We start from the raw sequence: 72,089 nt of genomic DNA on the forward strand, positions 1-72,089 counted from the left end.
CCTGCCCAAAAGTGAAGGCCTACTGGGAAATGATTTACAACGAGTTAAAAAAGGTATTTAGGTATACCTTTCCCAAGAAACCAGAGGCCTTCCTATTGGGCATGGTGGACCAGAAGGTGTTAAAGAAGGATAGAACTTTGTTTATGTATGCTACTACAGCAGCAAGAATCCTTATTGCAAAGCACTGGAAGACTCAAGATTTACCCACGCTGGAGGAGTGGCAGACGCAGTTGATGGACTACATGGAACTGGCTGAAATGACTGGCAGAATCCGAGATTTGGGGGAGGAAACAATGGAAGAGGACTGGAAAAAATTTAAGGACTATTTGCAAAAACATTATAAGTTGTACGAATGTTAAGAAATACGCACGATTAGGAAATTTTTGCTTTTAGCAACTTGATTAGGTAAACTGAAAATTAAGACAAGAAAAAAGAGGTGGTAAATATGAAACAATTTTATTATGTTAACTTTAAATGTACAAAGTTGGGATATAATATTGTGAAATTAGAAACATAATAACTGAAAGATACAGTAAGTTAAGAAACAAGGTAACAAATTGCTGAAACTTTTATTGCAAAGAACGCAGAGTCGTGAGGATGTGGGGAAGTCCATTTGGAATATTGGAAAAACTGTTGAAAGTTGGATTGTAATAATCTTTTTATCATTTTTCTTTGTTTTTGTTTCTAGTATTTTCTTGCTTCGATCTTGTGTCTATGACCCTAAGAAAAGAAACTCAATAAAAAATATTTTTTTTTTTAAAAAATTGTTAGGGCAAATAAATCACTGGGAGCTTCCTCCTCTGCGGTCCTCTATCTCTCCCTGTTGATTTTTAGCCACCTCTATCATTTTGTTTTGTTAGGGGACGGGGGTGGCACTGTGGGTAAAAGCCTCAGCGCCTAGGGCTTGCCGATCGAAAGGTCGGCGGTTCGAATCCCCACGGCGGGGTGCGCTCCCGTTGCTCGGTCCCAGCGCCTGCCAACCTAGCAGTTCGAAAGTACCCCCGGGTGCAATTGGATAAATAGGGACCGCTTACTAGCGGGAAGGTAAATGGCGTTTCCATGTGCGGCTCTGTCTCGCCAGAGCAGCGATGTCACGCTGGCCACGTGACCCGGAAGTGTCTACGGACAGCGCTGGCCCCCGGCCTCTTGAGTGAGATGGGCACACAACCCTAGAGTCTGTCAAGACTGGCCCGTACGGGCAGGGGTACCTTTACCTTTACCTTTATCATTTTGTTGTGCAGAGCAGGAGAGCAGGTCTGGGATTTTTTTCAGCGCGGGGGTAATGGTGTCATCTGCTGGAGTGCCATGCTGCCTCGCAGACCCTCCTGGCTCTGTGAATCAGGTCTTGATGAGGCTTTTAAGCTTTGCTATTGTTTATGACTGATTAGCATGTGTCAAAGCTGCCTCAGGTCCCAGCTCACAAAGGACCAACGCCAGTTGCTCTTTACAAACAGAAGTCTTTATTGTGGTTCATTGTTGATTTGACAGCCGTGGCGCGCAGCTCTACGTCTGATTCCTTAGACCGGCGAAGCTCCGTCTGACTCTCCCCCTCCCCTACACCAGTTTAACACTCGAGCTTTGCTCCACCTCTTCCTCTGCTCCCTCTGCTCTTTTCTCCTCTGGGTCCTCCTGCCCTCTAGGGTCCCACCCTTCCTGGACTCCTCGGAGGCGGATTCTTCTGACTCCTCCCCCTGTCTCCGGCGGGCTTTGGGACCTGGCTCCCAATCCTGATTTTCTGCTGACCTGCGCGCCTGCACATTTGAACTTGGCGCGCGCGCCCAGCCGGCCACTTTCCTCCTAACGGCTACACTGCTCCTGTCACTGCTTCCCCCTTCGGGGGGGGGGGGGCTGGCTGGAACTGACCTCCGCTCCGCCCCTCCACTCTCCGACGGAGGCGTGGTCAGTTCTGACTCACTCTCTCTCCCTGCTGGAGAAGACGCTGGTCCTGATCTGTGGGCTTCTTCCCCCCCGCTACGCTCTGGTGGGGAAGCTGGCCCTGATCTCCAGCTGCCGCTTGGGGACTCACCGCTGGCCCCCCTTGCCCTGACCCTGGGCGCCTCTTTCTGGGAATCTTCTGATTCGCTGGAGAGACTCATGGAATCTCCCGGGTCACTGTCATACCCTCCTAAGCTCCCCTCAGATCCTTCCCCTTCGTTCTCCAACTCCTCTTTCCCCTGTGGCTCTGCCCCTGAGCCCCTGACAGCATGGAAGGAGAATGAGGAAGACAATCAGATAGAGGCTGGACCCCTCTTTTCTTTGAAGGGGTTCCTACTTCATGCTTGCAGTTTTAATGATTAACACATGTTCGCTGGGTTGTTTGCACTTCTAATTAAAAGCTAAAGGTTACATTTCAGCTAGCTGAAGTTCTTTTGCTAAAGCTCAATGTGCTTTAAGCTGCACTTTAGCAGTCAGAAGTCAATGTATCCGAGGTCTGTTGAGCTTCCTCCCCGGAAACAATGTGTAGGGTTGTGATCTTGGGATGTTATGGTGTTGCTGCTGTTTAGGGTGTGTGGGTGTTATACACATGATCGGAGCAGCTGGCTGCATTTTTGCATTCTCCATGGTTCTGTGGCTGCTGTGGGGGCCTCTCATTATGGCTCCTGCACTTCAGAATTTACCTCTGCTTCCCCAAAGCAGCTTCCCCCTGAAGGCCTCGTTATTCCCTGATGCTGCCTGAATTTTTTTGAGTTATGGGAAAAACACAAAGTGGTTTTGTTTGCATGTTCAAGTGGGGAAACGGTTGCTCCATTAGTGTAAAAGGGGACCCCTCTCTCCTTCCCTCTCTCTAGCACCCTTTCTGCCGCTCCAATAATTCTCTTTAAAGTTATTGGGAAGTGTATGCTTAATTATATTTGCATATGAAAAATAGGGTCTAATTAGTGTGATTGATTATTATTTTAACCTTAATGACATTTTGAGTATCTGTCCCTCCCTAATAGCAAAAGTATCACTAATAAATCATGGTCTTTGTATGGCGATGGTCTATTGAGCTGCCTTATGAAATATATTTTATTAATATTCCAGAATGTATTGAATCTGAAACAAGTCAAACAACTGCTCATTTATTAAACCGTTTAAATGTCAGCTTTATACAGGCATAATATTACAGGAAATATGTTCCTGTGAAAGACATCTGCAGGCCAAGCCGACTCAAAATATTAGTTATTTCACTCAAATATATGAAGGAAATAAAAATTCAATTATGTAATTTATGGCACTAAATAAATTTATATCGGCTAACATAAATGTTTTGAATTAGCAGGCGTACTTTTCTTGCAAAGTTTCCTGCCTTCCCTGAGAAGCTCAGCAGCTGAGACCCATTTGCACATTTCCCCCCCTCCCAAGACAAAGCAAGGAGCGGAAGGAAGGAAGCGGCCAGAGGGGGCTGCTTGCACCACCAGCATGCAAATACACCTTGCCAGAGAGGAACTTGGCCGGCAAAAGAGGATCCTCGGCCGTTGCCTTAAGACGGTTGCCTGCAGTTCATATGCAGGATTGGCATTTCAGCCCTAATTAGAAATTAGCATAGTCACATTGAGATGAATTGAATCAGACTAAAGATGATTAGCAAAGTAATGCAAGAAATCATTAAGTTAAGCCAGTGTGCCAAGTCCACTGCTGATCTATCACAAATTTGGGCTCCTAATGAGCTATTAATTAATGGGTTGGGTCAAAATCATGTCATTCAGCCCAGGGAAGATACACACCCCCTCACTCCCCCCCCCCCATGAGTGCTGAAGACAAATTGATCAGGGGTGAGTAAACAGACTGCGAAACTAACAGAATGCCAAGGTGGCAGGTTGCATTGCAGCAGTGATGAAGAGGAGGATTTGTCCTGAAATGTTTGTGGGATTGTTGGGGAAACAGCATAGAATCATAGAATTGTAGAGCTGGAAGGGACCACAAGAGTCATCTAGTCACCTGCACTGCAGGAATCTCAGCTAAAGCATCCGTGACAGATGGCCGTCCAACCTCTGCTTAAAAACTTCCAAGGAAGGAGGACCATTGCAAGATTGGAACTGGGAGCTTCCTGGCTCACAGCTTGGCTTTTTAACCTCAACTTCCCCTACATGACTGGCCTTTTGCATCTGTAGAGATTCTCCCACCATTCTCTCCCCACCCTGCAACTCTTTTGCCTCCCACAACTTTTGTCCCCAAAATCACTTGTGGAAAGCTAGAAGTAAGGCAATTGCATGGTGAAAGAATCCTTAGCTGATTAATCCCATGAGCTGGACTAATCAAGCAATTAAATCAAATTTGTATGTATGGGCAGAAACCATAGTTCTGAAGTCGCCATCATAGTTTCTGTGCCTGTAGCTGATGTCTGCATCACAAGCGTTGAGCCAAGCTAGAAGTGAGCAGCACACTGATGGTAAGAGCTCTCCATCCATCCACCCCCCCTTTAAACCTTACCCAACACCCCCAAAGAGGAAAGGATGACAGAGAACCTTGGAACATCAAAGCCCTCCAGCACTGGACCACACATGTGCAGATGCCGGAGCCAGTTGTTTGTGCAACATGAAGGACAAGTAAAAAGGTCTTTTTCACACAGCACATCAATAAACCATGGAATCCACTCCCACAAGGTGCCATGACAGTTGGCCCCAAGTTTTTCAGCTGCCCCAGGTCTCAAGATGGCCAAACAGGGCAGGGGACACTTTTCTCCAAAAAAGGATGATCAAGTTTTTCCAGGAACAGGTGGAAACCCTAGCCACACCTGAACCGCAGCTGGTGGCAGGGAAGGAGCAGTAGGGATTGCTTACTCATGAGCAACCCAGGGGTTCTTCCTCAGCTGTGTGACACCATAGCCTGGCTCATTTAAGGGCCATGTTTATTTGGGGCCTGGACTATTGGAGAGAGGCAGGGGTCTTCTGATGTCCTCGAGTCCAGCAGGATTTAGGATCTCCACAGGTGTTGCCATGTCAGGAACACATTACTTTGGTATATATACAGGGTTATATACAACAACAAAAACCCTGGGAATGGCCCCCCCCAGTGTTGAGAATGGCAAACTACAGAACCTCTGTCTGCATTCTCACTGAGCCAGGGGTGTTACTCCTGGGCAAAAAGGGAGGTGGAAGGGAAAGCCACCCTGGGACAGCAGGGACAGTGGGCTTCGGTGGACTTCCCACGCCTCATATTTGGCAGCCTGGTGCCAGGAACTGCAAGCAGGATGAGATAAAGAGCCCTTTCCAAAGAAAGCAAGGAGGGCTGATCACACACACACACACACACACACACACACACACGGAGGGGGGGGGAGATGTGAGAGCTAACCTGACCAAAACCCTCCTCTTGCCATCTCCACTTTCAGCTGCTTTGACTGTGGAGGAATTAAGGAAAATGCATCACTTTCCCTCATGCTTTCTCTCGCTTTTTGCATAATTGAATTCCGTGCCTTTTCCCTTCTTCTGCCTGTGAATAATTTCCCTTTCATGTTACTTCCCAGATAGATAATTCAAAGGCTGCTTTCCTTGGAATGAAAACAGGAACAACATCCACACGTGAGGAGATTCTTGTGTATTCCACTTGTTGTAGATTCACTAAGGAATCATCTCACAGGCACTAAATATCTGTGCAGGGGCCGGGGGGGGGGGGGGAGAGAAAAAGGCACTCCCTCCAAAAAAGAGACACTCCTTGCATCTGAAGCAGTGAATGCTGCTCACTACCTTTCTCCAACTTGTATATGAATTCACTGCAGCAAAAGTTCATTTTTGTCTGTTGTACATACCACATAACAGTGACTCCTTCAGTGGTGCCATTAAAAAGTAGACACCCCGGAATATCTTATTATTGCTGTACAGTGGATGCTCGGGTTGTGAATGTGATTCGTGCAGGATGCACATTCGCAACCCGCAGCGTCTGCAACCCGCAGCGGCTTGTCTGCACACATGTGGGTTGTGATTCAGCGCGTCTGCACATGCACAAAGCACAATTTAACCCGTTCCAGTACTTCTGGGTTTCGGCGGTCCCCAACCAGAAAAAATGCAACCTGAAGCGTCTGTAACCAGAGGTATGACTTTATTATTACTTATTAAATTTGAATACTGCCTGCATCCGAAGATCACAGAGCAGTGATCTTCAGATGCAGTGAATAAAACAGAAACAAAACAGATATAAAATTATATTATGAAGCTTCTTGCATTTGTTGGATCTGGGATTGGATAATATTAAAAAAAACCACAGATTTGTTAGATTTAGAAGGACATGATAATAGATTTGATTGGCCATGCGTAATTGTGGTACCAGAAGGCAAAAAAGCATAAAAGCTTCCAGGACCACATAATAAGAAATGCGATTTTTAAAGTTCGGGAAAAATATAAAGTTTTGTTAGAACAAAAAATACTGTGGTGGCTTTCCCCACTGGAAGCAATATCCATGAAAAAAGTAAATATGAAACCTAATTGGGCAACATGTAGAAAGCTGTTAACGGAAAAGGATAACCAATTAAAATTGAAGGAACTTCAAGAAGTAAAAGGAAAGGTAACAGATTGGCTACAATCAGTGGCGAAGCTAACTGCTCTGGCACCGGGAGCAGCATACACCTGGGGGCATGGCTGGCGTGCGTCCCAGGGGGCATGATGCGCTGCCCACAGGGGCGTAGCATGTGTCCGGGGGTGCACGTAAAGCGGTGCGTGCGTGGCAAGCGCCACGCATCCCGGAAGCAGGGGCAGCCACGATGTCACCCCCCTGGATGGATGGCACCCAGGGTGGACCGCCCCCCCCGCCCCCACCTTCGTCCGCCAGTGGCTACAATATTTCCAATTAAATGAAGTATTCAAAAATGATAAAAAGAAAGGATTCACCTATGAAATTTCAAATTTCCAGAGAAATAATAGAAAGTGATACTAAATTATTATAAAAAAAGGACAATATATTGTTGGAATGGGAAACTAAGGATGAAGAGGTCAAATGTGTTATGATAAAGTGGGCAAAAGACGTGGAACATAATATTCTGATGACAGATTGGGAAAGACTATGGAAGAAGGATATAAAATTTACGGCCTGTACCTTACTTAAAGAGAAATTTATGAAAATGATGTATAGGTGGTATTTAACTCCAGTTAAATTGGCAAAAATGTATAAAACAAGGGAAAATAAGTGTGGGAAATGTAAAGAAGTAGAAGGTAGAAGGTATGTTTTATCATATGTGGTGGCAATGTACGTAAGGTTCTTAGTTTTGGGGGGGAAATGATATATAACGAATTGAAAAAAATAACCTTTGTCAAAAAACCGGAAGCTTTCTTACAGCAATGGATTTACCTAAAGCAGGTATTACAGCAATGGATTTACCTAAAGCAGGGGTCAGCAAACTTTTAAAGGAGGGGGCCAGTTCACCGCCCCTCAGACCATGCGGCGGGCCGGAGTGCACGTGGTGGCGGGGGGGGCTCCTCCCCCCCTCCCCAGCCCCTCCCCTTCCCCTGCTTTTCTACCTCCTCCGCTGCTCTGCCTGCGGTTGGAAGCTGGCCTTGGCGGGAGCGCCTCTCCTTTCTGGGCCAGCTTTCCTGGGCACCAGGCACGGGGCCAGCAGGTGCGCCAAGCATCATGATGCCCACAGCACGGCCATGAACGGAGAGGCTGGTGGTGAGTCTGGGCAGCGAGGCTTTGGATTGGCTGGCACCAGTCAAAGCCCAGCTCCCTTCCTCCGCAGGGCAGGGAAAAGCCAGGAGGAGGGAGAGAGGAGGGAGGAGGTGCCACCGCGGGGTGTGGGAGGGAGAAAAATGGCACCCGGAAAAAATTGCAAAAAATGGCGCAGGCCGAACCACCACGCCAATCCAAGCGGCAATTCCAGGACCGTCCGCGGGCCGAATCCAGAGGGCAGTTGGGCCTGATCTGGCCTGCGGGCCCACGACATAATGAATACAAGCATTTGTTCATGTATGCAACAACGGCTGCTCGGATATTGTTAGCCAAACACTGGAAAGAAAAAGTCCCCACCAAGGAAGATTGGCAAACTAAGTTAATGGAGTATGTGCAAATGGCTAAATTAACTGGGAAACTTAGAAATCATATCATATCATAAATATAACATAACATAACAACATAACATAAAACATAACATAACAATATAATAAGAATGGGAAATGTTTATTGCATATTTACAAAAGCATTGTAAGGAAGTTAATACATTAGCAGGATTTTTAAAATACTTGTAATGTTATGGATAATGTTTAAATTTTGAGGTAATTAGAGATAAAGACTTTATTGACATGCATAAATGAAGATAATACAAAGGAACCAGGGGAGGGAGTGGAGGGAAGTCATTCCATAATGTGGATCTAATATTAAGTGCGCATACAGTTGTTTTAAATTTTTTACTTTATGTTTTTTCTTTTTTTCTTTAATGCAATGATTTTGTTTATTGAGAAAATTAATAAAAATATTATTAAAACAAACAACAACAAAAAACTAGCCCCCCTTCCACAAACAAAAATAGGAGGCCATTGACTGTTAATCAGCCCAAGGCCTGGTCAAAGAGAAACGTTTTCACCTGGCACAGAAAGGTATGTCATGAAGGCACCAGGCAGGCCTCCCTTGGGAGCATCCTACTAACGGGGAGCAACAGAATATTGTTCAACCATCCTCATTTAAATGGGACATCCCGGAATTATAGAAGCCATTCCCGGATTCTGCCTGGGTCCCAGAGTGTCTCGTCTTTTGGTCTCATGCTCTAGCGCAAATCAGTTGGCTTGCACCCTAACAAAGTGTTGCCCCCCCCCCATAACAAAAATCCTGGCTACGCCCTTGTCTGAGCGCCAGACCAAAAGATGCTTGTTATTTGGTCTCACGCTTTGGCATGGGCCAGCTGGCTCCCCTGAGAGCTCAGGATCAAAACAACGAGCGTCTCGATTTAGATCACCAGCAGAAAGGGACTGTTCTTGGGTTGCCACCTCCAGACCACTCCTGGAGGAGGCCCCTGGAGAAAGGCCTCAGATGATGACCACAGGTTCATATGGTGAGAGGCAGTCCTCGAGGTATTGCAGTCTTTGTCTGGGCAACCATGCCCTGCTCTTGCAAGGCATCATCTGGCTCACCTGTGGGAATCAGGATGCTGGTCTGATACAAGAAAGCAAGATGAACATTCTTAGGCAAATCATGCTTAGTAGAACCCCCAAGTTCAGAGGCATTCTACCACCGGATATCGGCTGCTGTTGGAAAAGGGATGGTGCTGCTGACTTGGAAGGGTTATTTTGTATCAGGTCATTTCGCATGACTTGGTTCATTTTTAAAATTAATATTTTATTAGGAGTGTTTGGTTATAAAATAAAGGGGGGGGGAGAAAGAGAAAAAAGTGCAAAGAGGAAATTATCATGTGATAAAGAGGAAATTATCATGTGATAAAATAAGTATTCTCAGTTACAATAGATTATTATATAAGTATATAGTTTGTGTATGATACTGGATAGAAGTATTTAGATAGTATTGTTACCCTAATGCAGAAGTGGGATAGAACAAAGATATGTTCCATTCCACTTCTGCATTGACCTGTGGGGCTTGGGATTTGTTCATTTTAAAAATATGCACAAAACTTTGTACAGTGGTACCTCTGGTTACGTACTTAATTCATTCTGGAGGTCCATTCTTAACCTGAAACTGTTCTTAACCTGAAGCACCACTTTCACTAATGGGGCTGCCACCTCTGTATTTATCCTGAAGCAAAGTTCTTAAGCTGAAGCACTATTTCTGGGTTAGCGGAGCCTGTAACCTGAAGCGTATGTAACCCGAGGTATCACTGTATTTAAATATGGCATGTATCTCAATGCATACATTTCTTTCCTATTTATTTATGTATTCTTCTCTGTGTGTGCGTGCACAAGAGACAGAGAGATGGCCCACGTGACCACGGTCTCTGACTGCTTTACATAAAACAATAAAATACACAATACAATTCACAACAAAAACACAAATAAAATGACATAAAATCACAAAAGCAGCTGAAGTCAGCATAATAGATGGCAGTTAAAACCATTAATACCATCATAAAACACCCAGATGAATTTGGTGCAGAAGTTAAAGTCCCCAAATGGATTGTAATAAAAGGGACAGGAAGTTCCTTCTCTGGTGTCAAAAAGAACACAAGGGAGGTGCCAGGTGAGCCTCTGTGAGGAGGGCATCCCATAACCAGGACGCCACCACTGACAGGACCCAAGACCCAAGTCTCGTGCTTCTCAGAGGGTGTGGCAGGAGAGGATGGCAGGTGTACAGGGAAGGTTCAAGGACAATCACAGAAGCACTGAAACATTTCAGGGCAGTCTAGTTTGTCTGCCTCAAAATAGAGCTGATCTAAATGGGATTGCCTGGCAAAAGCAAGCTCACACCTTAAGGTACATATGTCAGAGGCTCGTTCATAATTGTATTCATGTTCTTTTATAGCTACATTGCTTTATACTTTCTGGGTGTCCCATGGTCATATTATGAAGGTGTTGTGTTCTGTGTGATAAATCAAGCACTGTTTTTGTTTTCCAACATGTTTCTGATAAAGAAAACAATTGACGCGGTGTGAGCAAATTGCTATTCTGAAAGTGTGGCCAAGAGAAAATTTCATGAGAGCCCTAGTATCTGCCAATCCTAAAATATTTATCACAATATATACATTTTTGATGTGTTTGAGTAAATGTTGTGATATAAGGGCTGTATCACAAAATTCAAAGGATCCTCAGGATAATTATACAGCATTCCAATCCACACAGTATTCCAATCTGATCTGGCAAGGTGATCCTTAAGTCTTTGTCAAATGAGGAGTCACTGCATAGAAATTACATAGAAACATGTGCCTATAAAGAGAATATTGCATCGAAATGCAAACTGATGTGGAAATGTGGAGAACTGAATTTCAGATTGGAAAAATGAGAACCCAAGAGAAAGTGATATTATCAGATCTGCTCATCCCTATCTATAAAATCCCTTTGTTCATTACTGCCTCTGCCCTGGTGGCAGAGCTTGTGGTTCGTGGCCACTGAGAGAGAGCCCTTCTCCTCCGTGAATCTGTCCCATCTTTTAAAGTCATTGAAGTTGGCAACCAGCCCTTGCCTCCTTCGGGAGGGAGTTCCAAAGTTTGTGCTGCAGGAAGAAGTACCTTCTTTTATGCGCCCTGAATCTTCCAACATTCAGCTTCCTGAGCTATCCATGGGTTCTGGTGTTATGAGAGAGGGAGAAAACCTTTTCTCCACCCATTTTCTCCATGCTTGTGCCTGGCATTTTATAAACTTCACTCATGTTGCCTCTTACTTGCCTTTTCTATAAACTAAAAAGTCCCAAAGGTGGCAACCTTTCTTCATAGGGGAGCCCCTCCACCCCCTCATTTGTGCCTATCTCTCATGGTAAATTATGTGGGAAGATGTGGTGTTATGTACTGAGTTGAATAGGATCCAAACTGCAGCAGTCTGATTGGTCCTAGAACAATAGGATCCAAAAGGCAGCAGTCTGATTGGTCCTAGAACAATAGGATTCAGAATGCAGCAGTATATTTCACTGGCGACGAAGGTGGGATCCCGCTGAGCTGACGGCCACACACAGCACCGCAGCACCGCCACCTGCCGCACCGCTGCCTCACACCGTGTATCCAGGCTTCAGCTCCGGGACACAAGGAACTCAGAATGGCAACCGACAGCAGCTTCTCGCCGTTCAACCCAGCATCTGGAGACTGGGAAGCGTACGCCTCCCGTTTCACCTTCCTCCTAGAAGCCAAAGGGGTCACCGATGAAGAAGACGCCAAGAAGAGGGCAATATTCTTCAGCGTCTGCGGAGAGGAGACGTTTGAAATTGCCCGGGCTCTCCTTGCGCCTGAAGACGTTGCTACTGTTCCATACAAAACAATAATGGAACAGCTGAAGGGGCACTTTTCGCCACAGCCCTCAGTGGTGGCTCGTCGAAATGCCTTCTACGCAAAGCGGCAAGCCCCTGGGGAAACCATAACTGGGTTTGTGACCTCTCTCCGCCAAGCTGCCCGGTTCTGCAACTTCTCAGAGCTGGAGAACATGCTTCGTGACCGCCTCGTCGGTGGCCTGAAGGATGAGAAGCTGCAACGACGCCTCTACGCTAAGAAGAACCTAACGTTCCAGGTCGCTCTGGAGGAGGCCCTGGCAACGGAAGCTGCCGAGAGGTTGACGCAAGAGGCACGGCCGAGCCAGCCATCCCAACCGAGGGTCCACCATGAAGACCTCACCGACGACTCAGGATCCAACAGGGAGGAGGTGCACCGAGTACAGCAGTGCACTCAAGCAGCCCACATACCACAGCTGCCTCGACGAGAAGAAGGGAACTGCACAAGCTGTGGAGAAAGTCACGAGAGGAGGACCTGCCGTTTCCGCAACGCGGAGTGCAGGCAGTGCAGAAAGTTGGGACACATCGCCCGGGTGTGTCGGGCTCGGCCCACCCGACGCCAGGCATCAGATAACCAATCCAAGAGCCCCAGGTCCCGGGGCCCAACGCACCAAGGCAACTCGACGGAGCTCACGGACTTCCAGGTATACCAGTTGCCCCACCCCAACGTAGAGAAAATTTATGTAGAGGTACAGATAGAGGGGGCCCCATGCCGCATGGAGCTTGACACGGGTTCAACTCTATCCATAATCTCGGCAAGGACCTTAAGGAAACTGTGTCCTACTGGGGGTCCCAAACTCAGGCCGGTCCCATTCACCCTCCGGGACTTCCAGAAACGTAAGGTCCCCACCATGGGGGTGGGGACCTTCAGGGTGCAATACCGAGGGTGGACGCGGCGACTGGACTTGCTTGTGGTCAAGGGCCCCTACATTAGCTTACTGGGATTGGCATGGTTTGGACCACTGGGGCTAGCCGTCACCGGGGTGAACCACACGAGCTTACAAGTGGACGTGGACGCCATATGCAAGGAATTTCCGGGGGTTTTTGATGGGAAATTGGGACGGTATACGGGGCCCCCCATTGCTCTACAGCTTGACCCCGCAGTACGACCGGTCAGGCTCAAGGCCCGCCGGGTCCCGTTCGCCCTGAAACCCCGTATAGACGAGGAATTGGACCGACTCGTGGAGCAAGGAGTGCTGGAGCCGGTGCCTAATGCCCCCTGGGAAACCCCAATTGTCACACCCGTCAAGCCTAATGGTTCGGTCCGCATCTGCGCAGACTACAAATGTACCATAAACAAGGCCCTCACGGCCCATGCATACCCAGTGCCAGTGGTCAGCCATGTCCTTGCCACCCTGGCTGGGTCGAAAATTTTTGGCAAGCTGGACTTGGCCCAAGCATATCAACAGCTGCCAGTTGATGAGGCCACAGCAGAGGCACAGACGATTGTGACGCACAGAGGAGCGTTCAGGGTAAAGCGGCTGCAATTCGGTGTCAGCGTGGCACCAGGCATATTCCAGAATCTAATGGACTCGCTCCTTAAAGGGATTCCTGGCGTCATCCCCTTCTTCGATGATGTGTTGATTGCCGGGCCCACACCAGAGGAGTTTGAGGACCGCCTCCGCACTGTTCTGCACAGTTTCCAGACAGCGGGTCTCAAGGTGAAGCGGGAAAAATGTCTACTAGGAGTGCCTCAGGTGGACTTTCTGGGATTTATGGTGGACGCAGAAGGGGTCCACCCAACTGGGGACAAGGTACGGGCCATTTGTGATGCCCCAGCGCCCAAGAACAAGACTGAACTTCAGGCCTTCTTGGGACTATTGAACTTTTACCATTCCTTCCTTCCCCACAAGGCGGCGGTAGCGGAGCCCCTACACAGACTCCTGGACAAGCGGGCCCCTTGGGTGTGGGGCCAGTGCCAGGAGGCCGCATTCCAGGCAGTCAAGGACTTGCTTGTCTCAAACTCGGTCTTGGCACACTTCGACGAGAGGCTGCCAGTGGTGCTAGCATGCGACGCCTCGCCCTATGGCATTGGCGCTGTCCTGGGACACCAACTCCCGGATGGAAGAGAGGTACCGGCGGCATACTTTTCCCAGACACTCAATGCAACCGAGCGGAACTACTCGCAAATCGACAAGGAGGGTCTGGCAATCGTGAAGGGAGTAAAAAAATTCCATGATTTCTTGTACGGGCGGCCCTTTACTGTGGTGACTGACCACAAGCCGTTGCTTGGCTTGTTTGCCCCCGAAAAGCAGACCCCCCAAGTGCTGTGTCCTCGCGTCCTCAGGTGGTCAATTTTCCTTGCCAGCTACCAGTATGCACTGATTCACTGTCCGGGGAAGGCGATGGGCCATGCGGACGCCCTCAGCAGGCTACCACTACCGGAAACAGGCCCCGACCCAGCACCTGCACAAGAGGTTATGAGCCTGGAGCTGCTTCCCGACCGCCCCATTCAGGCACAAGAAGTTGCAGACCATTCCAAGAAAGATAGGGTCATCTCCCGGGTCCTGGACTGGGTGTGGAGGGGATGGCCCAGCAGCAGCCCCGGGCCAGAATTCGCTGGCTACACAACCCGCAAACATGAACTGTCGGCCCACAAGGGGTGCCTGTTATGGGGAAGCAGGGTCGTTGTTCCCCAGCCCCTCCGCAAAAGGGTCCTACACGAGACACACCCAGGGGTAGTAAGAATGAAGGCCCTTGCCAGGAGTTATGTGTGGTGGCCGGGGATCGACGGAGAGATAGAGGCCTGGGTCAAACACTGCCAGGCCTGCCAAGAATCCCGCCCAGATCCCCCAAGGGCCCCAGTCCAGTCCTGGGAGTCCACCCGAGCACCATGGTCACGCCTGCATGTGGACTTCACTGGCCCCTTTCAGGGGAAAACATTCTTCATAGTGGTGGACTCCTACACCAAATGGCTGGAAGTCGCACTGGTACCGTCCACTTCTACGTCCGCAGCCATCCGGGTACTACGCAGGCTGTTTGCAACCCACGGGCTCCCTGACACTCTCGTCTCCGACAACGGGACTGCATTTACGTCAGGAGAATTCCAAACCTTTACAGTGCAGAACGCCATCCGCCACATCCGTTCGGCGCCATTCCACCCTGCCACCAATAGCCAAGCAGAACGCATGGTGCGGACCACCAAGGACACCCTTCGCCGCATGACGCAAGGGGATTGGGAGTACCGCCTTGCCACATTCCTTCTAGCACAGCACAGCACCCCCAGCTCAACGACTGGCTGGAGCCCCGCTGAACTACTAATGGGTCGGCGCCTTGCAATCAGATTGGACCGCCTTCACCCCGATAGAGCTCAGGATGAGGTAGTGGTGGGGGAAGGCAGGAACCCCCGGACCTTCGAGGCCCAGGACCCAGTGTATGCAAAGAATTTTGGGGCAGGCCCTGCATGGGTACCCGCCACAGTCACCAGGGAGTGAAATATACTCAGAGTCGCAAAGTGATTTCATGCTCTTTATTCAGCTCATAGTGGTGAGGAGGAATGAATGAATGTCCCCTCAGAGTATCTGCTTTATATACATTATTTACACAATGGGCTGCACATGATTGGCTAATTCCGGAATTCTACTGTAAGCCAATCAGGTTGTGGATTCACTTCTATCTGGAGCATGATTGGGTGGTTCCTGCCAACCAATCATACTGCTGCATTGTTCTAGGACCAATCAGACTGCTGCATTCTGAATCCTATTGTTCTAGGACCAATCAGACTGCTGCCTTTTGGATCCTATTGTTCTAGGACCAATCAGACTGCTGCAGTTTGGATCCTATTCAACTCAGTACATAACATGTGGGGTTCTCATTGTGCACAATGGGGGGGGGAAGTGGGGCCATATTTAGAGAAACCCTCCCCCCACATCTTCAGAATTGTCCCCCCCCCCCACTTTTGCTACAAGGAGTCCTCAGTCTCTTCCCAGTCCTGCCTTTGGTTAGCTCTTCTCACCTCAGAGATGTTTCAGTTAATCTCAGTTTCTTCCTATCTCCCTCTGATAAGCTCCTTCCATTCTGGAAAAGGTCTCACTCCGCACCCAAACTCCAGAGGAGCCCCACCCCAGAGCTGCAGCAAAGCCAAGGGGGTGTGTGTCTTTATTTGGTTGTGTCTCAGGGGGAAGTCATGGTGTGGGCTGGAAGAGCTGGGCTATGTGCTGAGTCAGGAATGCTTGCCTGTCAAGAGCCTTGTCAGCATCACACTAACAGTAATGAATATGTGGCCTCCTAACCCATGGCGCCCCCTCACCCCACCCTTTGTGCTGCATGCGAAAAGTAGCTGCCATCTTGGCTGTCTCTTTTGTGGGCCGACATGACATTCTGAGGCCTGCTCCTGAGTGCACGGAGGGAGAGGTCAGCCGCTTTGCAGATGACGCCGGCTGCCTGGGGAGGACGGCCACTCTCCTGAAATAAGAAGTGCTGCTCTCAAAGTGGACAATGCCCAAAGGCAGGCCAAGGAAACTCATTGCAAGTCAGGGCGTAAGTGGCAACTTGGACAAGGTGCCCTGAAGAGTGGGAATCCTCTCAAGTGGAGGGTCTGATTGTCACAGCCACAAACCCGATTAGATTCTTCTTTGTCAGGCATTCACAGGAAGGGGAGCCACAGAGAGTTTGTGCACAGGAGAGAGCTTTTTCCTGTGGAGTTGCATGAGCGTGGGGGCGGGGGGGGGGGAATCCTTGACACAGGAGAAATGTGAAATTGCCCTGCCTCAAAGAAGGCATCATGCTGAGTAGAAATGAATGAGGAATTGGAGCAACGAAGAAAGCCTAAAGAAATAGATGGGATAGCTCAGCTGGTAGAGCATAAGACTCTTAATCTTAGGATTGTGGGTTCGGACCCCACGTTGAGCAAAGGTTTCCTGCATTCCATGGGGTTGGACTAGATGACCCTTGTGCTGCTTCCATCTACAATTCTATGATTCTCTTAATGTTGTGCAACCTTATTTCTGTTTTGTTCCTCCAAGGAAGGGTCCCCCTTCCCTTCCCTTCCCTTCCCTTCCTGTTCTGCTCAGGAAGACTGTCTTCCTGGTGTGATCAGCTCCATCCTGACTCTGGGAACAGAGGACCTTTCTGGCTGACCCCTTCCCAGCGGCGTAGCATGGGTTGTCAGCACCCGGGGCAAGGCAAGTAATTTGCGCCCCCTAACCCGTGGATTTGCGCCCCCTAACCTGTGGATTTGCGCCCCCTAACCCGTGGATTTGCCCTAACCCCAGATGTTGCGCCCGGTGCGGCCGGCCCCCCCTGCACCCCCCACGCTACGCCACTGCCCCTTCCCTTCCTCTGTGAAGGCAGCTTGTTTTGGCTGCTCCACCCAAAGACCTTCCTGGAGCTGAGTGGGAGAAGGAGGCAGCTTGCCTTGAAGGGCACGTGGGGGGCGTTCTGGAAGGAACCTCCCCAATTCAGAAACACCCCTCCATGGCTGAGGCCTTATCACTTTTATTCATGTAATAGAGATGAAGTCGCCCGGCCTCTCAGGAGCATCCATCTAGAGATTTATTAACCAATTTAAAATACTATTGTCTTTCACTTCAGTGTGAGATTGAGGTGTGTTGTCGGAGGAATATAAAGCTACAATCAGTGAGGCGCCGTGCAGCCAGACGCCACTACCTGGAACTCAATAGATATTCATGAACACTCCCGTATTTAGTGAAGGAAATAACTTAATGCCGACAGAGTCGATGGAATAATAGCCGTTTCCTGGCTGACTTGCAGCCCTCAGAAAATGAGATTGCACCTGCCTTCATTTTTCTTGTCTTTTTCTGGGTTTCTTGCAGCAGAATGCGCCACTGGAGGGAAATGTGCCACGCATTCCTAATGAGCTGCAGGGACAGGCGGCGGCAGCCTGCCCTTCCTGCCCCAGTCTTGCAGGAGCCTCTGCTGGGCACGCCCCTCTCCCCTCCTCCTCCGCCACCAGGTAGGGTTCATTTCATGCTTGCTTAGATTATGAATACTCTCAAAGGCAATTTCCTCATCTTTCTTGCCCTCCACCTCTGCTCTGCCCACCTCTGCCCGCCTTTCTACTCCCATCAAATTCCCTACACTCTTCCATGCAGGCAGCCACAGATAATCCCCTGCTCATTTCAGTGGGACCCGCCCAGGCATAACTGTGCACCGGGGGGGGGGCAACCTTGGAGTCAAGGAGGGAACCTTTGTATCAAATTGGTTTGCATCTAGGGATCATTTGCTTGTGGGTTGTGGGAGCAGGCCTGTCTTGTGGGGGGCGGCTTAGACACAGCAAATTGGAGAGAGCTTCTTTCTTGTTCTCTGTATTACCTGCCATTTCCCAATTCTCAATGGCATTAAGTTGCCCAGGGGAGTCTGACAGGCTGGCTGGAAAGGGTGTGCCGCTGGCAGAAGCCTCATGAGGAGCAGGAGGGGCCCATTCAGGAGGGGCCAATTCAGCATTTTGCCGCTGTTCTTTTCTCCTTACTAACAAAAAAGATTATCGTAGGCAGTGATGCTGCCCAGCAGCTCCCTGGTAAAAGGGGAACAATCTAAGAAGGACCAGTTTATGCCCTCTGCAGACCACATGAAACAGCTTTCCCAGGCAACACCAATTTGCTGCACACTGGGGGAGATATGTATCTGCATGTTCTGGGCAGAGTCTCTCTGCGCAGGGGAAAAGAGCACACAAGGAGAAGTGCCGGCTCGGAAATTTTGGAACAAGAGGGAGATAAATTGAAATTGCAGAGTTTTGAAAAACTAAAAAACAAAGTGCGAGATTGGCTTCATTATTATCAAATAATGGAGGCATACAATTTGGACAAGAGAATTGGATTCCAGGTGGAAAAATCAAAATTGGAAACAGAACTGTTAGATCCCAAAACTAAGACTTTGTCAAGGATGTATAACTTGCTGTTGAAATGGAATACTCAGGATGAAACGGTGAAATCTGCTATGATTAAATGGGCACAAGATGTTGGACATAACATTATGATGGCTGACTGGGAACAGTTATGGACCACAGGTATGAAGTTTACGGCATGCAATGCCTTAAGAGAGAATATTATGAAAATGATATACAGGTGGTACATGACACCAGTCAAGCTTGCAAAAATCTATCATTTGCCTGATAATAAATGTTGGAAATGTAAAGAAACTGAAGGTACATTCTTTCACCTTTGGTGGACGTGCCCAAGGATTAAGGCTTTCTGGGAGATGATATATAATGAAATGAAAAAGGTATTTAAATATACCTTCCTGAAGAAACCAGAGGTCTTTCTCCTGGGCATGGTCGGCCAATTGGTGCCAAAGAAGGATAGAACTTTCTTTATGTATGCCACAACAGCAGCAAGAATACTTATCGCAAAGTATTGGAAGACACAAGATCTACCCACCCTGGAAGAATGGCAGATGAAGGTGATGGACTATATGGAACTGGCGGAAATGACCGGCAGAATCCGAGACCAGGGAGAAGAGTCGGTGGAAGAAGATTGGAAGAAATTTAAAGACTATTTACAGAAATACTGCAAAATTAATGAATGTTAGAATGATGTTGGATTGAAGTTAAGTGGTTTTTAGCAGTAATGTTATAAAGATGTGTAAAAATGGATTGGTAACAGGGGATAATCTAAAGTTATAATATATTAAGATTAAAGATTAGGATAAAAACAAAGAGGGAAAGGATTTGCTGAACCAACTAATTGAACTGGATACAAAAAAGGGAGGTGTGAGGAGGTCTGGGGAACAAGCGAATGAAAGATAAGACACGGAAAGATTGAATTGTTTTTAACTGTTTTTACTTTGTATTTTTTCTTTTTCTTTTTTCCTTTTGTAACATTTTAAAAACTTTAATAAAAATCTTTTTTTTTTTTTTTAAAAAAAAGAGAGAAGTGCTGGCTCAATCCTTCCACGTTTCTATGTGCAGGAAAGAGATTCCTCTGTAGCCCAGTTCAATGCCTAGAGCAGCAGCTCTCCAGGGATTCCTCAGGCAGAGGAGGGTCATCTTTCCCCTCACCCAGGGATTGAGCCAGGGGACTTTCTGCAAATCAATCAGGTGCGGTGAGCTATGGTCCTTCCCTGAAACTGCTGATAACTTGATGAACCTGCCAGTCTTCTTTTCCTTCTTCTTCTTCTTCTTTGGTCATCCCTCGTAGCCAAGTAAGATTGTCTTCCATGAACACGGTCTTAACAGTGAGTCCGTAGGTGACTGCGGAGGCCAATTCTGGATCCACACGTCCTTCCACAGTGGGGACAGAGGTTTCTGGCTGGGAGTTGATCACAGTGAGGGTTTGCCAAACGTGCCTTCCTCTTGTGTGTTTCTGCTGCTGACATTGTAAACTGATCCTCGGATGAGAGGCAACATTGCTTGTGTGGAGCAACCCCACAGATATTCAAAAGTTGGCTCTGAGCACCAGCCTAGCCAAGTGTCCTGCCACTGACCCTGGGCTGCCAGGGGGTTTCTTCTTGCAAAGCCTCATTTCCTCTTCTGATCTGTCATTCCAGCTGAGCCAGGTTGGGCCAAAACCTTCCGACCCCAGTTCTGTGGGAATGTTAAGGAAGGTAGAGGATATATTGTTTAGGCTCAGGGTGGCCTGTCTAATGTTTGTTCCTAGAGAATGGTCTTCTGCTACTCCTGTTCACCCACATAGTTCAAATGCGCCTCTTTCTCCTGCAAGGAGAAATTAAAAATAAAATCCTCACACAAATTCATCAATGTTTTTGTGTTCCCTGCAGCAAAAAAACCCTGTTTGTCTGCCCACCCTTTCGCCTTAGTGAGCCAGGCATACCTTTCGCCCCAAATTCACAAACACAGGACAGGTTTTGTTTGGCAGGAAGTTTGAAAAATCCTGGTGGCGATTTCTGTCACTTCCCACAGCATTGGTGGGAAAACCTTAAAGACGGAGGCCATGCAGTGCTTTGCCCCTCCCACCAATGCCCCTCAGCCCTACTTGACCATCAGAAAACCTGCAACTGACCATCTGTCTTGAGGCAAGAAGCCTGCTAGTAAGTAATTGGTTCAGTATAAGCTAGACCTGAGCTCAAGAGCTCCTTTTGTTTTCCATATTCTGCTTTATCTCTTTGTCCTCTCCCTTGTCTTCTTTATTCCTAATAAACCTGACATAATTTGACAGGCGGGTCTCATGTGCATCGTTGGCAACTCACAAGGTTAGTGGAGGACCCCCCATGAGCCTAAGCTGCTTGGTTCATGCTACACAGAGGTATAGGATTGGGGTTGACAGGCTGCTGGAATCTCTGCAGGAGGGACTGCAGTAGAAAAAAAGCAGGTTTCTTTCACCCCAGGGAGCAGCCAGGAAACTGGAAGCCATATTGAAGTCCCTGTTTGCACATTTGCCTGAGAACTCCAGATTCTCTTTCCCTATGCCCCATCCAAGAGCTATAGCTACAAAGAGGGCTGGAGGTAGCACCAAGTGTTGTTGTTGTTTAGTCGTTTAGTCGTGTCCGACTCTTCCGGACCCCCTGGACCAGAGCACACCAGGCACTTCTGTCTTCCACTGCCTCCCGCAGTTTGGTCAGACTCATGTTCGTAGCTTCGAGAACACTGTCCAGCCATCTCGTCCTCTGTCATCCCCTTCTCCTTCTGCCCTCCATCTTTCCCAACATCAGGGTCTTTTCCAGGGAGTCTTCTCTTCTCATGAAGCGGCCAAAGTACTGGAGCCTCAGCTTCACGATCTGTCCTTCCAGTGAGCACTCAGGGCTGATTTCCTTCAGAATGGAGAGGTTTGATCTTCTTGCAGTCCATGGGATTCTCAAGAGTCTCCTCCAGCACCAGAATTCAAAAGCATCAATTCTTCGGCGAACAGCCTTCTTTATGGTCCAGCTCTCACTTCCATACATCACTACTGGGAAAACCATGGCTTTCACTATACGGACCTTTGTTGGCAAGGTGATGTCTCTGCTTTTTAATATGCTGCCTAGGTTTGCCATCGCCTTTCTCCCAAGAAGCAGGCGTCTTTTAATTTTGTGACTGCTGTCACCATCTGCAGTGATCATGGAGCCCAAGAAAGTAAAATCTCTCACTGCCTCCATTTCTTCCCCTTCTATTTGCCAGGAGGTGATGGGCCCAGTGGCCATGATCTTCGTTTTTTTGATGTTGAGCTTCGAACCATATTTTGCGCTCTCCTCTTTCACCCTCATTAAAAGGTTCTTTAATTCCTCCTCACTTTCTGCCATCAAGGTTGTGTCATCTACATATCTGAGGTTGTTGATATTTCTTCCAGCAATCTTAATTCCAGCTTGGGATTCATCCAGCCCAGCCTTTCGCATGATGAATTCTGCATATAAGTTAAATAAGCAGGGAGACAATATACAGCCTTGCCGTACTCCTTTCCCAATTTTGAGCCAATCAGTTGTTCCATATCCAGTTCTAACTGTTGCTTCTTGTCCCACATAGAGATTTCTCAGGAGACAGATGAGGTGATCAGGCACTCCCATTTCTTTAAGAACTTTCCATAGTTTGCTGTGGTCGACACAGTCAAAGGCTTTTGCATAGTCAATGAAGCAGAAGTAGATGTCTTTCTGGAACTCTCTAGCTTTCTCCATAATCCAGCGCATGTTTGCAATTTGGTCTCTGGTTCCTCTGCCTCTTCTAAATCCAGCTTGCACTTCTGGGAGTTCTCGGTCCACATACTGCTTTAGCCTGCCTTGTAGAATTTTAAGCATAACCTTGCTAGCGTGTGAAATGAGTGCAATTGTGCGGTAGTTGGAGCATTCTTTGGCACTGCCCTTCTTTGGGATTGGGATGTAGACTGATCTTCTCCAATCCTCTGGCCACTGCTGAGTTTTCCAAATTTGCTGACTGTAATGGGAATTGGGGTTGCTTGTATGTAAATTCCAAACTTCTCCAAGCTGGTTGTATAGCTAAACCTTTCCCTGGTTTGACAGCCCTTACAACGCGACTGTCTCAGTCACTGGCAGAATCCGTCAGTGGGCGTTTCCTAAACTTCTTCCAACATAAGAATTCCTTGACTCCAAGTCTCCTCCTCGATTCTCTGCGCGGAAGCTTTCTGCGCAGCGTGGGCGTGCCAAGCGGAGGTCCTGTGCTCTCCCCAGTGATCTCACTGGAATAGTCTCGGAGCCTTCCCTCCGAAGTACTCTCAGCCTCCCCTTTCTTCCTGGTGTCACCTTGATTCCCTTCCCCAGCGGAAGCTCTCTCTCTCTCCTTGCTAGTTCCCTCCCCTGCCTCATTGGGGAGCCTTACCTCTCCTCTTGTCTCTGATGGCAGTTCCCTGACATCCACCTCCCTCCCAGGGCCCTCCCCCTCCCCCGTCCGTTCCTTGGACGGTGATGCGGGGAACCCCTGGAAGGAGCTATCCTCTTCCTCAGATGATTCCAACACCGCTCTCCACCTGCTGCTGTCTCTTTCCGCTGCCCAATCTCCCCAGTCGGATTCCTCTCCCTCGGATATCCCCCCTTCCTCCTCTTCTGAGGCGGGAAATCCCCCAAACTCTTCTTCATCATCCGTGTTGCCAAATTGCTCCTCCCAGAACCTCCCTAATGGTTTGGGCTTCCTTGGGAACCTGCGATGAAACTCCTCCTGCAGATACTCATCCCTGATCTCTTCTGCAGGAACCCAAATGTTCTCCGACTCGGGCTCCCCCTCCCAAGCCACCAAATATTCCACCCGTCTCCCTCTCCACCTTGAATCGAGAATTTCCGCTGCTTGACCAGTGAGTTCCCTTTCCTCCACCCGTGGATGCATGGGGGTTTCTCTTTCTTGTCCCAGAAGTTCCCTCCCTTCCCGGTACGGTGAGAGTAAGGACCTGTGGAACACCGGGTGCAGTTTCATGTTGGTGGGCAATTTGAGTCTAAAGGTCACAGGATTCACCTGTTGTGTTACCTCGAAGGGTCCCAGTTGCCTTGGCCGTAATTTCTTACACCCCCCCTTTGAACGGTAGCCCTTGGGTTGACAACCACACCTGGTCCCCAACTCTTATTGTCTCCCCTTCTCTGTGGTGCTTGTCTGCCTGCCTCTTGTACGCTTCCTTCGCCCTCTCCAGGTTAACCTTAAGTTGTTGGTGTAAAGCCTCCATTTCTTCCACAAATTGTTTGGCCGCCGGCACACTCCACCTCCCCTCCCCCTCCCCTGGGAAGGCCCTGGGGTGACACCCGTAATTGGCCATGAACGGACTTATCCCCGTGGACACATGTTCAGCGTTATTGTATGCAAATTCGGCCAGCGGTAGTTTTTCCACCCAATCGTTCTCCCTTTCGTTGACGTAGCAGCGTAGGTACTGTTGAAGTATGCTATTAGCTCTTTCTGCTTGTCCGTTGGTCTCTGGGTGTCTGGCCGTCGAGAAGCTCACCTCGACGTCCAGCAGGCTCATGAGCTTCCTCCAGAATCTGGAAGTAAATTGCCTCCCTCTGTCGGACAAAACCCTCAAGGGGGCGCCATGCAACCTGAAGACGTGATCTACAAACAGCCTGGCTGTTTCCTCTGCCGTCACTGCATGCGAGCAAGCAATAAACTGGCACATTTTGGTCATCAAGTCAACCACCACCATGACTGCTGTTTTCCCCCTGGACTTGGGTAAATCGGTCATAAAATCAATGGATACCACCTCCCATGGTCTTTCCGGAGTGGGTAAGGGTTCCAGTAACCCCACGGGTGCTGCCTTCTCCCCTTTAGCCCGCTGGCAGCGTTCGCACACCCGTACGTATTCCCGCACATCTTCCCTCACCCTTGGCCACCAGAACTGCCTGGTGACAAGCAACATGGTTTTGTGTTGATCAAAATGTCCCGCCGTGGGGTTGTCATGTAGTTGTTTGAGTATTCTTCTCCTCAAGTCCCCTTCGGGTATGTACAATGCTCCCTTATAGTACAGAGCCCCCTCCTTTTCCTCAAAACCCCCCTGATTTTCTTCTGTGCCTCGGATCTCCCTGATTTTTGTTTGGGCGTACTCGTCATTCCTCGTCAACCCGGCTAGTTCCTGTCTCCCTACCAACACTCCCCCCCACACCCATCGGTCCTCGGGTATGACATGTCGTACTTCCGGCACTCCCTCTCCTTCCAAGTACTCCGGTTTACAGGAGAGGGCGTCTGCTCTGACGTTTTCCTTCCCCGGCACGTACCGAATCTCAAAAAAGAACTTGGAAAACTCCTGTGCCCATCACACCTGTCTTTGGTTGAGGACTCGTGCAGTCCTCCAATATTCCAGGTTCTTATGGTCCGTGCACACCTGGATCTTGTGCTGCGCGCCTATTAGGAAATGTCTCCAGCGGTGAAAGGCTTCATGAATTGCAAGCAGTTCCCGGTCATACACCGTGTAGTTCTGTTCTGACTTGTTCAGCTTCCTTGAAAAAAAAAAGGCACACGGCTTCCACTCTGACCGATTTCCCGGCTGGAGCAGTACGGCTCCCACCGCTTTGTCTGACGCGTCTGTCTCCAGCCTCATAGGCTTCTGCAGATCCACGTGTAAGAGCTGCTCTTCCGAAGCGAACGCCCTCTTTAGCCTTTCAAAGGACTGCTGAGCCTCTTCTGTCCATTCAAACTTCTTCTTGCTGCTGAGACAATCGGTTATGGGTGCCGTTAAGTGTGCGAAGTTCTTGATAAACTTCCTATAGAAGTTTCCAAACCCCAGGAACCTCTGCACGTCCTTCCGGTTCTTGGGAGTCTTCCATTCTAGCACCGCCTGCACCTTGCCTGGGTCCATGGCTAAGCCTTTGTCCGACAACCTGTACCCCAGGAACTCAACTTCTCGGGCGTGGAATTGGCATTTCTCCAGTTTGACCCACAGCTGGTGCTCCTGCAGCCTTTTCAGCACTTCCCTGACATCCTTAACATGCTGCTCCTCGTTCTCCAAGTAGATTAGCACGTCGTCTAGGAAAGCCACGCAATTCTTGTACAGCAGGGACCCCAGCACGTGGTGCATGAAAGATTGAAAGCAGCTCGAGCCTGATTGTAATCCGAAGGGCATAACTAAATACTCAAAGGCCCCCAGAGGGGTGAACATGGTGGTTTTCCATTCATCCCCCTCCCTCATCCTTATCAAATTGTACGCCCCCCGAAGATCGAGCTTGGTAAAGACCTTCCCTTTCCTTACCCTGGCCAAAATGTCATCAATTCTGGGCATTGGGAAGGTTACTGGTTCCGACACAAGGTTTAACCCCCTGTAAGCTACGACCAATCTAGGCTCTTTAGAGTCTCTCTTGTCCACAAAGAACACTGGGCTGCCCCCCACCGCCCTTGATTCTCGTATGAAACCCCTCTTCAGGTTCTTGTCAATAAACTTCCGCAACTCCTGCATCTCCCTGTCCGACATGGCGTACAGCTTACCCACTGGCAGCTGAGCCCCTGGGAGTAGGTTGATCTGACAGTCAAAGGGCCTGTGAGGGGGTAGTCTATCCGCCTCCTTCTCACTGAAGACTTCTTCCAGGTCTGCGTACCCTTTTCTCCTACCGCCATCCCTGCCACCCTGGCTACTGCCATTCTTGGGGTTTCCCCCCGTGGCAGTGCTCTACGCAGTGAGCTGACCCAAAGGTGACTGTCCGCTGGTGCCATCCCACTACTGGATCGTGCAGTGCCAGCCAACTCATTCCCAGTATGATTGGTGGTCCTGCTAGTGTGGCAACGTGAAAGGCAATAGTCTCAGTGTGTCTGGAGACCCTCATTTTCATGGGAGGGGTCTGGTGGGTCACTCCCCCCCCCAGGAGTTCTCTCCCATCAATGGTCGTTACTTGCAAGGGGTGTTCTAGAGGCACCACGTGGAGCTGGTGTTCTAGTGCAAAATCCCTGCTAAAGAAGTTGCAAGAGCTGCCTGAATCCAGCAATGCCTTCACCTTAATTGGGTGTCCATTAGGGAGTTCTAGTACCACCTCTATGGCTATGGCTGCTCGGGGAGGGTCTGGTTTGGGCACTTTTACTGGTTGCTCGCCTGGCTGCTGTGCCCGCTCTCCTGCAGCCAAGCATTGCCGTTTCCCTGCTCCTTATCTCTCTCCTCCTCACCCCCAGCTGCCCCCACCATTCCTTGCCACGCCTTTTTCTGAGGGCAGACTCTGGCAAAATGTCCCAGCTGCTGGCAGAGAAAACACTTCTTAGTCGTTTCCCCCTCCTTCTTGCGAACCTCGCTGGAGTTTGAAACCCCCCGCGCGCGCACTCCTCCAATCTCCATTGGTTCCACGGGCGGCGCAGGTTGCTCCGGCACGTCCGGAATGCGGTTGTCATGCCAACGCTCTGCTCTCCCTTCCCGCCTTTCTAGAGCGCGCGCTTCTTGGCGTACTCCCACAGCAAGCGCCATTTTGGTCAGCTGGTCCATCGATTCCGGGCGGGGCGAGTGGGAAAGTTCATCTTTTACCCAAGGGGATAAGCCTTCCTCGAATAACATTTGCACTGGTTCTGAACCCAGTTCCCAACCAAGTTTGTGGATAAACATTGCAAATCGCGACCAGTACTCTCTCACTGATTGGTTCCCTTGTTTGCACCCCATCAGTTCTTTGCGCATCACGCTCTGCTCCACATCACTCGAGAACATATGGTCCATGGCGCTAAAAATTTTTCTCAAATCCTTCAAGGCAGCATTCTCCGGTGCCATTAAGGGTCTGATCCAATCTCTGGCACCCCCTTCCAGATGCCCTACCACAAAAGCGACCCTCCCCCCATCGTCTACAAAGTCATCATACTGCAGGTCCAGCGCGTACTGCACTTCTGTCTTAAATTCGTTATAATCTCTGGGATTGCCCCCAAACTTCTGCACTAGTCCTGGTACCTTCCTTGCGATGGGGGTGGGCTTCCCCTGGGCATCCTGAGTCCGCCTTTCATCCAGCCGCGCCGCTAGTAGGGCCAGTTGCTGCTCCAAATCTCTGTTTCTCTCCTCCAGAGTTGATCCTCCTCTGGCCCCCTCTCCGGCGCCTGCTCCTCCGGTTTGACTCATGATGCTGCCCCTGCTGCTCTGCGCACAAGCAACTTAGAGGACTGACGGATTGCTGTAATGGGAATTGGGGTTGCTTGTGCGTAAATTCCAAACTGCTCCAAGCTGGTTGTATAGCTAAACCTTTCCCTGGTTTGACAGCCCTTACAACGCGACTGTCTCAGTCACTGGCAGAATCCGTCAGTGGGCGTTTCCTAAACTTCTTCCAACATAAGAATTCCTTGATTCAAAGTCTCCTCCTCGATTCTCTGCGCGGAAGCTTTCTGCGCAGCGTGGGCGTGCCAAGCGGAGGTCCTGTGCTCTCCCCACTGATCTCACTGGAAGAGTCTCGGAGCCTTCCCTCCGAAGTACTCTCAGCCTCCCCTTTCTTCCTGGTGTCACCTTGATTCCCTTCCCCAGCAGAAGCTCTCTCTCTCTCCTTGCTAGTTCCCTCCCCTGCCTCATTGGGGAGCCTTACCTCTCCTCTTGTCTCTGATGGCAGTTCCCTGACACTGACATACTGAGTGTAGCAGCTTAACAGCATCATTGTTTAAAATTTTAATTAGTTCAGCTGGAATATCATCACTTCCACTGGCCTTGTTATTAGCAGTGCTTTCTTAGGCCCATTTGACTTCACTTTCCAGGATGTCTGGCTCAAGGTCAGCAACCACACTACCTGGGGTATACGAGACATCCATATCTTTCTGGTATAATTCCTCTGTGTATTCTTGCCACCTCTTCTTGATGTCTTCTGCTTCTGTTAGGTCCTTTCCACTTTTGTCTTTTATTATGGTAATCTTTGTACGAAATGTTCCTTTCATATTTCCAATTTTCTTGAACAGGTCTCTGGTTCTTCCCATTCTGTTGTTTTCCTCTATTTCTTTGCATTGCTTGTTTAAGAAGGCCTTCTTGTCTCTCCTTGCTATTTTTTTGGAAATTGCATTCAATTTCCTGTATCTTTCACTATCTCCCTCACATTTTGCTTGCCTTCTCTCCCCCGCTATTTGTAAGGCTTCGTTGGACAGCCACTTTGCTTTCTTGCATTTCCTTTTCATTGGGATGGTTTTCGTTGCTGCCTTCTGTATAATTTACGAGCCTCCATCCATAGTTCTTAAGGCACTCTGTCCACCAAGTCTAAATTCTTAAACCTGTTCCTCACTTCCACTGTGTATTCATAAGGGATTTGATTTAGATTGTATCTTACCGGCCCAGTGGTTTTTCCTACTTTCTTCAGTTTAAGCTTGAATTTTGCTATAAGAAGCTGATGATCTGAGCCACAGTCCGCTCCAGGTCTTGTTTTTGCTGACTGTATAGAGCTTCTCCATCTTTGGCTGCAGAGAATATAATCAATCTGATTTCGATGCTGCCCATCTGGTGATGTCCATGTGTAGAGTCGTCTCTTGTGTGGTTGGAAAAGAGTGTTTGTGATGACCAGCTTGTTCTCTTGGCAGTTTCTTCAGCACCTGTGGTTGGTGCATAAACTTGGATTACTGTGATGTTAAAAGGTCTGCCTTTGATTCGTATGGAGATCATTCTATCATTTTTGAGATTGCATCCCAGTACAGCTTTTGCCACTCTTTTGTTGACTATGAGGGCCACTCCATTTCTTTTATGGGATTCTTGCCCACAGTAGTAGTTATGATGGTCATCAGAACTGAATTCGCCCATTCCTGTCCATTTTAGTTAACTGATGCCCAGGATGTCAATATTTATTCTTGCCATCTCATTTTTGACCAAATCAAACTTGCCAATGTTCATGGTTCTTACATTCCAGGTTCCTATGAAATATTTTTCTTTACAGCATTGGACTTTCCTTTCGCTTCCAGGCATATCCGCAACTGAGCATCCTTTCGGCTTTGGCCCAGCCACTTCATCAGCTCTGGATCTACTTGTACTTGTCCTCCGCTCTTCCCCAGTAGCATGTTGGACGCCTTCCAACCTGAGGGGCTCATCTTCCAGCATCATAACTTTTATATGCCTGTTGTCTTTGTCCATAGAGTTTTCTTGGCAGGGATACTGGAGTGGCTTGCCGGTTCCTCCTCCAGGTGGATCACGTTTGGTCAAAACTCTCCACTATGACCTGTCCATCTTGGGTGCCCTGCTCGGCATAGTTCATAGCTTCTCTGAGTTATTCAAGCCCCCTCGCCACGGCAAGGCAGTGATCCATGAAGCGGAGCACCAAGTACTGAATAGTTTGGGACATGACTGGCCCACCTTGCAAGGTGGTTGCGCAAGGCAGTTAGTGCAAGCAGGCTCTCCTTGCTCTTCCCCTTTCTTCACATGCCCTTTCTCTTAATAATCACATTTTTGTAGACAATTTCCCACAATGTACACATTTTTGCAAGTAATTTCCCTTTGTATAATACTTTATTTCTATTTTATTTTCACTCTGTCTGCATTTTATGCACACTTCCTCCTAATATATGCAGTTTGGGTACAAAATCTGGCAACTGTGATTTTCAAAAGATAATCTGCATTTTGATGTGCACGTTGTTTCAAGAAGTGTGAATGAAGGTAGGTTCAAATAAAAATGTGAACCAAACTGAATTTCCCTCTTTTCCTACTTTTCAATACACAGAAAGTGCCAACTTGCAACCCATCCAAGATAATGGCAATGGCAGAATGATTTTCAAGGGGTGGAATTCAGGAGCAGGGCTCACTGTTGCCTGAAAATGGGGTACGACTTCCTCTGCAGAAGAAAAATTGCAAGGAAGAAGGAACCTGGAGGTTGGTTGTGTGAATTCAGTTTCCGTGGCTAACAGGGTTGAGGAGCTTGAAACGTGATAAGGAGAGAGATGAGCTGCATTGCTATGGTAACTTAATCAGTTAAAATCCTCCTGCTCAATTCACTCCTGTTAGCATTAAGGGAGGGAGGGAGGGGGGACAGAGAGGAGCGATGAATTCACCTGAGCTCAATTGGCTGATTAAATTAATAGGTATGGATGACTAGGGTTCTATTTCAAAAGAGCTATTTTTAAAAAAATATGCATAATTTTAATTACACATTGACACACGCTCTATTCCTAATGAAGAAGAACTTGACTACAAGGGCAGGTGCTCTTAATTAATGCTTCGATGGAAACCAGCACAAGGAACCTGGGGGGAGAAGGAGGACTCTGTGCTCTTCTTCCCCCCGCCCCGAACCCCTGGCAGCACTCAGCTCGCCTTCCATTCTTTTCTATTCGTTCTCTCCTTCCCTTCATTAGTCTAATAATGAATAGTTCCAGAATTTTAAAAAGGAAATACGCAGAATCCTTGGGAACTATTGCAGCAATAACACCTCCTTCCAACTCAGCCTTTCTCAACCTGGAGCCCTCTGGCAGTTTTGGACTGCAACGCTCATCAGCCCCAAACACCATGCAGACAGCTCTAAGCAGGCAGAGGGCACCAAGTTGGGGAAGGCTGTTTGAACTCATCCCTATTTTCTCACATGCTGACATCCTTCCTTCCTTGCTTCTAGCAGGACTTGACATGTACCTGATCGGCTGTGATGTCATGGAACCTTCACAATTCAGCGGGGAAGCCATCACACAAGGACAATGGTGGCTCTCAGTCTTCCTCATCATTGGAGGACATTCTGCAAACAATGACAAGCAGGGTAGACCGGTACCCCAAAGTGCTTGGCTGTGGGTCAGATGCACTTGGTGGGGCTGGTGGTGTCTCACTGAGAAGCATGGCGATGGGCAGCTGGCGCTTTTGTCTTTTCCGCTGGTCAGGGCGCACTTGGTGTCTCCTCAGTTGGTCAGGGCATGTTTGGGCAGCCTCCTGCTCCACGGATGCAGCTTCAACATGGTTGCCAATGTTCTTCAGATTGACACATCATTTGAAGCTGGCTCAGAACTTTGCAGGCTGCTTGAAGTGTGCATACGTGCATGCTTGCGTGCTTGCGCAAGGTGCTGCCATCAATGGGGATACGCTGGAGAGTCATGTCCTCTAACCACAGGTTCAGGGCCTCATGTGCCTTCCCCATGGCCTCGTCTCGCATGTACCTGGGGACCTTGGCAGTTGTAGGTGTACTCGCTGCCACTGATGCCCGGATTTATTTCTCCCATATCTTAGTGGCACCTATGCTGGATTCATTCCTGCCAAACTTGTGTGCCACAGCACAAATGCTCATGCCATCCTGTAAACAGTCCAGTACTTCCAACTTCTCCTCCAGTCTGGGCACCACTCGCTGCCTTTTGGGTTTGTCATCACCTGAGGAAGACGATGATGCGCGTGTTCAGGTGTCATCTCAAAACAACAACAACAACAACAAAACACCTCTTCAAAAAAACCTCTCCAAACAACTAAAAAAAAAAAATATCTCAAAAAACTCCTCCAGAAACTCCTCCAAACTCCGCCAATAATCTGCCAAATTCTACCACAATTGCTTCCTCCCTCCCTCAAACTCCAACTCTCCACAGGCTTCAAAGGTTGGTGCAAGGGCTCCCGGGATCAGGGCCGTCTTTAGCAGATGTGGCGCCGGGGTGCAACTATCCGCCCAGCACCCCCCCCCCAAATTACCACAGATAGTGTTGGGGTGGCCATAGCTGCGCACTGCCAGCCATCCGGGGGGGGGCACAACTCTCCCCCATGCCACTGCAGGACAGCGATCCTTGCAGAGGCTTGGGAGTGAAGTTGCGCCCCTCCCAAGCCTCTATGGGAGGGGAGCGCAGCTTCCCTCCCAAACCTCCTCGGGAGGAGAGCGATCCCCCCAGAAGCTTGGGAGGGAAGCTGCACGCCCGCCAGCCTTATGGTTGGTGGGCGTGCAGCTGGCGGGCGTGCAAGGAAAGGGGAGGCCGCCGGCAAAGCCACGCAGCTCCCCCACTCATCGGGGCACTCCTGAGAGGCCGGCGCCCTGGCGCAACACACCCCTAAGCTCTATGGGAAAGACGGCTCTGACCGGGATTCCACTTAAAAGCTGTTTTCGCATGATTTTTCGGCTTCTTTTAGGTGTTTCTGTCCCTTCCGCACTACTTCCAGGCTTGACACCATACAAGTGCACCTTGAACACGTGTAAAAGCCTGTATTTTAAATTGCCTCTCCATCCAGTGTCACTGGGATAAAAGAGTGGCCTGATTCTCACACGTGTGGCTGCCACTGTCCCATCTCTGGGCTGCAGAGCAGGGGGAGGTCTAAATCCTGTCAGAATGGGAATATGGAGAGACAGAGAGAGGGCTGGGAGCAGATGCCTGCCGGAGTCAAAGACTCCGGAAGCTGGAGGTGTGATTGTGTTTGCTGCTCCCTGTTGATGTCGTGAGCCAGTTGCTGCTCAAGCGCCCCAGAAATGATGGCAAATGTGTTTTAAAATTTTGTGACAGTCCATGCACAAATCACCAATTAAAGGCTCCCAAACCGCACATTAACATGATAAGTTATAACAGCTCCAAAAGAGACATTCTTGTTTATCACGGCAGCGACCCATGGATTAAGGGCTCCCTCAGTACACATTGACAGCCCGGCGCCAGCGGCACCAAAGCTGTTGAGCTCTGCGTTGTGCCAATGATCTGTGGAGAATGGGAGGAGGGCGCCTCCTCATTCCCCCTCGCAAGTTTTAAACAAAGGGGAGAGACCGGGCTTCCTGACCAGCTGCAGATCAGTGACTGAGCATTTGCAGTTCCAAGGGGGGAGGAAGAGAAGCGTCTTGGAGCAAACGTGAAAGGGAATGAGTACAGAGCACCAACAGGCAATGAGGGGGGTAATCTCAGGCTCTGGTAGGGCCCAGGCTGGATTACCGTGGTGTGTAATTCATGGAACTGTCCTTGAAGACAGCTCAGAAACCTCAACTAGCACAGAATTCAGCTGACAGAATTCTGGTTAAATTCAATGTTGGTCAGAGTTGTCCTATTAATAAAATTGATGGAGATGGCCATATATCACCTCATATCTCCTCTTTTCCAGACTAAACATAACCAGCTCCTTCAAGAGCTCCTTGTAAGGCTTAGTTTCCAGCCCCTTGATCATCTTGGTTGTCCTCCTCTGCACACCTTCCAGCTTGTCAACATCCTTCTTAAATTATGGTGCCCAGAATTGGACACAGTATTCCAGGTGTTGTCTGGCCAAGGCAGAATAGAGTGGGACTATTGCTTCCTTCTGAATCCCATTGATGCATTCAGCAGCTGGCAGTTCTGCCAGCCGAGCAGAGCGTGGGTCTCCACCAGAGAAAGTGGCACCCCTAGAAAGCCAGCTTGTTTTCAATCCAGCTTTTACGGCCACAAATGTGCATCTGCAAAGGATAAAAGGTAAAAAGGTAAAGGACCTCTGACAGTTAAGTCCAGTCACAGATGACTCTGAGGTTGTGGCACTCATCTTGCCTTACAGGTCGAGGAAGCCGGTGTTTGTCTGCAGACAGTTTTTCCGGGTCATGTGGCCAGCATGACTGAGCTGCTTCTGGCAAACCAGAGCAGCGCACGGAAACACTGTTCACCTTCCCGCTGGAGCGGCACCTATTTATCTACTTGCGTTTTTGGTGTGCTTTCGAACTGCTAGGTTGACAGGAGCTGGGACCGAGCAACGGGAGCTCACCCCGTCACGGGGATTCGAACCACCAACCTTCTGATCAGCAAGTCCAAGAGGCTCAGTGGTTTAGACCACAGCACCTCCCACATCCCTTTCTGCAAAAAATACATTTCTCTAATTCACTGGTGGTGGCTATTACTCTCTCCCGTGGCAAAGGGTTCCAGAAGCCACTGATGTGTAGTAGCAGCAGCAAGTCCTTGGAGGTAATAATGGACTGGATGTGGACCAATAAACTGAGTCTGGATCCTGGTAAATCCAAAGCAGCACGTTGACTTGGGGAAATAATTCAATTCCGTTCACATACAAAGGTCAACCTCCCTAACTTTCATTTTCCAAAACACAGAACTATTCTTCATGATTCAAAAGTTGCACTTCTCCGAATTTTGCAAAACAGTTTCCCAGGCAAGTAATGTACCCCAAAATAAAAACAGTAGGGTAAAATGTGCATAACATGCATAAAACATAAATTGCATTGTATTATGGAAAACTGATTTGCAAAAATATGCATATTGGGCAAAATTGCACACAGGAAATGTCTATATTAGGAGAAATTCACACTAAAATGCTGGTGAATTTTCATGAGGCATTTTTTAAATGGTACAAGTGTGGAAAGATAGAAAACTGAGCTTAACACAGTAAAATGGAGAAACAGAAGAACCAAAGAAGAGAAGAACTAGACAGAGTCATCCCCCTCTAGCTGTTGGCTAGCTGGCATGTTCTGAATGGGGTTGCCCTCCCCATGAAAGCCCAGGGGCAGAGTCTGAGGGTGCTCCTTGAGCCACTCGAGTCCCTGGAGGCTTGGGGGGGGGGCCAGAGGGCCTTTGCTCACCTTGTTTTGCTGGGACAGAAAGAGCCTGTCTGCAGTGAGTCCTGCTCCCGTAAACTCCCATTGGATGACCCTCCTGTGCTCTGCGCAGAGATGCCCTGACAGACAACCTGGAAGTCGCAGTTAGTAGGGGCTGCTCTGGCACGAATGCTGGCTGGGGCCCCCCTCAGGGAACGCGGAGCACCAACCCTGAAGACTTCTCATTGGCTGCCTGTTTGTTTCCAGACTGAATTCAAGGTGCTGACTTAAACAACCCTAAATGGCTTTGGGGCTCACTTGCCTGAAGGAACCCAGCAGCCTGAGTCCTCAGCTCTGGGTGAGGTGTTCATTCTTGTTGCCCCCCCCCCTCCAGGGGGAAGTTCACTGGGTGGGGACGGGAGTAAGGCCTTCTCTGTGGTGGCGCCCTAATTATGGATTGCCCTCCTCTTGGAATTACCACTGGCACCAATGTTGCTGACATTTCAGCACAAGGTTAAAACCTGCCTTTTTCACCTGGGCATTTTTGGGCTTTTGACCCACTGCTGCAAATTGTTGTGCTGGAATTCTTCATTTTATTTTTTAAAACTTTTGCTTTAAATGGTTTTAAATGATGTTGCAACCCATCCTGGGATCAACTGACCAATATCCTCAACAAATTCACGAATATATATTTATATACAGCAAGTGCACCACAGCAAATATTTCAGGTTCAGCAGTTAATATCTAAAATGAGGTGGAGGGGGCCCCCCACGGGGGATGACCTAAAATCTTGCATGGGTAGCCTAACTGGTGGGGGGAAGCTGCTCTGTGAGGACATGGGGGCCTTATCAATGAATCCTTTTGTTCTGGCACTATCAAAACAGGGTCATCATAAATGTGGGCTCCGGCAAATTTGGTTTATCTCTTAAAGCTGAACAGCCTCCTGCTGCTGAGAATTTGATGTGGTTCTTTCTCCTGAAGTCTCCTGGCCCGTCCCCCCCCCATGTCCTCTCCAGCTATGCTTAGGGTAGGGCCCTCTGTCACTGCCCCAGCCAGGGAGTTGTGAGTGCGAGTGCTGCGGCAGTGGAGAAGGCCTGGCGGAGCCCCCGTTCTCCATGGACAAGATATCAAAGTTCTCATTCTCCATTCTTGGTGAAGAATCAAGATGGCACATGACAAGCCTGTTTACATGCAAATGACCACAGAGGAAAGAGGAGGCAGCGTGGAGAAGCAACTCAGATGGCTCCCCAAGGATTCCACCCCACTGTGCTTGTGGGCCCAGACAAGGGACATTTGGGAAGGCGGGGTTTGTGTGTGCATTGGAGGGAAGGGCCTTTAAAGGCAATAATGGGGCAGGGCCGTGGGGGTACCACCTATCCCTTAAAATACAGGACAGTCCCATTTTTGGAGTCATAAAAATAAAAAATGGCATTTGTGCGCTCACCCAAACTGCTTGTTGCTTAGGCAGTTGAACCCGCCCTTCCCTCCAAATCTGACTGATTGACGCTCCAGGCTAGCCAATGCCAAGCAGCAGCCTTGCGAAAGAGCTTGTTCCTGATGTATAGGTGGTACATTACACCGGTAAAATTGGCAAAAATGTATAGAACAGAACAAAAGACTTGTTGGAGGTGTAAAGAAGGGGAAGGTACATTTTATCATATGTGGTGGGATTGTAAGATTATTACAAAATTTTGGGAAATGATATACAATAAATTTTTAAAAATGGTTAAAATAATATTGGTTAAAAAACCAGAAGCTTTTATCGTTAGGTAATTTAGGACAAGTGTTGTCGAAAGAAAAAAAGACATTATTCATGTATGCTACTACAGCGGTAAGAATTTTAATAGCTCAAAATTGGAAGACAGGAGAAGTACCATCAAAAGCACAATGGCTAGAAAAGTTAGCAAAGTTAACGGACAAACTGCGTGAAAAGGACAATAGTGACTTTGAAAAAGAACGGGAACTCTTTACAATATATGTGCAGAAATAACAGAAAGAAAAGGTCTCGTTGGCAGGATTTAAATAAACATTTACAACTTTATTTACAGAGAACAAGAAGTATAACAATGTGATAACATAACATTGTATATAAACAGCAGAATGTATCATCTGATGTAATAAACCAGAAATGGTAGTTAAAGGAAGTCAACGGAGGTCAGGGGGATTGGAAAATGTGTGTTGACGCCTGCTTCTTGGGAGAAAAGCAATGACAAACCTAGGCAGCAACTTAAAAAACATTACTACTATCGTAACTCTTGCACTTCCCTCAGATGTGGCTCTACATCAAGTGACAGCAAACAGTCAAGTCCCTGCCCTGAGGAGGCTGCAATCAAAAAGTGGTGGAAGGCATGCAAGAGGAGAGGTGGAGAAGGAAGGAGGTGGGGGTGGCGTGGAGAAGCTGAAGGAGGTGGGCTGCTCATTAGGGTTTATAAGCTCCCCCCCCCCACTCTTCAGCCTACCCAACCTACAAAACTCTGGACCCAAGCCACATGCAGAGGTGTAGCGTGGGGTAGGGCCAGGGTGCCAGGGCCCTGGGCGCACATTGTCGGGGGCACAATCAGGTGCCCCCACGACAGGCATAGAGCTCTGGTAGCTCAGGTGTGGCAGCAGGTGCGTTGGTCTAGCGGGCAGGTGGATGGAGCGTCCTGAAGGAGCGTCTCCACCCCCATCCTTCTGCCCAGACACTGAGGTCCAGTTCCAAGGGCCTTCTGGTGGTTCCCTCACTGCAAGATGTGAGGTTACAGGGAACCAGGCAGAGAGCCTTCTTGGTGGTGGTGCCCACTCTGTGGAATGCACTCCCATCTGATGTTAAGGAAATAAACAACTATCTGACTTTTAGAAGACATCTGAAGGCAGTCCTGTTTAGGGAAGTTTGTAATGTTCGATGTTTTATTCTGTTTCTAATATTCTGTTGGGAGCTGCCCAGAGTGGCTGGGGAAACCCAGCCAGATGGGCGGGGTATAAATAAATAAATAAATAAATAAATAAATAAATAATAATTATGGAGGCAGTGGGCAAGGAGCCAGTTGGAGGCAGGCTCCGTTCACCCTCCACATGCCCCCACCCCAGCTACCCAGGCCCCTTGTCCCACCCCCGGCGTCAGCAACCCATGCTATGCCACTGGCCACAGTCCTCCTCGCTCGCTCTGCTGTGTCGCCTCCTTGACTTTGCTGTCGTGGCTGGAAGGTGTCTTTGCACAGTGGCAAGGCCTCCTGCTGGCATGTGGGGGGGAGGGGAGAGCCTCCAGCGTTTTGCAGAGCTAGAGTGTAAGTGGCAGTACAAATTGAAGCGTCACCTGTGTGGCTCTGCCTACCTTTGCCTCTGGCCCCGCCCAGTCTTCTGCCTCCAGGTAGCCCTAAACAGGACAGGAGGGGGGCACTCTCACTCTCCTCCTGCTGTTTCCCACCCAGAAACAGATGTTTCAAAGGTAAACTGCCTCTGGAGATGGACCCCCCCCCCACTGCAGCTCTTCTCCCTGATGAAACTGTCATCTCCCTTTCAGACTTGTCCAAAAACCCAACTACACCTTAGAACATGAAGCCATGTCTGGTTGGTTGGATATTCTTCAGAATTACAACCAAGTGAGGGAGAACGAGAGTTTAAGTCCTTCCCCCCCCCCCCACCTTGTTGTAGCAGAGAACATTTTTTTTTTAAAAAAAGAAAGGAAATCTGTTAGCAACTAGACTTTTAGCAGGGTGGTAATTGCCTGTGTGAGAGCAGGTAGCAATAGGGCTTATTGGCAGGTGTGTGCTAGGATCCTGGACTCAGCTGCTCCATCCAGCCTCTACTTGGCTGAGGAAGTCCGGCGTGAGAGCATCCCCTGCAGATGGGAGCCAACCCTCCACTTGAAGACATCCAGGGAAGGGGGGAGGGAGGGAAGGAGAGAGGACACCCCCGCCCCCACGAGGTAGCTGGTTCCATTGTCAAAAGGCTCGTCTAATGAAGACTAAGACATGCATCTCAAGGGAGCTTCCAAGGTCAAGAGACGACCTTGACAATTTTTGTTGACAACAATTTTTGTACATTTCAGCTATGCCTGCACAGGGAGGAGTGGAGGAAGAGAGAGACATCTAATTAACAAAGCTACGCAGCACAGTTCAGTACAAACTTTGGGCAACTCGGTCCTCCTCACACATTGATGCTTTTGTGGAAACATGAAACATCCAATTATCCCACTGATTTTGCACTGCCTGAGTAGTGGCTGGGAAGAGGCAAAAGGTTGGCAGATCCTGGGGAGCTGCACAAATTTTTAAAATAAAATAAAAACCCTGTGCTTCCCTCAAATATCTGTTTAATTACTGAAACAACTGTTTGAACATTTTTATATATTAATTTAGCAAAATGATAATTGTGTGATTACAAATGTACTTTGACCAGGAGCCAGAGAGTTTTCATTTACTAAAATGAAAACTTTGATTTTAAAGGGGATGGAAATAGAACTGATTTAATTCCATCCCACTGGGAGCTGTGTTAAGTTTTAGCCCCCCTTCATTTGTCAAAAAAGGGAAGACCATTGTGCTGAGTTTTTCTGCTACAAAACACCCCAAATGCTGAAACTGATGACTGTTTGAACTTGCTGGACTCAGAAGCGGCAGCAGCAGCAATTGTTGGGGGCACAGATCCCTCTGCCACCTTTGCATCTGAAAGCTTTACTCTACCTAGTTATATCACCTGGTCTATGATGATTGATCCTCCAGCTCTGTGACCCCAAACTGCATGAGGCAAAGGTCTCTTGCTCTTTAAATGGAACCATCCATCCTAGAGTGACATCTACTTATTCATTTCTGAATTATTATGTTGACCACCCGATGAATAGCTGCCTGCTCTTTTTTCTCTGGGCAGTTTACAAATCTAAATTAATAAAAGACAAAGGAAAACAATCAAAGAATAACCTAAGAACAGCAACAGCCCTGCAGAAGCCAAGCACAAAACCACCATGAAGCCATCATGGAATCGGAACCAATTAAAGCAGCACTGAGGGGGGAAACAAGTTCAAGGAATCTAAATGCTCTAAAGCCACAGATATTAAAAGGTCTGGGAGAACATTCTTGGGGCGGAGAGAGAGAGAGAGCTACTAGGTGTCAGCAACTAGGCGTCATGAAAACCATCCGGACCCACCATTTTCAAGAGCAGTCTACCTCAATGTAGCAGGTGCTAAAGACAAAGAATGGATGAGGGTAGTCTTCTTTGTGCCTTGCTGGTGGGCTTCCTGGAAGCATCTGTTGGTCGTAGTTTCCTGCTGAGCAACAACAAGCAGAGCTCGTGGAGTGGGAGGCCAGCCAACCAGAAGAACCTTTGAGGTGTACTGCTGGAGGCAGAGTCAGTATCCAAAGGCAGGACCAGTCCTAGGGTCAGGCGAATAGCAATCCACATGGTCAAGACAGTCCAGAGGTCAGAGAATCCAATGGTCATGGGTCACGACGAGCAGGAAGCAGTAAGGTTGGGCCAGGAACTACCAGCATTGTTTTCAGCATCTGACTGCTGCTGGAAGCTCTGCTTAAAAAGGCTGAAGTCAGTTGGTTCTGATCAGTGCCTTCTCCTCTGCGTCCTTGAAGGCTAATCAGCTGCAGGTGGAGTCACTCTTCCTTCTCCCCCTTTCAGGCTGCTGTTCAGCAGGCAAAGTTGACTCCTAGCCCATGACACTGGCTGGCTGCAGTTGGAAACAGGATGCAGGTCTGGATAGACCCACCTTCGCCCAACCCACAGGGCTTCTCAAAAACATAAGCTGTTCATGGATAGGGATTTGCCTTTTTCTTTGTGCTTCCTTAGAATCATAGAATCATAGAATCATAGAGTTGGAAGAGACCACAAGGGCCATCGAGTCCAACCCCCTGCCAAGCAGGAAACACCATCAGAGCACTCCTGACATATGGTTGTCAAGCCTCTGCTTAAAGACCTCCAAAGAAGGAGACTCCACCACACTCCTTGGCAGCAAATTCCACTGTCGAACAGCTCTTACTGTCAGGAAGTTCTTCCTAATGTTTAGGTGGAATCTTCTTTCTTGTAGTTTGGATCCATTGCTCCGTGTCCGCTTCTCTGGAGCAGCAGAAAACAGCCTTTCTCCCTCCTCTATGTGACATCCTTTTATATATTTTAACATGGCTATCATATCACCCCTTAACCTCCTCTTCTCCAGGCTAAACATGCCCAGCTCCCTTAGCCGTTCCTCATAAGGCATCATTTCCAGGCCTTTGACCATTTTGGTTGCCCTCCTCTGGACACGTTCCAGTTTGTCAGTGTCCTTCTTGAACTGTGGTGCCCAGAACTGGACACAGTACTCCAGGTGAGGTCTGACCAGAGCAGAATACAGTGGCACTATTACTTCCCTTGATCTAGATGCTATACTCCTATTGATGAGGCCCAGAATTGCATTGGCTTTTTTAGCTGCCGCGTCACACTGTTGGCTCATGTCAAGTTTGTGGTCAACCAAGACTCCTAGATCCTTTTCACATGTACTGCTCTCAAGCCAGGTGTCACCCATCTTGTATTTGTGCCTCTCATTTTTTTTGCCCAAGTGCAATACTTTACATTTCTCCCTGTTAAAATTCATCTTGTTTGTTTTGGCCCAGTTCTCTAATCTGTCAAGGTCATTTTGAAGTGTGATCCTGTCCTCTGGGGTGTTAGCCACCCCTCCCAGTTTGGTGTCATCTGCAAATTTGATCAGGATGCCCTTGAGTCCATCATCCAAGTCGTTGATAAAGATGTTGAATAAGACCGGGCCCAAGACAGAACCCTGTGGCACCCCACTAGTCACTCTTCTCCAGGATGAAGAGGAACCATTGATGAGCACCCTTTGGGTTCGGTCAGTCAGCCAGTTACAAATCCACTGAGTGGTAGCATAGTCAAGACCGCATTTTACCAGCTTCTTTACAAGAATATCATGGGGCACCTTGTCAAATGCCTTGCTGAAATCAAGGTAGACTACATCCACTGCGTTCCCTTCATCTACCAGGCTTGTAATTCTGTCAAAAAACGAGATCAGGTTAGTCTGACATGACTTATTTTTCAGAAATCCATGCTGACTATTGGTGATCACAGCATTCCTTTCTAGGTGCTCACAGACTGTTTGCTTAATGATCTGCTCCAGAATCTTCCCTGGTATTGATGTCAGACTGACTGGGCGGTAATTATTTGGGTCCTCTCTTTTCCCCTTTTTGAAAATAGGGACAACATTTGCCCTCCTCCAGTCTGCCGGGACTTCGCCTGTTCTCCAGGAATTCTCAAAGATGACTGCCAGTGGTTCTGAAATCACATCTGCCAGTTCTTTTAATACTCTTGGATGCAGTTCATCTGGCCCTGGAGACTTGAATACATCTAGACTAGCCAAGTATTCTTGTACTATCTCCTTAGTTATTCTGGGCTGTGTTTCCTCTGCTGAATCATTTGCTCCAAATTCTTCAGGTCGGGCATTGTTTTCTTTATCGGAGAAGACTGAGGCAAAGAAGGCATTGAGGAGTTCAGCCCTTTCTGTGTCCCCTGTTTGCATTTCACCATCTTCTCCTCTGAGTGACCCCACGGTTTCTTTGTTCTTCCTTTTGCTACGAACATACCCATAAAAGCCTTTTTTGTTGCTTTTAACCTCTCTAGCAAGCCTGAGTTCATTTTGTGCTTTAGCTTTTCTGACTTTGTGTCTACACGTGCTGGCTATTTGTTTGAATTCCTCTTTGGTGGTTTCCCCCCTTTTCCATTTTTTGTACACATCCTTTTTTAATCTTAACTCAGTTAAAAGTTCTTTAGATAGCCACCCTGGCTTCTTTAGGCACCTTCCATGTTTCCGTCTCATTGGTAGTGCCTGAAGTTGTGCTTTTACTATCTCCCTCTTAACAAACTCCCAGCCATCTTGAACTCCCTTTCCTTTTAGTATTACTGTCCATGGGATCTCACCCAGCACTTCCCTAAGCTTTATGAAGTCGGCTTTCTTAAAGTCGAGAAATTGAGTCCTAGTATGCTTGGCTGCTCCTTTCCGCTGTATAGTAAACTTCAGAAGAGCATGATCACTCGCGCCTAATGATCCTTCCACTTCTACCCCACTAACCAGGTCATCAACATTGGTTAGGACCAGATCTAAAATGGCTGTTCCTCTTGTTGCTTCTCCCACTTTCTGGACAATGAAGTTGTCTGCAAGGGCAGTGAGGAATCTGTTTGACCTTATGCTCTTGGCTGAGTTTGACATCCAACAAATATCCGGGTAATTGAAGTCCCCCATTACTACTATCTCCCTTCCTTTTGCATGCTTGGCCATCTGTTCCAGGAAGGCATCATCTATGTCCTCCGTTTGCCTTGGGGATCTATAGTAAACTCCCACAATGAGGTCACTGTTATTCTTCTCTCCCTTAATTTTGACCCAAATGCTCTCACTTAGGCTTTGAGGTTCTAAATCTTGGATCTCTTCACAGGTATACACATCCCTGACATATAACGCCACTCCTCCTCCTTTCTTGTCTGGTCTGTTTCTTTGAAATAGATTGTATCCCTCCATTATTACATTCCAATCGTGGGATTTATCCCACCAGGTTTCAGTGATTCCTATTATGTCATATTTAGTTTGCTGTACCAGGAGCTCAAGCTCATCTTGTTTATTTCCCATGCTTTGCGCATTAGTGTACAGACATTGAAGTCCATTAATCATTCCCCCGTGTCTCTTATTTAAGGATTTTCTCCTCCCACCACTAGGTCTGCATGCTCTTTGCTCCATTCGGTCTATGACATTTGGATGATCATCTTCATCAATTGATAGACTCCTACCTTCAGGAGCACTGTCTCCCTCCCCCACATTAGTCAGTTTAAAGCCCTCCTGATGAGGTTTCTGAGATTTTTTGCAAAAACATTCCTCCCAACCGTTGTGAGATGCAGCCCATCGCTTGCCAGAAGTCCATCTTCAAGAAACTGCATTCCGTGATCTAAGAATCCAAACCGTTCCTGTTTGCACCATTTGCGAAGCCAGTTGTTCACTTCCACTATTTTTCCCTCTCTCCCTGGGCCACGTCGTTCAACTGGGAGGACAGATGAGATGACAATTTGTGCATTTAATTGCTTCAATTTCCTGCCCAGAGCCTCGTAATCTCTTTTGATCTTCTGGAGGCTATTGCTTGCAGTGTCATTGGTTCCCACATGAACCAAGAGGAAGGGGTATTTGTCAGTGGGTTTTATGATTCCTTGCAGTCGTTCAGTTACATCTTGGATCTTAGCCCCGGGGAGACAGCACACTTCCCGAGACATCTTGTCAGGCCCACAGATCACTGCTTCTGTTCCCCTCAGTAGGGAATCCCCTATCACCACTACACGCCTCCTCTTAGGTCTGGTCGGGGTTCTTCTGTGAGCTGTCGGTTCCAAGGTCGCCTGGACATTCCCAGAGGACTGCCTTTGCTCCTCGTCTTCATATACCTGATCGACTGTAATGAGGGAGAGATCCTCAAATGGAGTCTGCTCTTCGTCTTCCATGCTAGGGGAAAGGACCTCAAAGCGATTGCGTATTTCTAAACAATCAGAGCGAACCCTGGGCCTCCTACTTCTTTGAGTCACGTTTCTCCATATATCTGGCTCCTGTGTTGGTGAACTAGCCACCTTCTCAGGGGAGTCCCCTGTCTCTTCCTTGGTGGAGACGGTGTGCTCTGTTGCTTCCAAGAAGAGTTCCAGCTCTCTAATTCTTTGGAGCGTAGCTACACGTTCCTCCAGTTGCTGGACTTTGTCTTTTAAGAGGGCAATCAACATGCAATTGCTGCAGGTAAAGCTGCCTGCAACCTTTGGCAAGATGGCAAACATTGCGCAGGAACCACAGGCGACTGCAGCTGTTCCCTCACCCTCCATCTTGGGAACGTGTCGTTGGGGGTGACTACAGTGGCCCTCTATCATAAAAAGTGTGGAGACAGGACAAATAAATCCCTCCCAAAAAACCTAGGTCTCCCCCAACAAATGTTTGAGACTAGCTCCCCTAAATCTAAAATATGGATCAAACTGCGCGCGCCGCTGCCCTAAAGCTCTGATAAGCTCCTCCCACAGCTAATCACCTACCTCAACATTCCTTGTATGTCTACAAGTTCTAGAGTTGTGAGGAAAACAATGAAGCTGAATTTTGGAAGGTTCAGGACAGACAAAAGAAAGGACTTCTTCATGCAGCTCATAGAATCATAGAATCATAGAGTTGGAATAGACCACAAGGGCCATCGAGTCCAACCCCCTGCCAAGCAGGAAACACCATCAGAGCACTCCTGACATATGGTTGTCAAGCCTCTGCTTAAAGACCTCCAAAGAAGGAGACTCCACCACACTCCTTGGCAGCAAATTCCACTGTCGAACAGCTCTTACTGTCAGGAAGTTCTTCCTAATGTTATAGTTATAGTTAAGCCATGGCACTCACTCCCACAGGAAGCGGAGATGGCCACCTGCCCAGATGGCTTTAGAAGAGGCAAATTCATGGAGGAGGCTCTTGAGGGCTACTGGCCAGGATGGCTTTGCTCTGCTTCCACAGCTGGAGGCAGCTATATTTCTGAATGCCAGTTACTGGGAACTGCAGGAGGGCAGTGCTCTTGAACTCGGGTCCTGCTTTGGGCTGGAAGAAGAGGGGAAGAGGAGCAGGGCTCTCCTTATGCCAGGTACATCATTCTGCAGACCACAGCTAACTGCATTTGGGCCACCCTTTGCATGCCTTCTGGGAGTGGATCATGCTTAAAGCCCTTGGTAGGGGAGATGGGGAGGTGAGAAATACAGGCCAAAGGAAAATTGCTCATTAACAGTCGTTCACAGAAATGTCACTGAGTGTAAACAGCACCGTAACCTTTGCCTCTCCTCAGCTCCTTGGGGAACAGGCAGCAAATGCAATAACCAACCTCCTCCTCTTCTCTGCCACCCCCACCCGGGGTGAGTTCTTTAAATAAATGCTTATTGGATCCTCCTAGCCAAGCACTGCCTTACCTGGGCCTGAACAATGAACATCCTGGGCCTTTTCTAGGCCTCTGATGGAAGCTTCATGGTAGCAGCGCACACCCTGGGCCCTCTCAGCCCCCAGGGCTTTTCTGATCCTCTGCTGGCTGGCAGGATCCTACCTTAGGGGAGAGACACAAACGGTTCTGGAAGCCTCTTGGCACTGCAGCTGGTCCGTGAGGGGTGTGAGTATAAATGCAACCTTGGAATAGACAGGTGTGAGATACACTGGCAGCACATAGCTCATAGGCTCTGACTCTGAAGATGAAGAAATGCAGACAGAGCAGTCTCTGGCATCTGATTCTGACCAACCCCTGACATCACCCCCCTCTCCAGAACTCTCCTCCTCTTCCTCGTCTTCCCTCCACCCTCTTGGTTTAGGTTTGTTGGGATGGCTACTGTGAAATTCCCTTTGTAACTCTGGGGTATGAACGTGCTCTGCATATTCCCATGGCCTATCTTCAGGCCCATACCTCTTCCATGCTATGAGATATGGCAGCTTCTTCTGCCTCCATCGTAAATTCAGCATCTGCTCCACTTCGAACACCCCCTTTCCCTCTACAACTACAGGAGGAGGGGGTGCTTCCCTAGGAGTCTGGTAGGGGTGTGCAGGGGTCACTGGGGATAACACAGCTCTATGGAATACAGGGTATATTTTAACGGAGGCTGGTAACTTAAGTCTGAACGTTACAGGATTCATCTGCTCTATTACTTCAAATGGCCCCACCCTCTGTGGATCCAATTTTCTGCATCTACTTTTCTGGGGCAAATCTTGTGTATACAGCCACACCTGGTCCCCCACTTTTATCTCACTACCTGGTTGTCTGTGGGCATCTGCCACCCTTTTGTATGCCTCTTTGGCCAAGTCCAACCATTCTTTCAGCAAACTCTGAATAGTGGCCATTTCTTCAACGAACTCTTCCGCTGCTGGTACTGACAGGTTGTCTGCCTGTGAAGTAAAGGTACGTGGGTGTCGCCCCTGAATGGCAAAGAAGGGGGTCTGCTGCGTAGATGCATGAAGGGCATTATTATACATGAACTCCACCAGTGACAACTTTGACACCCAATCATCTTGCTGATAGTTCACATAACTCCTAAGGTACTGCTGCAACGTGGCACTGGTCCTCTCTGATTTACCGTTTGTCTCTGGGTGCCTAGCTGAAGAGAGACACACTTCTACTTTGAGCAGCTGCATGAGTTTCTTCCAGAACTGCCAGGTGAATTGGGTCTCCATATCTGACATTACCCTAAGGGGGAGTCCGTGCAACTTAAAGACATGGTCTACAAAGAGCTGAGCCATCTCCTGCGCCATTGGTAGACTCCTACAAGGTATGAAGTGCACCATCTTCGTGAACAGGTCTACTACTACCCAGATCACTGTTTGTCACTGTGACTCTGGTAGATTGGTACTAAAGTCCAGGGCTATGTCTTCTCAAGGCCCTTGCGGTGTAGGGACGGGTTGGAGCAGACCTGCAGGCGCTTCCCTGGGTCTCTTCACCCACTGGCAAGTCTCACAGGCTCGCACAAACTCCTTGACTTCTCTCATTCTTGGCTATCAGAACTGCCTAGTCATTGGTATAGCATCTTATGTTTCCCGAAGTGCCCTGCTGTAGGGTTGTTACGGCACTGACGTAGGACTTTAGCTCTCAACTCTTCCTCTAGAATGTAGTGTTTATACAATCCTTTATACAATATCCTTTATACAATAGTCCATCCTTTCCCTCAAACCCCTCCACTCCGCCTGCATTCCTTTGCAGTGTTTCTAACTTCCCCTTTGCAAAAGCATCCTCCCGTGTTTTCCTTCAGAACATGGAAGCTTTGGTGACTGAACCAGCTGCTAGCTGTAGTTGCTCTGGCTTTAGGATGTGCTGGTACACTGGAACTGGCTCCTCCTGGTACACCGGCTTCCTTGAGAGAGCGTCTGCCCGTTGTTTCTGATTACCTGCCACATACTGTACTCAAAAGTCAAACCTGGCAAAAAATTGTGCCCAATGAATCTGCCGTTGATTTAGGTGTTTCGTCGTCTGCCAATACTCCAGATTCCTGTGATTAGTGCAGACCTCTACTTGATGTTGCACCCCTTCTAGAAAGTGTCTACAAGTCTCAAAGGCATCTTTGATAGCCAACAACTCCTTTTCCCATATGGTGTAGTTCTGTTTTGAGGAAGCACCTCTATCACGTGCCATACGTGCTGCTCCAGGCTCTCAGAGTATATCAGCAAATCACTTGATGAGTTCGCTAAGACAGCAACTGCTGTTCTTAGTAGCTCAGAGAAGGTGTGGGAACCATCAAGGTTCAAAGTGGTGCAGGAATTAACCTCTAAAGATGCTGAACCATGGCTTAATGCCATGAAGGCCGAAGTTGATTCCTTGAATAGGAACCAAACCTGGGAGCTGGTGCCAATAGTCCCAGGAATGAGGCTGGTTGGCAGCAAATGGGTCTTCAAGGCCAAGACAGACCAGACTGGCAAGGTTGTCAGGCACAAAGCCAGATTGGTCACTAGAGGTTTTTCACAGGTACCAGGACAGGATTACCACGAGACCTACTCACCCACCGTCAAGTATGAGAGCATTAGGCTAATGCTCAAGATTGCTGCAGAGGAGAAGCTTCACATTTCTTATCACAATGTGAACACAGCATTTTTGTACGGGACTTTGGAGGAGGAGCTGTACATGCTTCCACCTGATGGAATGCAGGTACAGAAGGGAATGGTCTGTAAACTACGGAAATCCCTATATGGTTTCAAGCAGAGTGCCAGGTGTTGGAACACAAAACTCACTGAGACATTGCTTTCTCTAGGTTTTCACCAAGGCAAAGCTGATCCATGTGTGTTTGTCAAAGAGGAGGGGCAAAACAAATTGTATTGTTTACGCTTTGTTGATGATCTGCTTCTTTTCTGGAAGGATCAGGCTTTGTACCAAAGCACCCTAGCTTACCTGAAGGTGCACTTTAACATGAAGGGTCTTAGTGAGGTATCAAACTATCTTTCTTTGCAGGTGGAGAAGGACCAGGCAGGTAATTTTCTGGTACACCAAACAGAAAATTGCTGATGTATTAACCAGGCTGAATTTGGTTGATGCAAACCCAGCAGACACACAGATGGTGACAGATTACCAGGTAGATAGTACTGCTGAAGCATTTTCTGACACCACACTGTACAGATGCATTCTAGGCAAGCTGAATTTCATTGCTAGATGTTCAAAACCTGGCGTAGCTGTAAGCACTAACCTGGTTAGCAGATATGCCAACAATCCTACTGTTCAGGATTGGAAAGCTTTGAAGTGCATAGCCTGCTATTTGAAGGGGACTTTGCACAACAGACTAAGGTTCACAAGACTGGAGGTCTTGAAGTCTTTGCAGATGCTAGTTTTGGAAGTGACACCACGGATGGTACCAGCACTTCTGGAGTATGCTACATGTACAACCACTGTCTGTTTGACTGGCTGTGCAAAAAGCAAACGACAGGAAGCCTAAGTTCCTGTGAAGCAGAACTCAATGCCCTGTCATTTTCACTTATGGATTGTGAATGGTTGATGCAACTGTTTCAGGACATCAAGGTTTCTGTGAAATGTCCTATACAGGTGTATCCAGACAACAGATCCTGTTTGGCTTTGCTGAACTCAGAGAGTTGCAAGCAAAGAACCAAATACTTGCAGATTAAGTTACATCATGCAAGAGAGTGTATTCAGAAAGGACTCATTCAGGTGTCCTACATGCCAGGAAATGAAAATCCTGCAGATCTGTTGTCTAAGGTTGTTAACAGAGAACAACTTAAGGTTTATGTACAGAGGTTGCAATTGGGTTGAACCACAGGTAATACAGGTTACATGGAAAGGTGGAGGATGTTAGGATATAGTTCCATTCCACCTTTAGAACAGGCATGTGGAGTTGTTGTATGTCACATGTCTGTTTACTTCCAGCACAGTCTGCTGGGAACTTCCGTTGTATATAGCTTTTGTCTATGCTGCTTTTTGTTTGGACACAAAGGGAAGCAGACATGTTTTTCTTTTGTCCCGATGCTGAATAAACGCTTGTAAATATGCTTACATATGTTTCTGTCCGCCACTTCCATTGTGAAGAGTTATTCACTCTGCTGATTAGAGCGTGCTCAGTATCTGAAGGTTTCTGAGGCTTGAGTCACTGATTGATGCTGTTTCGAGAACCGGAGTTCGCTCAGCTGCTGGGCGTTTTGTTGAATTAATTGAACTAAATAGTTTTAATTGGATTTTGAACTAAAGTGCAATTAATTGTTACTGTTTTGAATTTTATTGCGTTGTTATCTTCCTTAGTGAGTCGTGCAGTACGCTATTCTGAGGAATGCTTTTTATAAGGTAGGAGGCACTGGGGATGAGTTCATTGGACCAAGGGACAGGATGCCCCCCCAAGTTAGGGCACCACTGCATTGACCTATGTGATAAAAGGATGTCAAACATTTATCATGGTGAGAGAAACAAGGGCCCACCCTGCTAAGCAGCATCAGTTTTCCTGAGAGGGTCGCGCCCCATTACGGAAACCGGAGTTCCACAATTTCTGGCAAATTGCATCACAGAATGGAGGGGGGAGGAGTTGGGAGGCAATCCCCCCCCACCCCCGGTTCTGAAATGATTTCAAAGCAATCCGTTACAATCTATTGCAGCATAACCGGATGGGCCCTCTGGAGATTGTCAAACGCACACACATACACAGGAATTTGTAAATCTGTCTCTGCTTTGCTATCTATAGCTTAAATGTACAACCTGGGGTGGGGGTGGAGCAGGGGGGGTGGGGGCAGTGAGTGTTTCAATTACACGAGGTATCACACAAACGAGCAATGATCACAACCACCATGCAAATTGGGGGTTGCCTGTAAATGCAGGGAAATAAACAAATAATGAATGAATGGGCATATTCTGATGAGGGGATGTTGGGATGAGCTTTGTTCCACGTGTTAAATTTGTGAAGGAGAGAGAAAATATATGGGGGGAGTGGGGTGCCCTCCTCTCTCAAATATCATGCAGATAACAAGGTTCAGATTTGGGGCTTCAGGGCTACACCTAGGCCTGGCAGTTCCCTCCTTGCGAGAAGTGAAGTTACAGGGAACCAGGCAGAGGGCCTTCTCAGTAGTGGCGCCTGCCCTGTGGAACACCCTCCCATCAGATGTCAAGGAGATAAAAAAACTACACAGCTCTTAGAATGCATCTGAAGGAATCCCTGTATTGGGAACCACAGCATTATAGTGCCCCCAGCTCTCAACTCCTCTAAATGGTCCAAAAGGATACCATGGTCAATGGTGTCAAAAGCCGCTGAGAGATCCAGCAGAACTGGGAAACAGATTTCACCTCTGTCTCTAGCCTGCCGGAGGACCAGCACAACCAAGGCAGCTTCAGTCCTGCGATGGGGTCTGAATCCCGACTGGAAGGGATCCAAATGGTCTGCATCCTCCAGGCTTGCCTGGAGTTGTTCAGTGACCACCTGCTCAATTACCTTGCCCAAGAATGGAAGATTTGAGACTGGACGATAGTTGGCCATAATGGCTGGGTCCAAAGATGATTTTTTTAATAAGCAGTTTAATAAGCGCTTCTTTAATTAGGTCTGGGAAGACCCCCTCACAGAGGGAAGCATTCACCACCCTGCAGAGCCATCGCCCAGTCCTTCCCGGCTTGCTTTTATGAGCCAGGATGGGCAAGGATCACGGAGACAGGTGGTTGGTTTCACTCGTCCAAGCAGCCTGTCCACATCCTCGGAGGTGACAGGTTGGAACTGATCCCATACAACCTGACTAGACAGAACTCTGGCATTCTCCTGCCCCAGCCCTGCCCCTGCAGTGGAATCTACCTCCCTCCGAATCTGAGCAGTTTTATCTGTGAAGAACAGATAAATGCATGCCACAAGCCATCTTGAAAATACTTTATTAATAGACATTCAATGTCCTTTGGGCAGCGTGCATCATTGTCCAGGTAGCAAACACAAAGGCCTAAATGAGGCCTGACAACTTGCCACCCAATGGATGACCTGTGAAACACAAACCACGGATGGTGCTCAGTTTTTCAGCCCATGAATTTTTATAGGGTTATGCAAATCCATATGCAAAATACTTGGCTTGCTTTAAACACTGATTTGCATAAACAACTGCAAGGTTTGTTTGTTTTTTGTCCACTTGGCACTTTCTGTTTTCTTGGTGAGTATCTTGTTCTGCATATAGGAAAGATGAGCACCTTCAAGAGCATTTCAGCAGAATTATCTCTTACTGGAGTGTACCCAGATTTTGGATATGGGGGTGGGGAGCACAACCATCACCACCACCCTGCAGTCTTGGACGTGGAGCTCTGCTGAGCCAACAGCTGATCGGGACAGAGGCAAGGAGATGCAGATCTCTTCATAGCAGCAACAGGGATTCGAAGCCACGTTTCACAGGCTGGAACATATCTCATGGGCTGCAATGTTGTCGCCTTGCTCTAGCTTGGAAATAGTTCCTCTGAAGCACAAAAGGCCTGTCTTTCAGCAGCAAGATTTCTTCTCCTTGTGATGAAAGGCTTCTCCCCGGCCCTTCCTTGAGCCAGACCCTGACCAGAGGAAGACCCAGACCAGCCCTTTCCAAAGCCTCCGCATGGTGACAAGGGGCAGGGTCTTTTCAGTGCTGGCCTCCCAGCCAGGCACATCAGGCACGGGCATCTTCATCTTCTCAGCACCAAGTGAAAGCGTTCATGGGATGTGTCGGACCAATTTTTAAATATTGTCTTCAAGCTAGTTGGCTATTCTTGATGATTTGTCATTCTTGGGGTGGGCATTGTGATTTTGGCATATTCATGGGTGTGTTGTTTTTGTTTTTTTGGATTTATTTGGCTTGGTGATGATGATGATGATGATGATGATGATGATGATGATGATATCAATTACATATACTGCCCTCCATCTGAAGATCACAATGAGGTTTGCAACATAAAAATACAAAACGACAACACAAAATACATAATAAAAACAAGAATAAAAGCAAAAAAACGCAAGAATGTCTGCCCCCCCCCCATGCCTACAAACACGGCCATATAATGTTAATCTACCAAAGGCCTGGTTATAAAGGAACACACGGCTCTGTGTGAAGGTGCTCCTACTTCTGAGTCAGATCATGCCACTGACAAGGCACCTCCAGGTGGGTCAAGAACTCCCTGAGCTCTGTGGCTTCAGATGCCTGAGGGGGTGCAAAATTGAGAAAACCCATAACGAAGAAGATCCATTTAGGGGTATCAGTTGTTGGCCATGCTCAGGGCATCCTACGACTGAATATTACCAATGTCCGCCCTGATTGTCGCGGCCCATTAGCAGTGCTTTTTTGGGGGGGTCCTCATGGGTCCATAGCACTGGCCCCTTTCCTCCCTCCCACATGTTAAAAGTGTGCACTGTAACAACTTCATGGCAAATACAGGCACCTTTTTGTCTTTTTTTGTTTTAAAAGCTAGTTGCTTTGCTGGTTGTTTTTGAGAAAACACTGAGATGATTCCCCTCCAACGGGACATGGGATCCTAGGAAGATGCCTTATCCTGAGTTGGACCCTTGGCCATTTTGCACAGTACTGCCTACACTGGCTGGCAGCAGCGGCTCCCCAGGGTTTCAGGCAGGGCACATTCCCAGCCCTAGCAGACCCTCCCAGGGTCCCTATTTTCCAGGGACAGTCCCAGATTTACAGCAGCCATCTCGGTTTCTGATTTGATCCCGGAATGTCCCGCTTTTCCTTAGGACTTCCCTGTTTTCATTGGAGAAATGTTGGAGGGTATGGAGTTATCCAACCCCAAGACATCTGAAGGCAGCCCTGCATAGCAAAGTTTTTTTTTAAAAAAGTTGAATGTTTTATTATGTTATTTTATATGTTGGAAGCCAGCCAGAGTTGTTCTTGTTGCTATTGTTATGTAATAGGATATGCCTATTTTCATTGGTGAAATGTTGGAGGGTATGCCCTACCTGGAACTGAAGCTGGGGCCTTCTGCATGCACAGCACCTGCTCCCTGCCTCGTTGCCACTGTCACCCTCCCCTGTATAGCCAAGCCTGCCACCCCTCTCTCCCACCAGGCGGGCCCCATATTTATCACTCCAGCACGGAGATGAGGCTGAAGATGCACATTATCTGCCAGCCGGAGCCTGGTGGCTCTTTGTAAGCTGTGGCATTCTATCATCTAAAAGCTCTACTTAGGATCTATTTTAAAATTCATATTTTCTACCACAGAACATAACGGCTCCTTGGGAGCCAATTTTGAGATTATCAGATAATGTTTTTAGAGGTTTTCTCTTTATAAAAGCCACACATTTGTTTGCAGAACATCTTTCAAAATGTGCATTATTATGTATCAGCAAGCTCTGAAAATGCTTCCCAAGATACAGCCCTCAAACGATGCCACTCAAAGTGGGCGAATGGGGAGTGTCTTACAGAGATAATGCAAGTTTACACGACTTTACAGCAGCTTCCCAGGTTGCTAATACCACAGAGATATCCTTTTACCATCAATACAATTGTGCCTGCTGAGAGAGCAGATTTATGAATTGCTGTTTCATAGAATCATAGAATCATAGAGTTGGAAGAGACCACAAGGGCCATCGAGTCCAACCCCCTGCCAAGCAGGAAACACCACCAGAGCACTCCTGACATATGGTTGTCAAGCCTCTGCTTAAAGACCTCCAAAGGAGGAGACTCCACCACACTCCTTGGCAGCAAATTCCACTGTCGAACAGCTCTTACTGTCAGGAAGTTCTTCCTAATGTTTAGGTGGAATCTTCTTTCTTGTAGTTTGGATCCATTGCTCCGTGTCCGCTTCTCTGGAGCAGCAGAAAACAGCCTTTCTCCCTCCTCTATGTGACATCCTTTTATATATTTGAACATGGCTATCATATCACCCCTTAACCTCCTCTTCTCCAGGCTAAACATGCCCAGCTCCCTTAGCCGTTCCTCATAAGGCATCATTTCCAGGCCTTTGACCATTTTGGTTGCCCTCCTCTGGACACGTTCCAGTTTGTCAGTGTCCTTCTTGAACTGTGGTGCCCAGAACTGGACACAGTACTCAGGGTGAGGTCTGACCAGAGCAGAATACAGTGGCACTATTACTTCCCTTGATCTAGATGCTATACTCCTATTGATGAGGCCCAGAATTGCATTGGCTTTTTTAGCTGCCGCGTCACACTGTTGGCTCATGTCTAGTTTGTGGTCAACCAAGACTCCTAGATCCTTTTCACATGTACTGCTCTCAAGCCAGGTGTCACCCATCTTGTATTTGTGCCTCTCATTTTTTTTGCCCAAGCGCAATACTTTACATTTCTCCCTGTTAAAATTCATCTTGTTTGTTTTGGCCCAGTTCTCTAATCTGTCAAGGTCGTTTTGAAGTGTGATCCTGTCCTCTGGGGTGTTAGCCACCCCTCCCAGTTTGGTGTCATCTGCAAATTTGATCAGGATGCCCTTGAGTCCATCATCCAAGTCGTTGATAAAGATGTTGAATAAGACCGGGCCCAAGACAGAACCCTGTGGCACCCCACTAGTCACTCTTCTCCAGGATGAAGAGGAACCATTGATGAGCACCCTTTGGGTTCGGTCAGTCAGCCAGTTACAAATCCACTGAGTGGTAGCATAGTCAAGACCGCATTTTACCAGCTTCTTTACAAGAATATCATGGGGCACCTTGTCAAATGCCTTGCTGAAATCAAGGTAGACTACATCCACTGCGTTCCCTTCATCTACCAGGCTTGTAATTCTGTCAAAAAACGAGATCAGGTTAGTCTGACATGACTTATTTTTCAGAAATCCATGCTGACTATTGGTGATCACAGCATTCCTTTCTAGGTGCTCACAGACTGTTTGCTTAATGATCTGCTCCAGAATCTTCCCTGGTATTGATGTCAGACTGACTGGGCGGTAATTATTTGGGTCCTCTCTTTTCCCCTTTTTGAAAATAGGGACAACATTTGCCCTCCTCCAGTCTGCCGGGACTTCGCCTGTTCTCCAGGAATTCTCAAAGATGACTGCCAGTGGTTCTGAAATCACATCTGCCAGTTCTTTTAATACTCTTGGATGCAGTTCATCTGGCCCTGGAGACTTGAATACATCTAGACTAGCCAAGTATTCTTGTACTATCTCCTTAGTTATTCTGGGCTGTGTTTCCTCTGCTGAATCATTTGCTCCAAATTCTTCAGGTCGGGCATTGTTTTCTTTATCGGAGAAGACTGAGGCAAAGAAGGCATTGAGGAGTTCAGCCCTTTCTGTGTCCCCTGTTTGCATTTCACCATCTTCTCCTCTGAGTGACCCCACGGTTTCTTTGTTCTTCCTTTTGCTACGGACATACCCATAAAAGCCTTTTTTGTTGCTTTTAACCTCTCTAGCAAGCCTGAGTTCATTTTGTGCTTTAGCTTTTCTGACTTTGTGTCTACACGTGCTGGCTATTTGTTTGAATTCCTCTTTGGTGGTTTCCCCCCTTTTCCATTTTTTGTACACATCCTTTTTTAATCTTAACTCAGTTAAAAGTTCTTTAGATAGCCACCCTGGCTTCTTTAGGCACCTTCCATGTTTCCGTCTCATTGGTATTGCCTGAAGTTGTGCTTTTACTATCTCCCTCTTAACAAACTCCCAGCCATCTTGAACTCCCTTTCCTTTTAGTATTACTGTCCATGGGATCTCACCCAGCACTTCCCTAAGCTTTATGAAGTCGGCTTTCTTAAAGTCGAGAAATTGAGTCCTAGTATGCTTGGCTGCTCCTTTCCGCTGTATAGTAAACTTCAGAAGAGCATGATCACTCGCGCCTAATGATCCTTCCACTTCTACCCCACTAACCAGGTCATCAACATTGGTTAGGACCAGATCTAAAATGGCTGTTCCTCTTGTTGCTTCTCCCACTTTCTGGACAATGAAGTTGTCTGCAAGGGCAGTGAGGAATCTGTTTGACCTTATGCTCTTGGCTGAGTTTGACATCCAACAAATATCCGGGTAATTGAAGTCCCCCATTACTACTATCTCCCTTCCTTTTCCAGCTACACTAGTTTATTATGCAAATTACTATGAACTGATAGGTCAATTTATAAGTGACAATGTAAGCAAAATCTGATGGGACTCCAAAAGCTACCTCTGTGAACCTAGGCTATAGGGCATGCTGCAACCCTTCAAAGACAATCAAGTCTGGAAGTGTACTGGTCTTCATAGCCCCAGCTTGGTCAATAATGCAGCCACCTGCGAAGCGAGAAAAACACTTAGTTGAACAAGCACACTGAACGGTGCACCCAGTGTCCAAAATCATGTAGGCTGGGTGCCCAAATAGTGTTCTGCTTTTTTCTATTATGCCTTTTGAGTGTGGAATTGATTTTTAAAATATAGATTCTGCAGCTGACTGACTGCATTATCCATGGGTGCTTGGGATGACGAACTGCTGCCTTCCGTGTGAGGGAAAGCCCTGGGGGAATGCGAAGAGAGCAAGAAAGATGACGAAGGGAATGCAGAGGAAAAACTGCTACGGAGAAGCTGAGGGAAGTGGGCTTTGCTCTGGGAACAAGAGTCGAAGAAATGCTTCCCGCAGTCCTCAGCTAGGCAAAAGGACAGAATGTCACCGACGGATGCTCAGAGGTCAGCCCAGGGGGAGGTCGTGTTGCAGACCAGAAAAAGCTTCACCAGGCCAATTTCTGCCAGTCAAGGTACAAGAGTTTGGCTAGAAGAAAAAGAAAGGAAGGAAGGAAGGAAGGAAGGAAGGAAGGAAGGAAGGAAGGAAGAGGCGCAATCTGGGAAGGTACCGGTATTTTCTACCACATGTGGTGGACATGTAAAATAGTAAAAGACTTCTGGCAAATTATATATAATGAATTGAAAAAAAAATGTTTAAGATAACTTTTATCAAAAAACCAGAAGCCTTTCTATAGGGTTAACAGGAGATGAATTACCAATAGAATTCAAAAGACTATTTATGTACACGACAACGAATGCTACTTGCCCAGAAGTGGAAGGAAGAAAAAGAGTGGATAACCAAGATGATGGACTATGCCGAAAAGGCAAAGATGACCGTGAGGATCAGACACCAAGAGGACAAGAAATGCAATCAAGAGTGGAATTGTTTATAGAATATCTTAAAAACCACTGTGTATATTTAAAAACGTTAGCAGGATTATTGTAACACGTATAATGTAATATTAGTTAAGTGGGGGGGGGGGGAGAGTGAAAAAATGAACTGGAAAAATGTAATTAGATGCAAAGAAATAGGGGGAAATTTGGAAACCAGGGGTGGGGGGTGGGGGAAGTCCGAGGTATCTAAGTAATCCCAGGAGTGCAAAACTTGAAAATGATGTGAATATATACAAATTTTGTTTAAAAAATGAAAAATAAACTATATTTTTTTAAAAGAGAATTGTTTTTTTTTTAAAATAGTTTTTATTGTATTTTTTCAAACATAGACAGAAGAAAGAAGAAAAAAGAAAAAAAAGACAAAAAGAAGATAAAAAGAATCATAACCCTTCAACAACTTATTTCAACTTTCTATCGAACTTCCCCACATCTCCCGCACAATGCATTCTTAACAATAAATTTATCAGCAAGTTATAACCTTGTTTCATGTGTTTCTTTTATACTTTCAATTGCAGTTTAAGTTTAAATCCCTTATTGCCCATTTACTCTGAAAACAAAACATATTATCATTTTTAACATTTAAACTTTGATTCTTTAAATAATGTTATCCAATTTCATAAATGTTACACACTCATTGCTGGGGCTAGCATTTCAAATTATGCGTCATTTTATAGTTCATATAACTTATAAAATTTTTGCAGATAGTTCTTAAATTTTTTCCAGTCCTCCTCCATTGCTTCTTCTCCCAGGTCTCGGATTCTGGCAGTCATTTCGGCCAACTCCATGTAGTCAATCAGTTGCGTTTGCCACTCTTCCAGTGTGGGCAAATCTTGAGTCTTCCAATATTTGGCGATCAAAATTCTTGCTGCCGTGGTGGCATACATAAAAAACGTTCTATCCTTCTTTAACACCCTTTGGCCGACAATACCCAAGAGGAAGGCCTCCGGTTTTTTAGGGAAGGTGTACTTAAACACCTTTTTTAACTCGTTGTAGATCATTTCCCAGAAGGCCTTCACTCTTGGGCAAGTCCACCAAAGGTGAAAAAATGTTCCTTCAGCCTCCTTGCACTTCCAACATTTGTTATCAGACAAATGGTATATCTTAGCAAGCTTGACTGGGGTCATGTACCACCTGTATATCATTTTCATGATATTTTCTTTCAAGGCATTACATGCCGTAAATTTCATACCGGTGGTCCATAACCTTTCCCATTTTTAAAAGAGAATTGTTAATCTGCACATATTGTTGCTTGTATATTTGTGTATTGCTTTTCATCCCAGGAGCTCATGCCTGTTTTCCCATTTCCTCTTTTATCTTCACAACAGCCCTGGGAGGTAGGCTGAGTTTGTGAGTCGGACATCAAAGTTGTGAAACTGCATATACTTAAGGTTTGTTGTTGTTATTTTTTGCTTGGTGTCATTTATAAAGGTCAGCAAACCCTCCCCCCCCCCTTTGTTTTGGTATTTTGCTGTAAGTATCAGGACTGTGAAGGATTGAAGGAGACTGCTTTTCTGCCTTTCTTTACATGACCTCTGAATGTAAGAAGAGCCCTTTGGATCAGGCAATGGGGCGCAGGTAGACCATGAGCAGGACTTGAGGGCAGCGGCACCCACCCCTCCTGTGGTTTCCACCAGCTGGGATTCAGAAGCCTTGCTGTCTCCCACTGTGGAGGCAGAGCAGGGCAGAGCATGAGGGAGCCAGGGAGGCTGGGGCCCCGGGTGCAGATTGGGAGGGGTGAACCAGGCATCCCCTGCATGGGCCCAGTGTGTGTGCCCCCTGGGTGAGTGCAGAGGATGTTCTTCACCCTCCATGCCCTGCCCCGCTCCTGCCCACCAGCTGACACCCCCCAGTACCTGGCGGGGGGAGGGTGCGGAGGGGGAAGAGCACCCTCTGCACCCCACCCCCGCCTGGTGCGCGAGTGCCCACCCATCAGCAGCTGGGGCTGGGTGAGCACGGAGGGAGCCCGACAGCAGCAGCAGCAGCAGCAGCGAGGGCTGGGTGAGCATGCCCCATTCCTGCTTGGGGGGCGTGCGTACACCCCCACCCACCCCGGGCACCTGTGCCCCTCAGCATAGCCACCATGGCTAGTAGCCCTCTTAATAGCCCTCCTTAAAGCCTTCACTGCCTCCTGTGGGAGGGAGTTCCAGAGTTTAACTCTGCAGTGGATGACATATATTTTGATTTTCCAAACAGGTGCTCAAGACCTGCCAAAATTCTCCCCTATATCACCTCCTGAAAGTGTAGGCTGAGCCTAGTCCATGCCAGGGAATCGTTGGCCCGCGTCCCCAGATCCGGAGAGAGAGCAAAAGAAAGTACCAGGAAAGATTCTTCTTTGGAGGAAAGCAGTTTATTATCTGTGCACACAGAGACAGCCAGCAGAATAACTTCTGGAAGACTGGCTGCCCAGAAATACGCCTCTGCAGACTTTCTTATACCTTGAGAAAGCTCCCTCCTTCCTCCCCCAAACGCCCCTCAGAAACTTCCCCAATCAGCTGGAAAGTTTTCAACTTATTTCTTTATATGGAATGGCATGCCTATTATTGCTAGCCCTCTAAGCAGCCCCCTCGCTGGCTAAGCATCCTGCATCCCTTCCTCCCGTCTCCTCCGTATGTGTCTTTCTCATCTTGCATTCCTAAAAATAGGAAAGCGAGGGGCCTCTTTTGCAGGTCTGGCTATCTCTTGCTAGCTGCTAGCTGACCTTGCATTCCTAAAATAGGAAAGCGAGGGGCCTCTTTTGCAGAAATCAAATTAGCTCAGAAACTTACTTAGATCCAAGGTACAGGGAATATAGAAAATCCTTCTTAGGTACAAGGTATAGAGAGCATATAGAAAGCAACCCTTCCCTCTCTCTTCAAAAGGAGCCCACCTTCTTCTTCAGTGTTTGCAGGATGGAAAGACCCTGGCAGCATCCTTGCAGAGCAGAGGCCCTTCACACCTTGGTATGGGGAGGGTCCTGCAGCCATCGCCCTTCTGATCAAGGCAGCACCGATTCTCCCCCCCCCCCAACCCCTTTGCTTTTTCACCCAAGACTCCCAGCCTGCTCTTGGCTTCCTTCAGCCCAACACCTCTTTGCAAATGGATTCCCCTTTGTATCTGAATATTTTGATTACAAATTTGCCGAAGTACCTGGCACAATAATGAGCCCATTTTGTTTGGCTAATCGCAGCTGCCTATTCCCCACTGGCAGGCCAGGAAATTCGAAGCCGAGGTCTCCTCTTCACGATCACATTAGAGTTTATTAAATTCTCATTCAAACATTAGCATTTTAGGTTCCTAATCCCATTACATCCAATTAGCTGGCCCTCCGTATAGCGTGCCGTTGTGGGTGGGCTGGGCTTGCCAGCTATTTTGCATGTGTCTGAGAGAGAGGCTCCCGATGGGGGTTTTCAGTATTCTGTGAGTTTCCTTTAAAGCTGAATTTAAAAACCTATGAGTGGAATGAACATACAGGCAGAAGGGTCATTCTCTATCAGAGCCCCATCAAAGGAGCACAGGTGTTTCTAGATGGCCAAGAGCTTCCAGGACTTCCTAACCTGAGACACTGGCAGCTGTTTGAGAAGGGGACCTCGTAGTATTTAATTGTGGACGTGTTTGGCATTTTAACACTCCAACTTCAGTTGCAAAAAGAAAACCCCAAAGCAAATGTTTCCCGATATAAATCATGCAGGGCTCAGGTTTCCACTCTCCTCCCAGCTCTGAATTTGCTGGCTGGCTGTGCTGCTTGACTCTCACTCCTGCCCTCCTTGGCCCCTCTCACAACAACAATCCTACAACACGAAAGATGTGGGATGGGTTTTAATGGCTAGGAGAGGATATATTATGGTTCCTCTTCATCCTGGAGAAGAGTGACTAGTGGGGTGCCACAGGGTTCTGTCTTGGGCCCGGTCTTATTCAACATCTTTATCAACGACTTGGATGATGGACTCAAGGGCATCCTGATCAAATTTGCAGATGACACCAAACTGGGAGGGGTGGCTAACACCCCAGAGGACAGGATCACACTTCAAAACAACCTTGACAGATTAGAGAACTGGGCCAAAACAAACAAGATGAACTTTAACAGGGAGAAATGTAAAGTATTGCACTTGGGCAAAAAAAATGAGAGGCACAAATACAAGATGGGTGACACCTGGCTTGAGAGCAGTACATGTGAAAAGGATCTAGGAGTCTTGGTTGACCACAAACTTGACATGAGCCAACAGTGTGACGCGGCAGCTAAAAAAGCCAATGCAATTCTGGGCTGCATCAATAGGAGTATAGCATCTAGATCAAGGGAAGTAATAGTGCCACTGTCTTCTGCTCTGGTCAGACCTCACCTGGAGTACTGTGTCCAGTTCTGGGCACCACAGTTCAAGGAGGACACTGACAAACTGGAACGTGTGCAGAGGAGGGCAACCAAAATGGTCAAAGGCCTGGAAACGATGCCTTATGAGGAACGGCTAAGGGAGCTGGGCATGTTTAGCCTGGAGAAGAGGAGGTTAAGGGGTGATATGATAGCCATGTTCAAATATATAAAAGGATGTCATCTAGAGGAGGGAGAAAGGTTGTTTTCTGCTGCTCCAGAGAAGCGTACACGGAGCAATGGATCCAAACTACAAGAAAGAAGATTCCACCTAAACATTAGGAAGAACTTCCTGACAGTAAGAGCTGTTCGACAGTGGAATTTGCTGCCAAGGAGTGTGGTGGAGTCTCCTTCTTTGGAGGTCTTTAAGCAGAGGCTTGACAACCATATGTCAGGAGTGCTCTGATGGTGTTTCCTGCTTGGCAGGGGGTTGGACTCGATGGCCCTTGTGGTCTCTTCCAACTCTATGATTCTATGATTCTATTAATTGCAATTTAGCCTTCCAGGCTCCCACGTTTGTGGGTTGAATTTCAAAATCCCATTCTCAGCAGCAAAACTAAGAGCATAGGAATATACTTACACGGAAGTCTAGTGTCCAGCTCAAGGGAAGATATAGTCCCACACTCTTCTGCCTTGGTCAGACCACACCTGGGATACTGTGTCCAATTCTGGGCACCACAATTTAAGAAGGATCTTGACAAGCTGGAACATGTGCAGAGGAGGGTGACCGAGATGATCAAGGGTCTGGAAACCAAGCCTTACGAGGAGCGCTTGAAGGAACTGGGTGTGTTTAGCCTGCGAAAGAGGAGACTGAGAGGAGATATGATTGCCATCTTCAAATATCTTAAGGGCTGCCACATGGAAGAGGGAACAAGCTTGTTTTCTCCTGCTCTGGAGGGTAAAACTTGAACCAATGGCTTCCAGTTTCAAGGAAGGAGATTCCAACTAAACATTCAGAAAAACTTTCTTGACAATAACAGCTGATCGACAGTGGAACCGTCTCCCTTGGGAGGTGGTGGACTCTCCTTCCTTGGTGTCAGGGACTGGGCAGAAGAAGGGGGTGATGTCAGGGGCTGGACAGAGGAGGAGGAGTGGTGGAGACCACCTCCGCAGCCTGACCCTTCGATGGAGGAGGAAGAGGAAGATAGTATAGATTTACAACAGGGGTTTGCGGGAGGTCACAGCTCAGAGGCAGATGAGGGGAAATTTGGGAAATGATGGGAGAGGCGGAGCAGGCAGCTGGAGAGGCAGCTGGCTGTCACAGTGTCACTAGAAAACCTTCCAGACCCTTCATCTCCCAGAACCCGGCAAGCCCTAAAAGTAGGAGAGCAAAGAGCTCAGAGGCAGAGGGCACAGAGGAGACGATGACCAATGAGGAAGTGGGAGAGAAGGGGGGTGGAGAGCCACTCAGGACAGCGCCATTATCCAAGAGGCTCTCTCTGTAAGGTCTGAAATAAAAAAGAACTGTAAGAAACTTTTCCTTGTCTTTATACTTTTCCAGCCAACCAGCCAGGAGCCACTGACAGCATCCTGACATTTGGAGGTTTCTAAGCAGATGTTGGATGGCCTCCTGTCCTGGATGCTTTAGCTGAGATTCCTGCATTGCCGGCGGTTGGGCTAGATAACCCTTGGTGTCCCTTCCAACTCTATGACTCTGTGATTCCATAAATTAGGCTGTAAAGCCTTGTTTTGAGCAACTCCAGCTATGAAATAAGCTGGCACCTCTTTCTTACAGGCAATAACTTGGGAAGTAAGTTTATAAATATAATTGACTTATTTACAATCTTGCATTGTTTCACAGCAATGGCAGCAGTAGAATCCATGCAGGCAAAATACTTAAATTTACAATATAACTAGCTTCGGGCATGTGCCTAAAGCTGGAGCAAGCACATGTGTGTTTGCATCCAACTCTGGCCAAAGGAAGAGAGAGATGGAGGAACAGGAAGTACTACATGCTCCTTCCTCTCCAGGAGGGGAGGGGAAATGACATCACAAAGAACCCTCTCTACCAATTGTATTTCTATGATCTGCCCATCAGCAATACAGCTCTGTGGCATTAGTCCCTTCTCATGCCAACTAGCAAGAATATGTATTTGTTAGGTTTGGCTGCTGATCTCTCACAAAAGACAGGGCAAGTTTGGAAAGGAGACGTTGGCATAAAGACGGGGAGCGGACAAAACCAAAACAGCGAAGGGCTTTCACCTTGGCCTGTTGTCAGGCCCTCCCTTCAGCAATTCAGGAAGGCCGTTATAGGAAAATACCATACGAGGAGAGGAAATGACCATGTGGCTCTGGGCAGCAGGAAAATGGAGCACACCCTTCTTCACTGCCAGTATTATATAGACATTTGAGCCAGGTTTATCCAGCCCATCCTATATACATTCCCAGGGCGTTCAGAACAACACAACATCTTCCTATTACTACAGGACGAAAGCCCAGAAATCACATATTCAGTTGCCAGATTCTGCGCTGCCATGATACTCATTGGAGGATGGTCTATGCTACAAATCAGTCCTAAAATGAAGGGCCATATTGTTAGATCTGTATCACTGAAGCCCCACCCCATAGAGCTGTTTTAACGGCTCTTTTTTAATTCTTCTTCTTATTTTTTATTCACCCATTATTTATGCTTATTCAAATATTCTGTGTATATGTTTTAATCTACAATTGGTTCTTGCTCCCATTTATTTAATAATTATTCGCTTAGATTCATACTGTTACACTATTTATTTAGATGTTTTGCTTATGCTGATCTGTGACCGAATAAAGTAAATTCATTCATTAGGTATTTAAAAGACCCGGGACACCCAGACCTGTGCTCTGGTGGTGGACTTTGGGATCCTGAGGGCAGTGCCCTTTGCAGCAAGCCCAGGCCCCTCCAAGCCCCCCTTTGTTTAAAAAGTGGGAGGAGCAGGGGTCTGCCTCCCCCCACCCTTGTGCAAAAGATCCAGACTCCGCTCCTGTGGCCAACAACCCACAAGGGCACCCATCTTAGGGGGTTTCCATATCAAAACAAAGCAAAACTAGAATACAATTTGCAACGCAGGGATGAAGTGCTTGGTCTATGGCTGCACGTTTGCTTCCCGTTCCAGGATAAATTTTCATGAAAAGGGTACGGAAACCAACCCTTTTGCTTCTGCTCTTTCATCTGGAGCCCACCCCCACCCCCCGCCCAGAGGACACCCCTGTCTTTCTGAAAGACACAAAGAAGGCCTGAAAAGGGCCTTTCATCTCAGCTTCGCTGCGAAAGCCTCTGCCTGAATGACAGGTCGGCGCACTTGGGGGCGCTGCCGCAATCTAAATAATAAATTACAGGAGTCCTCGTTTGTCACACAAAACGCACCGGCAAGGGAAGAAGCAAAAGCCCCGAGGAGCTGGACGAGAGTGCAAGAGGGGGGGGGGCGGTGGTGGAGGAGAAGCCCCGTCAAAGGAGGAAGCCGCTTCCTTCGGACAAAATGGGCTTTTCCTTCTAAGAGAACGCCAGATTTATGGGTTAATAAGTATCTACAATTAGTGGCTGGGAAAAATCTACCCAGGTAGACAAGAATTATTCATTCCAATTAACTACAAATTAAGATCAAGCCAATTTAGGCCCATTAAAATGGAAACGCACATCATCTCCCATTCAAAGGAATTTGTATTTGATGCAAATAGAAGAAATTCAGAAACTTTGGAAATGTTTTCTGATTGTTCATTTGCATCATTAAGCAGCACAGAAAGGGGGGGGGGGGCTTCCCGAAAAGGGGGGAAGCAGAGAGAACAGAAGGAACAATAATTAGTTATGTAAATAATGTGGCATTCTTGTTTATAATTAGTTCAGGAATAAAATAAAATTCACGCATGTCACAGGACTAATTTTCGTATGCAAATGAACAATCAAAATTATAAACGGTAATAATGCAGTTTGGGAGAAGGTGGCATTTCCAATTTATTAGTGGGCACGCATGAGGAAGCTGATTCCAGCTGACGGCAGAGGCCTCCAAGGTAGCTGCAGGGAGATAAAAAGGGGGAGGGAGACGGGAGGGGAGGAACTGCCAGGGCCAAAGGCTCTTCTGGCCACCTGACCCCCCCTCCTGACCCCCACAAGTTGTTTGCTTCAAGACTTCAAGTGGCCAGGCCTTCTTTAGGCTCAACTGCATGTCAACGGACTCCAGGTGGTGTGTTGCTTCCACGGCATTCCCACAGAAACCAAACACACCCTTAGTTCCTGCATCTCATTTTGCAGAAAGCTGATGTGCTGCATCAGGACGATTTGGGGCATCCCATGGCAGGACAGGGCCTCAAGCAAAGATGCCGCCACGCCCAAGCCCACATTCCCAGCAGGTTGGCACTCTTGTTTCTGCGATGTCTGCGCTGCCTTGGTCATGTCCACAGAAGGGAAGAAGGCAGGAGCCCTAAGGATGCGCTCGATGGGAAGCTGACAACACACTAGCCCAGGGGTCTGCAACCTTTAAGACAAAAAGAGCCACTTGGACCCCTTTCCGAAGAAAAAACAACAACTGGGAGCCGCAAAACCATTGCAACATTTAAAACAAATATATCTCCGGAGCCGCGATCTGACAGCGGGCGGGAAGGTGACGTCGGGACGGTGCGTGACTAACGCACGCACCGCCCCCATGCGACGTCACAGCCAGTACAGCGCCCGCCACAGTGAGGAGTGTCGGGGCGCACAATGCTCCTCCTCCCCTCGCTAGTATCCGCCCCGGAGCCGCGGCAAAGATGTGAAAGAGCCACATGCGGCTCCGGAGCCGCGGGTTGCAGACCCCTGCACTAGCCTCTGGCCCATGGGACTAGCCCTCGGCTCCTCCTGGGTCCATGCTTTTCCTGCAGCAGTGCACAACCTGCCTGTTTCCCAGCCCCACCAGGATTTCCCCCCATGCCTATGCCCAGAAAACTTGGTGATTCAAGAGTTCAGCTTATTAAAACAACAACACAAAATCCCCCAACAGTCCGAACTACCACTCAATGATTCCAGCTGCGCTGCACTTATAAGAGGGATGAATGAAGTCCAGGGACAAGAAACAGATGCGGTTTGGGGGGAGAGAGGAGCCTTTCCTGCAATCTGAGCTGGGGGAACATCTGCCCACAGGCCACCTGCAGCTCCCAAGCATCTCTCTCCAGCCCTCTCTGGCCCTGCTGCACACCCTCATGCTCAGGCGCTTTGGCCTGCCTGGAATGTGCCCTTGGACTCTTTGCCTCAATGGAGGATGGAGAGGTGCAGGTCTGTGTGCAGAAACCTCTGACTTGTGGGGTGGGGATTGAAAGGTAGCCTGCTGTTCAAAAGCTGCTGCTGCTGCTGCTGCTCTGCCTCTTTTGCCTCTATCCCTGCCCAGGAAGGAATGTGGAACTCAGGCTGGAAAAGAAATATTATTATCTATTTATTTATACCCCACCCTTTCCCCTAACAGGGACGCAAGGCAGCTTACAGATAAAAGAAGAACAGCTAAAAACGGGGGAGAACACAATTATTAAAAACAATTTAACAGTTAGTTAGAAAGAGAGAGAGAGAGAGAGAGAGAGAGAGAGAGAGAGAGAGAGCATACAGATAATTACAATAGAAACAGTACGGCACCAGCCCTTTCATTAAAAGCATTCAGTTCCCAAAGCCTGCTGAAACAAGAAAAGTCTCCAACTGTTGTCAGAAGGACAGCAAGGAGGGAGCCCGTCCAGCTTCTCCTGGGAGGGAGTTTCAAAGTTGCCTGGCAGAAGCCACCACCAAGAAGGCCCTCTCCTGCGGCCCCACCCAGCCTGCCTGGGAGGGTGGTGAGACTGAGACTGAGAGAAGGGCTTCCCCCAAAGGTCTCAGAGCCTGGGGCAAGTTCTTATGAGGGAAGAGGGTCTTTCAGAAAGCCTAGACCTAAGCTGGGTAGGGTTTATAGGTCATAACCAGGCCCTCTGCCCTCCAATTTAAATGGAGGCAGACTTGGACCTTCTATGTGTGAAGTAGGTGCTCCTTCCCAGCCTCAGCTGCTGGAGCAGGGGGGTCCCAGCTGGTACTGGACCACAACTCCTCTCAGACCCAGTCCCAAACCCCTGGGCTGGGAAACCAGGCTGGAAAAGGTGGGTATAACCAGGCCTCTCTTGACTCGTTTGCTGTAGGGGTGCTGTTGTCCCGATGTTGGCCCTCTCCAGATGTTGGCCATGGTGGCTGGGGCTGATAGAAGCTAAAGGGCAGCAACATCTGGAGGGCACCTCATGGGCTGGTCCTGCTCTCGAGGGACTTGTGACGCTTTTCAGCCTCTGCTCCCCCAGTCCAGCCCGATTCTCTTGCTCCATTTCTCCCACTCCTTAGCCAAGATTGTGCAACGCCACCTCCTTCCAAGTGTGGCTGCATGATTAATGCTCAATGTGGAAAATCCAGGCTGTCCAAAAGTTAATTGTTATCACTTTGAGGGGCTAAGATGAATGACTGGGCCTATTATTTCTGTCAAGTTTTTTTGACTTATAGCATTTGATATTTTGCCCATCATTTCAGATCTGTTGGAGATGAAGGGTTGAATGGACGCAGGGGGAGCTCAAAGATTCTCCTTGAAATTAATAATTTTTTAAGTTAATTAAGAAAGGGGGGGGGGGACCTTGGGAGAAAAAGTCAGGATCGATTTGGTAAAAGTTGAGGAAAAAAACGCCACCCCTCCTCCCACCTTGGAATTGGGAAATACATCTTTTCGAGAAATGTGGATTTCAGGCCAAAGACACAAGGGGGATCCACCAAACTAAAAAGGGGTCCCTTCCTGATCCTGAGTCAGATGATCCTTGGTCCATCTAGCTGAGGACAGGCAGGGAGAGGCCTTTCCCAGACCAAAGGGTCAAGATGAAGAGCCATCCGAAGGTAGAGCAACAGTTAGCAGACTGGACACCAGCAACCCCCACCCCCAGTGGGTGGAGCCCCTCGTGTGGTGAGGCAAGACAGGGCCTCCTCTGTGGTGACACTCTGCCCATCACACTCCCTTCCTCCCTGGGATTATGTGGAATGAAGAGTGGCCAGAATACAATCATGTATGTAATTACAGTATGTAATTATGTATCTGCTTGGCAGGGGGTTGGACTCGATGGCCCTTGTGGTCTCTTCCAACTCTATGATTCTATGATTCTTGGCTTGCATTTGTACATGTAAATTAGCCTCTTTTGTATTCCTTTTCGGTGGCGCTTTGGGGGCTGCCCAAGGTTGGGCCACAGCATCAAACAGCCCCTGGCCTTGGTTATTGCTCAAGGATGGAGGAAGAAGATGAAATGAGGGATGTGCCAAAACTGTATTTCAACCTCCACCCCTGCATTCTCCAAGAGAAGAAAATGAAGTCAAAAATTACCAAAAGGGAGAGAAAATTTCAGTGCCATTCTTGGGTGGGTGTGTGTGTGTGTGTGTGTGTGCAGAGTTTTTGTCATGCTTACCTTACTTTGAAAGTGTCCAATGGGTGCTTTGGGGATCCCTTTATTTCCTTCTGAAAATCACCTGGCCAGCCGCTGGCTCTTTGCAGCCTTCCTGGGTGCCTGCCCTTCAGTTGAAGCCCAGAGAAAGAGCTCGTGTGACAAAGTGCTGGTTTTTTTTTACATATAAAGCCTTAAATGGCTCAGAACTGAAACACCTCAAGGACTGCCTCTCTCCATATGAAGCGATCTAGACCCTGCAATTATCCTCTTCTTTTGCACTCTCCATGAGAAGTCCATAGGGTGGCAACACGAAAATGGGCCTTTTTGTGGTGGCTCCCTACTTGTGGAATGCTCTCTCCAGGAAGGCTCCCCTGGCTCCTTCATTAAATATTTTTAGGCGCCAGGCAAAAATCTTCCTCTTCAACCAGGCCTTGGGCTGATTAATATTCTACAGTCTTTTATTTATTTTTTTTAAATAATTTTTATTGAGTTTTACACACTTTAAAGACACACAATCCACAACATACAACATGGACAAACAAACACAAACACAAACATGTATAATTTCATATCCTTAACTTCTTAACCCTCTTTGCAGACTTCCCCTCCCCTCCCCTTCTTGTATCCCAGTTCCAATATCTAGTTCAGCAAGTTCTTATTAATTTAACTTATATACTTAACTTTCAAAATTATGTATACTTAATTTTTTACCTTATACATTTTACCCATATAATTGGTTTGGGCACAATACCCCTCCATACCTTCTTTTCTAAGGTCGACCCAAGTTCCCTTCCAACGATTTCCCCACTTTCATAGTGATACCAAATTACGGAAACATTAAATTCTAGTTCTATATCCCAACTTTCCTCCCCCCGTTCCCGGTTTTGGTCCCCAAAGAATGTCCATTATCCTGTCGGTTCTCAGCCTGGATCCCACACGTCCGAAGCTCTTAACTCTCTCTCGCTCCCTCTCAGCCGGTTTTGTTGACAGTCCTTTATCTCGAACCTCATGTCTCGAAAAAGCTCAGTCCCAATAGGATCTGCATTTCTTCCAACCAGATTTCCATACTCGAAAGTGGAGCCCAGGTAATATTTCATATTTCTTTTAAGTCCAAAAATCCCAAGTAGTCCCAAGGCCCCATCTTTCGCATTGTGCAACTTTATAATCCCAAGGTCTTCCATTCTTCCCATGAAGAAATTTCTACAGTCCTCCTTTTCAGCTTCAAAGCAAACTTCTGTCATCCAAAACTTGTTCCCCTTATAATCCATTTTCAAAGGCTTTTGGTTGTCCTCTTTCTCTGCCAATTTTTCAACTCCTTCCTCCTTAAAAACAACATCTTTATTTTCTTGTTCAACTGCCAGAGTGTTTCGAATCAATTCCTTTGTACAGTCAGTGAGTTTATCTACTTTAAGGCTCAAGGTCGTAACATCTGCTGTGAAGGCATTTTGCTGTTCTTGTAATCTTCCCACAAGGTAAAACATTCTCTGTAGCTCTGCCTGTGTTTTTCCATCTACTGCCATTGTAGTGTCTCTAGTTCCCCTCTAGAGGGATTTAGTTACTTAGTATTTTTCCTCCAACAGTCCAGTTACTTTGTTTATTTTGTTTCTTCTTTGTTTCCAACGGCTCAAAGCCAAATGCAACACAAATAACCAGCCAAAGTATCAATATGCAGCTTTTTCTTGTTTGACAGCTCGTTTGACAGCTGTCAAGCTCCTTATAACTCCACGGCCAGCACTTTCACGGAACCCTCCCAGGTTTCAAGGGGGGGGGGGTTTGCCAGTCAATTTGTCTTCCTTTCTTAAAGTAAAGGATTATTTTCCAAATCGTGAAATTAATAACGTTCGTTTCACAAGAAAACAGAATGTTCTTTCGACCTCATTTATTTGACTCTTGCTTCCGAATATCTACATGAGTGGGGGGGCGGACTTCCTTTTGACACCTCCCCCGGTCGTTCCGAATTTCAGGAAATTAGAAAAAATTGTAAGTCCAAATTTCTTGCTACTCACGGGTTGTTGCTTTACTGTTCCAAATTCGAGGAAGAAAGTCAACGCTCTCCAGCCATGGCTTGCGGCTTCGCTCCGTGGAAATTGCGATCTGCTCCCAGCACCACACCACTCACCTTCCCCCACTCCAAAGCCTTTAAAAAGGCTTCTTCGCGGGTTGGGGGGGCGCAAATGGTGCCCACTGAGCCGCTACGTCCACAGGCTTCAGCGCCTGTGGTTTTTAAGGGCCCCCGCGTCGCCGTCGCGACGGGACCCGTCTCCCACAGAGCCGATTCTCTCCGGAGCTCGGAGAGAATCCGCCATTAGCTGTTGGCGTTAACCCGGAAGTCAATATTCTACAGTCTTTTAAATGTGTTTGTAGGGAGGGGGGTTGTTTTGTTTCTGTTTTAACTATTTATTTGTGCTTTTAGCGTGTATTTTTATCTTGTGAACTACCCTGAGATCTTTTGCTGAAGGGTGGTATACCAGTCTAATAAATAATAACAATAAT

At 47.8% G+C, this 72,089-nt stretch overlaps 1 long non-coding RNA gene across 1 annotated transcript; it reads left to right on the forward strand.

Annotated features, from left to right (window-relative positions):
• The first annotated feature begins 7,423 nt into the window (after positions 1–7,423).
• LOC114587105 (uncharacterized) lies at positions 7,424–30,351 on the forward strand. The gene is made up of 4 exons (XR_003704218.2): positions 7,424–7,584; positions 17,598–17,737; positions 19,652–19,819; positions 30,208–30,351. It is a non-coding gene; the product is annotated as an uncharacterized LOC114587105 (long non-coding RNA).
• The last annotated feature ends 41,738 nt before the right edge of the window (positions 30,352–72,089 follow it).

The sequence above is a fragment of the Podarcis muralis genome, chromosome 16, assembly GCF_964188315.1.
Source record: "Podarcis muralis chromosome 16, rPodMur119.hap1.1, whole genome shotgun sequence".
Taxonomy (NCBI): domain Eukaryota; kingdom Metazoa; phylum Chordata; class Lepidosauria; order Squamata; family Lacertidae; genus Podarcis; species Podarcis muralis.